We start from the raw sequence: 60003 nt of genomic DNA on the forward strand, positions 1-60003 counted from the left end.
GGTCAAATTAAGTTCCATTGTAACAGCTACGGTGCATGTTAGGTTAATCCTGAAAATACACTAAGTATCTGTGTCCTTTTAAAAACCTGTTTGTCTCGGTGTGGACACTCAGTACGTAAATAAATCTGATTGGATTGTTTTTTAACGAAAATAATAATACCGACAACCAACTACCACTGTACAGTATACCAAGAAATCACGTTTCAAATTTCTTGACTTTGTTTCGTCAAGATGGCTACCAGGCGCCATCCAGCGGTGAAGACAAGTAACTCAATGACACCGTTTAATTTTTATTTTACCTTATTACAGTACAGCTCTACGCGGTGGTACAGTATACAAAAAGAATTGAAAAAACATTATAAGCTTGCATGTTCAACGGAAGTGCGCAAAAACATTTGGAAAAAACGCTTTACACCAGCTGTCAGTTAAAAAAAAAAAGTTTTGCAATAAATAAATATAAATTACATGAGAAGATAAGGTTAGGTAATCCGTTAAGGCACATCTCAATTTCAAAAATGCACCTGCCAAAAAAGCTTATTAAGCAGTTTAAAAGGAGCCAGCCTCCTTTCAATGAGAACCTTAACAAAATAAAATAACCCTGCCACAGCAAAACCAGTTCTGATGGTTTAGAAAAAGAAGAAAAAAAAAAGGGGGGGGGGGGGGCAAAGACAGCATGCCATGGCTATCACAGTGCAACCTGAGCATCATGAACATTAGATATATTTGGGACAATAACAATGAATGGTGATTATGGGCTCTTTATACAATTCAATTTGGTAGATTCAGGACCAAGGTCACTTAAAGCTGGAAAACAGCAAGTGACCGAAAGCCACACATTCAAAACGTCTGCATAGTTTTTGACAGTTGACATGACAAATCACATGCAGTCACCTACGCACACTATTTCGAACATATTACACTTCCCTGAACTTTGGACCAAATAAAAATACATGCACTTTAATTGATGTTTTCGCTTCATCGTCAATAGGAATGGTAAACTGGATCAGCATGAAAAGTCTATGTAGTGGTTCCCCATTCTTGCAAACAAAACTTGTTTCTGTGGACCACAACTCCACGCATTTACCCAAAAAAAAAATTCATTTCATTGGTGGCTGTACAAAAGGAATAAATACACAATTTGTTCGCCCCAAAAGGCAGAGAAACATACTGCATGTATTTTCTAATCACATCTACTCAAATCAATGTGCTCCAAGTATTGGGGGGGGGGAAGGGTTCCAAGTTGTGACATGCTTCATCTGCCCAAAACCTCACAATGGCTGTCTTCTACAAAAATATTAAAATCTAATTTAATTCAATTTTCTCCCTGCTTGTCGCTAACATTCACCCTCGTATGTACTCTACTAAAAGGTCACATGTGAACCAGGCAACAGGATAGATAAAGGTTTGCAGCATCATGTGAAGTAATAACTCCGAGGGTGGGCTGGTTCTAGAAATAGCTGGTGTTTTCCAAAATGCAAATTACGGAAATATAGAACAGTTTTGATATGTATGAAAGTGACAAAATATTTACACATGAACCACACAAATAACCGAAAATATACAAATGAGTTTTAACAAAAATCTCTCCTCTTCCTATAAATAAAACTAATGCCCATAAGTTCTTTTTTTTAATTTTTTTTTTTTTATCAATTTTGTGTTTTGTATTAAAAAAAATATATACAAAAGTTAAAATAATACCCATATGAGAAAAAAAAAAAACATCTAACCAAGTGATCTAATGAAAATGGGGAAAAAAAAGGGAAGTCTGCCACTGGAGACAAATTCCGGGTGAGTTCCTTGGACAACTCTTGCGAGGTTAAACGAGAGCCATCACCAGGTTTCTTTCTTCCGGAAGTTGTGGCGGGAGTGCTTCCGGATGGAGGGAGGCAACTTGCGTGGATGTCAGCGTCTTCTGCGTTTTGGAATTGCAGCAGGGCTTGAAGATCCGGGGATCGATGATCACCTCTCCAAAGCGGCCCTTGTACACGATCCCGCAGCACACTTTTTGCCTGCACAAGAAAAAGAAACAACATGAGAAAACTCATGACCTCAATCGCTCAAGACTTTGTAAACAGAGTAGGCGTTTAGAGTGTCGTCGTTCACAGGATGCAGATACATCCTAACAACTTGTCATTTTAAAATCAGCACCCTTTCCAGTAGAAGAAGTAAAAATCATCACCCTTTCCAGTAGAAGAAGTAAAAATCATCACCTTTTCCAGTAGGAGCGGTCCAAGAACGAGAAAGCGGTAGGTGAAGAGCGCCTCTGTTTGGACTCTATGTCCGAGCCGTCATCGGACAGATTGCTGTAGCTGGGCGACTGGGCGGGAGACACGCTGGAGGTGGTGCTGTGAGCATCCGAATCTGCTTGCAAAACAAGACCTTTAGTCAAAAGGAGAGATCGGACGCAACGTGTGGTTATTTATTCAACAGTGGTTAGGTCAGCAAGGACTGAACACTAAGTTTTTTTTTGTTTTTTTATCCAATCAGATTTCAGCCTCATTGTGTTGCCATGTTAATTTAATCCACCAAGGTCCTCCAGTAGACAGTTTCTAAATTTACTAATCAGCATCACTGCTGGTGAGTATGATGACAAGTATATATGAATACATAGTTATGCATATTTATAACTACAGACAAATACTTTCACTGCGATACACCAATTTTTCCTTCTCTCACACACAAATGTAGCCAAATAGATGGATGGACTCACTTTGTCTCTTTAACTTGTGAAGCCTCTTCAGCTTGCTTTTCTTCTTGCCATCGCTGTTCTTGATCTTTTTGGGTTTTGTCACTTTGAAGCCGGGTCCAGCTCTGGCATCCACCACCTGCATCATGTCAGACAAAATAACACATCTGATAACAGAACAGTATTTGATCAGGTGAAAAGCAAAGGTGACAAGACACTGCATTCTCCACAAATCATTCTGGAAGCCGACACACACACACACAAAAAAATATTTTAAAATGTATGGGAAAAATGTAATCCAAATCTATTTCCTCATTGTCCTCATAACATTCCATGATGCTCCTGTCCATCTTCTTTGGTCTTATAAAGACCAAGATCTCAGCAGACGTTACCTTTACCTCCTCACTAAGATCCTTTTACATTGTGGAGCTCTCTGTAGCCGGACAAAACTATAACAAGCCAATATGAAAAAGTAGGGAGTTAAAATTACACAGACATTCTCAAATATAGGGAATAAAATTAAAATGTCAAAAAAGACATACTGAAATAAAAGTACAGACACCTGAAAAGTCTTCTTAAGCACACTAATGATTTTTTTTTTATACATAATACATAAGGAGGGGAAATGTGACTTACATGGTTCCAGTTCTTCTTGGAGCCATTGGGAAGTTTCTTCCATCTCTTCACCAACAACACACAGGCATTGCAGATGTCTCCAACACGGTCCTCCGACAACCTATCAATGTACAAATCAGAGATTCTTTGACTTCTAACAGCAAGTACGACAATCATAACAGTTTTTGAAGCACTTTCAGCAAATCATCTGAGTCTTGCGAACTTGGGGACTTCCATCTCTGTTCTCAACCAGCTAGCCGAACTGCTCACATGCTACAGACCTAAGTGAGCTTGGAGGGTCTACGGTTTTGAGGGTATTAGTCATATTGATCTTGTTTCTAACTCTCTTTTTCTATGCTTTCCTTATATAGTTGGACTAGTGTTAGCCATAGTTTTGCCCACTCAAGTCAGATGACTGTGACCAGGGAGTACAGTAAACTAGTCACAGGACATGCAGTTGGAGGAAGCTTGTTGAAGACATTTTTTTAAACATGAAGTAACATATAATAGTAGCAAAAATATTTGGAAGGTCATATGGCTGAATCTAGTTTGGAAGCACAAGGTCTGGGAATAGGATATGTTCGTAAGTAAAGGTACGGACGGTAGTATTGCGATTTCTGTTTTCAATACTGCATCTTTACAGGTCAAGGGCAACAATTGATAAAAAAAAAAAAAAAATTGTCATTATCAATGACTGACATTTTTAGACAGATGTATCGGACAAAATTAGTAATTGAATAATCCACAATAAACAATGTTCATTTCATCCACTCTCAATTTGAAATAATGCTAAATTTTTAATAAATTAATTGATTGAATTTAAAAAAAAATTAAAAATTGCAATTCTAGTTACATTACTGAAAATGAACAATTGTAAGCCCCCAAAACATGCACAGTTTGAACATGAACACTTGTGCATCAATATATGACAATAAAAAATCTTGAATGATTCAATTCAGATGTATTGCACACAAGTCAAATCCCAATTTCTATATACATATGAGCATACCACCAAATGTAGAGAATAGTTTAATACTAAATGGTCGATGACTCTGAGTCTTGCCACACTTTGACAATCACGAGCATGCCAAAACAACAAAAGGAAAATAAAGCAGCACAAGTGTGACATGTTACCCAAAACAGAGCCGGAACGTGTCTTCATATCGACTGCTGTCTGTGAAACGCGAGCTGGATGACTTGGTCTTGCAGATGCAACAGCCGTCGTTACTCCGGTAGATCTTTGACTTGTGAAAACCAAACATAGTCTTGCTTCTTTTGCAGCTCGTTGCACACGTAAAACAACCTGGACGACGAACACAGAAATGAGCGATCGTTCAACGAGTCGTGCACAAGAAACATACGCTCTGCGCTGCACATACACACACACACTGGCGCTCTCCACCATTGTGCAGGGGGGCGGTCCCCGCACCGAGCACACGTTAAAAGATTAAAGTAGCGTTTTGAACGTAGATGCGTGAGACTTGAATTGAGATTTTTAGACAACTGAACGCAAACACTTGTGCTTGACTGGGCCACTTTTTGCAAAAATCGAGCATTTGATGTCGATTTAAATACAGCTCAACTGTGGCTTCACAGGAAACCAAACATGACTTTTAAACTCAAACTGCAAGGCGACGTCCAGCAACTGACAACGACGGCGCTTCTGCACACCGTTGTTAGCACGCAACATACTTGAGTGTAAAAAGTGCAAATATCCTTTTAAAAGTCTGTAGGGCTCATTCGACAACCGAGTGCAAAGACAAGCAGGTCGCGTCAATCGGAGAAACAAAAAGCTACTCGGGACGATTTGTTGAAGCATCAAACACTTGGTTTCAACACGGACAACTTTGTTTCACTTTGGGTTATTTACTTCAGTTGGATGTCTTGGTCAAAAGGCGAAACGTCGCGCGAAGATCGGTGTTCCCTTTAAATTTAAACTTTTGCCCGCTAGAGCGCCAAATGTGGCTCATTGTTGTTAGCTGTTAGCATGCTGGCTCGCTCGCACCACGCCATGCTGCCATTCACTTCCATTGTCGGCGGCTCTTTGTGCAGCCCACACGCCACTAGAAACGACAACTACACAGTCAACATTAAACAACATTCCCAGTTCACTTCACCCTAAACACATTAGCACCATTTTACGAATGTCAACACGACCTAAAGGAAATAAACGGCGACTTACCGATGAAAAACTTTGAATCTTGGCCGTTTTCTTGTCACGCACTGCGCATGCTCCTTACTACGACTGCATACAGCTGGACATTAAAATACGATTAGCATAAAAAGACCGAATGAAGCGAAGCGCGGGAGCGCACGATGACCAAATAAGGCGTGCAGGCGTTGGGTTTGAACTGGGCTCGACCAATCGGAGACAAGCAAAGATTAGTAGAATGCTGGGAGTTGTAGTGAACGGCTCGACAGGAGCGTTGTTGATGGCTTACGTAAAACTACATTACCAACAATTCACCTGGGGCACGACTTTAAAGATAAACAGCCATTTGACATGGCGCGAACGAGTTTGTTTACATATTCTGTCGCGAAAGACTTCGCGTAGACCATTATTAAAAGAAAAACACCCATCGAAAAATGTATGAATGGGGACTTTAGTGAAAGAAAATTGGATCTTCCATATTAATTCGATCTTATATAGACAAACAAACCACGTATGAGCCTGGATTTGTGCATACTTACTGACTTTATTATCCTAATAGCAATCACGTTGGTATTTTATTTAATCGATGACTACATTGAGTTAAAAATAACGGGCAATTACTCTATTAGGCTGACTGTATTTTCTTCAGAACTCTATTTAAATATGCATGGAAAGTCAAACTCATAATTTGCACATTTCACCCAGATGACATTACAGATGCTTTTATTCTTGATATATTTTACACTGTACATGGCCTCTCACTTAATAAACACTACATTACACAGCTATTTCTTAAATGTACAATGTTTTTTTTTGGGAAACAAAAATATATATCTTGCAAGATGCTCATGTATAAGTCATACAGAGAGGAGTTCATTCCAGACACTGTTGGCACAGAAAAATGAGTCTTTCAATTATCAAATCTCTTTACTCTATACACACGTTTAAATGAGAGGTGACCTCAGGCGACCCTGACACAGGCTTTGTTAGGGGGGCACATTTTCTGCTGTGGAAATTGCATAGCAAGAAACCATGACAAGAAAATCAGGTGTAGGGCAACAAAAGCATTTTTTGCTCCAGTTATGAATGGCTGCAGAGGAGTAGCAGGCGATCAAGGATATTTTCTTCCAAGTTGCTGACAGGAATTGGATGACTGTTGAAGATGGGCTGATGGGAGCTATTTATAAAGGCTGTCATTGTGCAGAAAATTGGGAATCGGGACCAAACGTCTCTTGTTGAATTGAAGCACAAACCAACAACGCACTGACGTTCTGGTGTCTTCCGTTAGGGATAGAGTCTCTATTTCATGCATGGAGCATCCCTTTTCTGCACGAAGGTACGAAGGTATTTCACATAAAAAAAGGTCTGCATACATTTCCCAAGAAAAGGCTGCAATTGTAGGGGCCTTTATCTTCTTTTGTAGGTTCCACAGTTCAACTTCCCAGTCTTTATCATATACATACTTATAAAGCATACCTCTACATTTGCTTTAAGCTCTGTATTATGACATTGGAATCAGAGTGGACAACAGAGCAAGCAACTTGAGTCATTTTACAAAATAACACTGTTTCTCTCTGATAAAATATATTAACAGTTTTGAATCTCGCATCCCCTTTAAATACAGCTATAGTCAGTCAGCAGTTCACTCCAACAATGAAAATATTAAAACTTTTCATAAAACGTAGCACAAGGGCATTTGCCAATAATATGGAAAACATGGTTCATAAAAGAAAATGTTTAAAATATGACCACATTTTGCAGATAAAAACAACAGATTTCAAAAGGCTCATTGCACTTAATACAATATATGGCAGATGTAACAGTATCTTGAACATAAGCCAAAGTATGTCGCCTGTTAAGCGTCCGTTCCTGCATCGGTACAACCAGAGCGAAGCTGGTTTGGTTTAAATGCCGACACCTTTAATGAGCGAGGCCTCCAGGGTGATGTTGAACTCCTGCAGAGTTTGAAGGACTCGAATCAGAGAGTTGACCAGCGAGCGATCTTTGATCAGCGCAGTGTCCTCGTACATCTGCACCGTGACTGGGCAGTCTGCGAGAAGCGCAATCCAGTGATGTAGCAAATGGTCCCTGAGAGACAAACACAAGGAGTAGATTGAACACCAATGCACCCATTTATCATGTATATTAAAAAGTTAAAGTATATTTTAAATAATGACAGCAGAAATCAATCAAGACAATCTCTTGATGCTGGCTTCTAGACGGGTGACTTTTTTTTAGTAACAAGTGACATCTTGAATATGATTAATTAGGAAATATAAAATGCAAAGTAACATTTGTATTGGTTCATGTTCAAAGTGAGGGTTTAATGTAATCTTCTCTAAGGAAGTTAACATATGTCATTGAATTTTTTTGGGGGGGGGGGGATGTTCATCACAAATAGACATTTCCTGCCTACCTTGCACCCAAACAAATGAGCATCTGGAACTTTCCATCCTTGCCAATGTTTCTCGACGTGTTGTTGATGGCGCGCATGAAGCGGCAGAAGTGGCGCACGCGGCTTTGCCAGTTCTCATCCGGATTCACCTCACGTTGCTCAGCGCTTTCAAAGTACACTTGTGCCTTTTCTGTTTGATTTGCGCCAAGATTCAAAACAATAGGTCAAATACACAGTTGAACAAATATGTTATTTAGAGGAAAAGGCGGCTCTTACCCAAGAAGTCCCAGATGAAAACATTTTTAAAGAGTCGAGGTGATTTAAAACCGTGCTGGAAAGCCTGCTCCAGAGCCCAGACCAGACCAAACTCCCCACAGAGGAGAAGCGTCAAACTGCCTCTCTGTAAATAGCAGAAACAACAGATATGATTTCAATTTCCCGCCAAGTCAATGTTAACAAGAGCATTGCATTTAAAAAAAGAACTGTGTGGGATTCAAAACAGCTACGTATATTATTTAAACTTTAATATGTTTTTAACAGTCTGAAAGAGACCACGGAGCAGCTCGAGAATCGCCAAAGAGGCTGCTGCTTCTCAAGGCGAGAGATGAATAATGGAAGGACATGAAGCTTGTCTAGACGACTGTCTCCCACCTCCTTTTCCGGTTTGTGGAAGTGCTTCACAATGCCATTGATGGCTTCTCCCACTCCCTCCTGGATCTGACCTGTGTTTAGCTCTGCCAGAAGAGAAAGAAGACACGGCTGATGAGTGAAGTCACACGGAGGACGACCTGATTGTTTGAGGTTTGGCAAAGTTGTGTGGAGCTGTTTCTTACTTGGCTTGCTATTTGGTGAGATGGTCACAAATCTTCTCATCATCCCCGGCGACTGCTGCATTGGCGGCGTGCGACACAACCTTTCGTCATTCTCCGTGCTGGGCGTCATCAGCTCCCCGACGAGGATCCTCTCCAGGCTGCCATCGTCCACACCCTTGCCCAGCCACCGGCCGCACGGAAACCTGCGCAGCAAGCACGATTGTTTACCTCGGACTTTTGGTCAAAGCAATATTAAGGCAAATTTTCCTTGCCAAGCTGAGCTTACTTGTACGTGTGACCTGTGATCTCATTCCGGACCAAAACACATTCCACCAACCACTTCGCATAGAGACCCGTGTTATCATGACCCATCTGCACTGTGGTCAGCTTCCCCAGGTTCTGGCACTGGAAGAGGAGAAATATGCTCCTTCAAATTTTGGGTCAACACATGAGGTGAATAGTCAAACAATGTACTCAAGTATGACTTCAGTTACGTTAGAATAATATGAGCCAAGTTAGCGCATAAAGGTACTTCAGTGATTGTAAAAACGGAGGGAAATGTAACAGTTACTACCAACCTACCAATTCAAAAGTTGCAAATGTATTCTCAAGAATTGGTGTCAGCATATAAAACTTAAATCTGAGACAAACCTCAAATGTGATCTCCTGAGTGTTCCTGGGGACCTGCAGGACGCCCGTTTCGGCCAGTTCACCTGACACACACACCCAAGGATTGGCTGTAAACATGGAGCCACCCAGCTTCTTACTGGGAACCACCACCACGTGATAGGGAATCACTGGGCAGCAAAGGAGACAAATGTCAGTAATTTCAAGCTGAACGAATACCAAACCAGAGTTTATAAGGGAAACTCACTGATAGTGGTGAAGACATTGGTGAAACAGAAGTAGTCCACTGCGTTGAATGAGAGGAGATGGTAGAGAAACTGCTCTTTCTCATCATCACAGCGCAGGAAGGCGTATCGTTTGTACAGTTTTCTAAATTAAGGTGGGTTGGAAAAAAAAATATTCAAAAATATTGACGACTTTCAACTTGCCCGTCTGACTCCCACTAATTACAACAATAATTCGTGTAATGGTCAATTATATCTTTAATGATATTTTTCCATTTGTGTATGTGCTTACCTATCAAAATAAGACATATTGTTCTTTACATGAAGCCGGTCTGTGGCGCAAAAAAAGGTTTCACCTCATTCAAGCAACATAGGTCGCACAAACGTAAATCAACCAAGTGGTGGCTTGTGACGCAAAACACTCCCAAGTCGGAGACCTTCTGAGTCAAGGATAAAATCTGACCTCCCTGTAAATTGCCTTTCGAGAAGTAAACTTTAATTTTGGAAATTGCTGGTTTATTGCTGTTATTTCCCATTGAATATTTGCAAATTAAAAACATTCTGGAATGTTGTAACCGCTAATGTCACATGTACAGTATATCCCATTTGATTTACCAAAGTTTACTTATAGCAAATTGGTAGAAAACAAAACCCCACTGTTGCCTAGAAAGTACAAAAGTGACATGAGGTCAGAAAGGCAGACAGATACCCACCTGACCTAGTTCACTACCCGCCATATCTATTATGAAGTGATGTGGATGTGAATTATTCATGCAATGGTAGACTACAGTGTGTTGTTTTGCAGTTTCAGAGAGTTAATTCATTATATATGAATGGATCACATCTTGGTTTCTTGGGAGTAAGACTTTTTTTTTTTTTTTACAAACATGAAGTAGGATCTGCTCTTTCAATGCCAGAGAAAGACTGCACTGGGCAGGCAGCCCTTGGTGTTTTGTTTCCCTCACTTTGTTAGCTCAAGATCGGACAGCAGCTGCTTCAGATGTCTGGAGAGCAGCTTCTTCTCCATGGAGAGACGAACCCAAGCTCTGGCCTTGCCCACGTCAGTCTTGATCTCACTTATATTTTGAATGTGTCTGGGGGGGGATAAAAACCCATCATGTTACAAAATCCTTGTAGAAAAGGAGATATTGATTAAGATGATATTAATCTCATATCTATTATCAACATTAAACAAATACAATAAACTAAAACATATTCGCGATTCAGCATTCACTAAATTCTTCATTTTCTTTTAGGGCAGTGCATTGTCTATTAATGCCATCTTTGCTAAGGAACGATGTTGAAGTGACTTGGGAAAGCTTCAATAAGACAAATGAGGTGCTTTGCCACCATCTTGGTGCCAAGGAGATATGTTGATGTTAGTTGAGGAATTTCATTGAGAAAAAAGTGTGACTTTGGTACCATCTTGGTGCCAAGGAACTATGTTTTACTCAATTGACTTGCACAAAAGTAGTGTTTTGATAGCATCATGTGGAAAGTTGTGAGTTGAGAATTATTATTATTACATTATGGTATTATAGTATTGGTGCAAAAGATTTATGTTGAAGTGAATCGGGCAACTTCATTTGGACAAAAGTGTTGCTCAGTGTTTTTTTTTTTTGGCTCCGAGACACTTCAAGTTTCATTTAAATACAAGTGATGCTTTGCATTTTGTGGGGGCATCACTTAATGAATTTTTTTGCATTTTGTGGCAGGGTTCATTTCCTAAACCCTGCGATTAACATAATATTGTATACCACACACCAGGCATGAAGATTCATTGAATACTCGATGAAGCACATTCAGTGTATTTACATTAGCAACCTAAGAAGACATGCTATGGATGAGGATTTTAGCTTTTGTTAAATTCCTTTATAGTTTTTGAAGTCTGTTGTGACTAAAAAAGATTCCTCTGCAATGGAACTCTATCAGTCGACATTTGTTTGTGTCATTGCTGCAAGCCACTATCATGACTGGAATGTCCAGACAGATTCTCTTCCACTCCACCTGTGCCATAAGCGTGTCTGCTCTCCTCTGCCTTCGACAGCTCCCCCACCCTTCCCCATGTCTCCACCCTTTACATCCAGTGAGTAACCCACTTTCTCTGCACGGCATCTCCATAGCAACGGAAGTAACATTTGTATGACAGTCAAATATTACTGACCTAGTATTGCCTGGTAATGAGATTGCACCATTGGTATATTTACTTAAACATTATCTATCAATCTGCTGTGCATAAATATCAACTCCATGTTATGACAAAGGGAAGAATTATTAAAATGTGTTAAAGGATTAATGATTATTTTGGTATTGTAAGTATGTGACTAATCTTGGCGTCAACACTGATTTTGGGGTGTAGGGGGTGTGTGTGAACTGACTTAACCCGGCGGGCGTGTGTGTTAATTAGGCTGGAAGTAATGTTTTGTACCGATACACACGCACACACACTTCTTGGTGCAACACAAATGCAGATGCCTCCTGGTGACAATTCTGCAGCCAAAGTATGATTATCATCACACTTGTAAACACATATATGGATAGATACAACAAACAGACAAACAAATTCAACTGTTAAGTTTCTAATTTCATAGCGTCGAATTTAAGGAGTTAAAACACACACGTCATTTGTGACTTAACCACTTCCAAATTGAAAAAGAGTTGAAATGCAATTTGGATGACCCATTGTTTTTGTTATTATTTTATCTTTGTTCGTATTTAATCAAGAAAATGCACTGCATTATATAAAAACAATGTAAAATGAAAAAAAAATTTCATAAAGTGTAAAGTGAAAGCAACAACTGTAGCATTATTTGTGTGTCTTTCTGGGACACGGCTTAATGAGTGACGTCAGGAACTTGGCCGGATAGTCTGCATCAAGGTACAACTGGACTGTATTTCAAACTTTGCAGAGATCAAGTCAGATTCTGTTTAATTAAAAAATGAACCCTATTGCTAAATCTTCTTCCTCACCTCATATCCTGGATCAGGGACACTTTAAGGGGGGGCATGGCAGATCCGCCACCATCTGATTTCCGTCTTTCAGTGTCATGAATAAAACCTGGAACAGAAACATCCATGTTATGTTTGTATATCTTCTTTGTTTTCATGTATATGTCAGGATTTTTTCTACCTGGAGGTCCCAAACCAGCTGGGGTTGCACTTTTCTTTTCTTTGCTTTCCTGGTAATGGAGCAAATGGGACCAGAGAGCAGATTTACCCTGAAATAGAAAACAGGAGAGAGGAAAATGGTATCAAATATTCTGCTTTCAACACCTGCGGGGACCGAATTGAGTGCTGTGCTGAGCAGCCTGGTAAATATGAAATATGTCGTTTGCCTGACCTGTTTAACCTGCAGCCCGTGGCTCCAGATCCTCTCCAACAAGTCACACAGACTGGCAATCAGAGTGTTCTCTTCCACACCAGTGATGCTGACCTCAACATGACCCAACTCCACTGCCTCTCGACCCATCTTCTCAACAAGCATGCGTTTGGTCTGCATTTAAAAGCACGTATTAAGACCGATGGTGGGAGGGTATTTTTTTATTTTTTTTACTTGAGAATTTATTTTTTGCTACAATGGCAATCAGAAGAGTAAACAGTGACATGAGCAAACCTTGATCCGGCACTCTTTTAGTAACCCCTCGACAAACTTCCAGTTGGTCTGAGCGATGACAGAAGGTGACAGGTTGGACAGTTTGGGCTGTCTGATGGTGGTGCCCAAGTTCCGTGCTTCTTGGATGTATTTCTGTTGAAAAATAGACTTCTTTCAACAACTTAAAATTAAACTGTCTGAGTCACCTTCAAATGACACGATTTGTCATTACACACAACAAAGAGTCATCACACTTTCAAACATTAACAAGAAAATGGGGAAAAAAAAATGCTACCCTTTAGGGAGGGGGAAAACACAGTCTAAATTATTGTAGTATACACAAGGACCATCACAATACTCAGTAAGCTGCAATAATGTTGGTTGTTTTTGTAGAAGATGAAAGAAAATGTGCCTGTGAGTAATGTTATATTGTCTATGCATCATCAATGTTACTTTTGTTAGACCATCAGTGGCATTTTGCACAGTGCATTAGCATTAAGCTATTTGATTTTTGTCAGACAAGGTTAGGTGGTGCTTGGTTAAATAAACATATAATTTTCTTTGTTCAGTTTTCTGATTCAAAAAAAAAAAAAAAACTTTGCCTCCGTTTTGAGTATCTGACTAATTATTGCTTTTAAGTCATCATTCTGTAGACATGTAACAAGAAAATGTGTTAATCCAAACTAAATGTTTGAATCAGGTCACATTGTTACAAACTGTTAACTGTCTTGTCATATTTAATGTATAAAAGAGGAAAAATAAGATGTACATCCAAATGTCATTTTCTGTTGGTATACAGATTCATTGTTTTAATATAGTATACCTCTGAAGTAGTGTTATCCAAAATTGAGGATTATTAGCCTTCACAAAAAAAGGACCACATTGGATGTTGTACCTATTGAGGCGGCCGTTGAAAGATCCTTGTCATCATTCTATCTGGACAATCCACATTCATAAGACTATAAATTGCTTTGTAAGGATCTCACTGGTGCCAATTAATGGGGTGTGAAAAAAAATCATCACTTTATATCATTTTGGGGCGATGGGGAAAAATAACATGAGCAGCTCTTGTGGTCCGAGCATGAAGACCTCAGCAAAGGCCAGCACATACCACATCCACAGACACCGACTTTAGACAGGGCTTGAAGGACTGCAAGTGCCAGTAGTGGTCAAGAAACAGCAGGAGCTGCAGCTCCGGAAACAAACACTCGACATGCTGAGTGTGTGCAAGCATGAGTGCAAACAAAGAGAAAAAGACACGGTGACTAAAGAGACTATGAAAAGACAGAACAAAAATATGAAGAAGCCAAAGTAAAAGAATCATGCAGAGAGAATGCAAAGCTGAAGCCGTAGGTGCGCATGAAAAGCGGAACACTAACCTCTCTCTGGTCGTTATCTAAATAAAGGTGCTCGGCGTGCTGCTTCTGGCGGTCCCGCCGCCTCCACTGGGCAGGAGCGCTCCTCTTAGCCCACCTGGAACATAAAACATAGAATAAATGGCAAGCGAAGAGGAGGGAAGCATCGGATGAACATGCGGGTGATGCAAAGCAGTCACTTGTTGCTGGTGGGCCCAGAGGAGAGCACATCAGACTGCAGTCGCGGGAAGAATCCTTGCTCGTAACGGCCTTGGCCGATCTTCATGTCCAGGAGGTGGGGATGTAGGGCTGTGTGGTCGATCTTCATCACTCTCATCTCAATGGCCTTCTCTGTGAGCAAAATATTTAGCTCATCATTTCCTCTAAATAAGGTGGCAAAACATTGGAAACGTTCCATGGCAATTTATGGGATTTCATAGTACTATCTGGGAGGAAATTGGTAATTTACCTGATTGAAGGTTGTCCCTTGATTGAATGATTATTTTAATAATTGAATAATTTTGTTATCAATTAGTTAGGATGAATAAATTTATCAAAACAGACCAAACAAAATGTTTGTATTTATGCTTGAATACACCTTTCCATTAAATTAACCTCAATTGCCAATTTGGAATATTTGTTAAATTCCCTAACTCAACCACTTGTGCAAACTTTCCAGCCCCGTTCAAACTTACCCGCCTCTTCAATGTTTGTACACTTCTGGTACATGGAGGTGCGCAGGGTGGGTGTGCGGACGTTCAGCATGCGGACCTTATCGACACGAGTGTCAAACACCCTCAGCGTGTGCTCCTTCTCCTCGTCATCATGGCAGAGGATCTTGCTGTCGATGAAGGAGGCAAACATCTGCGTCTCCAGGAAACGAGACAGAAAAGGTAGGTAGGGCTCCGGCTGGTCGGACAGGAAGGAGGCCTACAAAAACAGGAGCACAAACGATGCACCGCGATAAAGCAGGAGTTTGCTATACAATTATTGTCCTTAAAAAAAAAAAAAAAATCAGCAACAGCTCACCTTATCAAAGTTCTGCATCTGGTCTCGATTGGTGAACCAAGACTCCTTATCTTGGCTCGGCTGGATTACAAACACCTCGTAGTCAGCAAACATCTGCGTGAAGCGGTTGGCAAAAACCTCGCGCACGTGGATGTTGAGCTGATGCATCTTGAGCTCCTCTTCATCACAATGAAATCGTGCGTCTTTATTGCCGCCAGTGTCCTCTCTCACCTCGAGCTGATGTGCACACATGCATGTGTGAGAAGCAGATCAACTGCAGTGAAATACTCAAAAACAATTAAAAGGTGCAATAAGAGCAGAGCACTTAGCACTGAGTACTTGAGCTTCAGTTAAGTTATGACTGTCTGTTGAAAATGAACTGACAAAGCTGCCTGGGTTATCCTTTATGCCACAAAAGAGCTTTCTATTTATCTTCATATGAATGATTTCAAACAAAAGCTGATTAATATGGATAAAGATCCAAATATAATCATTACGCAGAATTCTGGGGGAAAAAAACATTGTGGTCCATTCACCAAATAGATAACATCCTAAATATGTATTGCTTTTTTTTTTTTTTTTTTTTGCACCTGACATTTCCATGGACACCTGTTTTATTACAAATAAATACAAGTAGTAACACTTAATGATTGCATTGGAAACTCTTCCATGAGGGTAACGCTTCATCAGAAGTTTTAATATGTAACATGAAGTGTGTAAAGGGCTCCCTCTTGTGCTTAGTCATGGTTACTGCAGTACATCTATTTAGTAACTCACCTCTACCAGTATTGCAGATACTAAATTCATATTAAACGTGAAAAACATCTTCACTATTCTAAATATGTTCTGAACGGAGCATAGTTATGACGAATTTGACATTCTAGTATGATAGAAATTAGCTATTATTATTTAAGGACTTTACATTATTTCTTTTAGATACAATAGCTTGAATGTCATAATGTACAATAATATAAATAAATATAATAAACTGTGATTGCTTTGCTTTAGCACTTCAAAAGATAATGTCCAACCTTTTCCAAACTGACACCGGTCCTCTTGACCAGAGCCTGTAGTCTGGCGATGGTCACGTTCTCCCTCAGCAGGTAGGAGTTGAGCGGCGATGCCAGGTTACCGTTGCGTTTGTCGGACACCGCATCGACTGATCTCAAGCCTTTGTGTTTCACCTGGGTGTCAGTTGAGTGGATGTTTCCCTCCGGCGTCAGGCCAAAAGACATGAGCACCTCGGAGATCTCTTGTATGAACTCGAGCTTGTTGGGAAACTGTGGCAACTCTTCCGGAAGTTCTATAAAATGGTTGTCGATGTCCACGAAACATAGGTTGGCCTGCAGAAACACAGGACGCAAAAGAGATAAAAGATATGCTGATCACAGGTACAAAAATGTCAGTCACTATCTGAATCCAAGTATAAATGTAGTCGTTCCTTCATGCGGCATAAAATAAGTAGGACAATAGATTGAGGAAACAATGCTAAGAGCAATAGCTGACCTTGAAAATACCCCAGTTGACTGAGAGCACTTTGCATGTTTTATAGCGAAAGCCCAAGGGATGAAAAAAAACATCTGGAGGAATTTTTCAAGAGCTCAACATGAAGGAATGTGAAGGATGAAACTTTCATACCACTGCTTGTAAAGCAAAGAGGCTATACTGTGATGTTACAATGTAACTTGCACATTGACTGTGCAGTTTATTAATAAACACTTTAGAGGCGGGAAGTCTTGAAATTAATTTAAATCAGAGGTCGGACACCATTTCTTTTAGGGTTTGCTTTCTGATTTGATTTTACTAGCAGAGCAAAAGTACTGCTATCAATCTACAGTAGAGATGCAAAATAAAAAATAAAAAATGGCACCGCACTTCTTTTTCAACAAAAGAAAAATAAGCAGTTTTTGCACAGACGGGTCAAGCAAGCAACACTGCATTTTTAACACTGTGCTGAGACTACGTGTGGGACAAAATCTCCTATCACGTCCATTGAGTTAGTCACACAACTAAAGTCAAGACTATGCATGAGGACAGCTGGAACAAGTGGACACAATCAGAGTGGACGCTGATGCGGTCATGTTATGTCACACATCACACATGATTATGAGATATGCAAAGCTGATCCAATCTGGCTTTGTATGGTTCTGACCACCAGAGTGACACGGGCATACAGCAATGGGGTGTGGTGTGAGGCTGTACCTCCTGTGGCAGCTCTAGTTTGGTGCGGTCATCCTGTCCGTTAGAGTGCAGGCCCATGAGATATGGAACTGGGGCGTCAAGGAAGTGGAGGAGAGAAGCGGGCAGAATGGGAACATACACGTGTTGCCACTGGAAGGGGAACATTAAGGCTGTGATGCTCTCTGCAACTGTCATCAGCCTTTGGTAATCTGTTTGACGCAGATAAAAAACAGAAGAGTGAGAAACAATCTATCATTTGTGTCACTAGAATGGCAACGCGAGTGAGAATCGTCCTCCATCACATGTTCATGAATGTCTTCTTGGTAGAAGCAGTAAACGTTTTATTGATTAACATAAGGGGGAAAAAAAAATCCTAAGGTCAGATGCTGAATTAGTTTCCTGTGGAGCAGCTCACACCTCCAGGGCTAGTGTCCTTGGGAGTTCCCAGTCTCTGAAGTGTGACAGCCAAATTCAGCTGACCCTCTAAGCTCATGACAAATTCCCTTTTCGTGACTTCACACATCAGCACTGCTTTATATTCATGGTTTCACTCCAGTGAAGTGGTCCACATATAAATCCGTGTGCGCTCCCGCTCATTGACATTCCTGCTCTGTCCCGTTGACAGCTACTCCGCAGTGCTGCTTTTCCTCTTATGGTGCCAGACTTTGTACCCTTCCTTCATTTGGTCATGTGCTGGCAGTACACAAGACAGGACTGCTACTTCAAAACCAGATTCCACTGTCCAGAGGGAGACTAGAATACTAATATGACCCCCCTTCTCTTTTGACAAGGCCTCAATGACAAGAACCATCTCACCTCCCGTGCTAAATGCGCTAAGTGTTATTTGCAAGACGCAAACTCATCGGCCACACCATTGCGCAATTCAATACAATAAAGCTCAGTTTCGACTAACCTATTAGAGATCCTATCAAGTCACAAGGCAGGGGCGAAATCATAGGATCAACTCTCGGTATGACGCGGCGCAGTTCTACCAACGCATGTCCTTTTAGGCGTAACTTCCCCTGTACATTATTTTTCTTGATGTGTCAACCTGGAAATTTTATGAGTGGGTATTCTTTCAGGGTTGTCCCGATTAAATTGTGGGGACAACCCATACAGTTACATCATAAAATGATGTATGTAAAACTGAGAAAACCTTTATAAAAAAAAAAAAAACAACAACAAAAAAACATTGAATCATATGTCCTTTAAGTTTGTCAGAAGCTGTGGTGTAAAATCGGGTTTCGCTGTGACGCGGGGGCTTTTATGTCTGTCACTCATTTGTATCGTGTAATTTTCTAGCCCAATTGACATTTAAGCAGAATTCCTGCCTGTAAAGAGAAAAGATATTCAATTTAGTGCCGGTTTGAGAAGCTTTAAGCCATCAACCCGCGTCAATGCAATAGTAAAATAACATTTACAGTAACAGAACAGAAACACTTTTTGCCAGCTTCTTGCGCTGCTGCCCCAAGGTCAATTGGAATTGCTTGAAACTAAACTGTAAAGCCAAAGTTGTCAAATGCTGATGGCATCACATCTGTACCTGATACGAAATAGAAAAAGAAAATGTATAGTATTTTTGGGACACTCTGCATTGATTTCTCCCAGAGTTTCCCTATCACTCTCTTTTTGGCTAAAATAGAAAAAGCAGAAATAAGCAATAGTGTGACAACTGCAACACAGCACAATGCCTGACGCATGACCGACAAAGGACAATGCACCCTAAGTAATTGAGTAAACGGATCACGAGAAAGATGCTGACCACAACATTTTAACCAGTTATGAATCCTAATATCCTTGTTTTGTTGTAATCATCCATTTCATCAGCGTGTATGAAATGTTGATGCGCAGCGCTTCCCTCCGTGGAGTACTGCCAGTCGACACCCTCCACGTATACTGCGGCTCTCTCATGGGAGAGAGGGCATGATGTCACCGCAAACCAATGATAATCATCCTCCATCCTGGCTATCCTCCCTGTCTACAGGTTGCCTAGCAACACCACGGCTTGCCCCTTTAACGCTTCTCATCCAGCTCATGGTGTTTTAGAAACCGTTTGCCCTCCTCTTACTATTGTAATGGATCGAAACCCCACTGCACATCGAGCACAAACTCTTTAAAGGCCTTCTTTGCTCAGCAAATCATTAATTTACTCTTGCAAGAGGAAACTACCCACCGACAGGGTTTATGAGATAAAAAATGTACTAAGACGTTTTTTAAGCGCATACATGCAGTGTCATCACGTAACCTCAGACTAAAAAAGCCTATGGTCTCAGCATTATACAAGCTCAAACTGCATTACTTCAATGGACACTTAGTATATTATGTAACCAGAACCCACAATAGTACCAACATGTATATCAAAGATTTGCTAGCGCCTCAGGTCTTTCTTTCATTTTGACAGTAAAATATTACATCACTTCATAAAAAAATAAATAAATAAAAAAACACTCCAACTACTGTCAATCATTACCTCTCAGTGTCAATGAAACACAAGGGCTACCACCATTATGCTTTAGAAATTGTTTATAATTGGCTTAATAACACTTAATAGGCCATTTAAATGGCTTTAAACCTTCTGAATAATACTTTTTAGTTTTGTTCACCTTACTTTTTTCCAGATATTCTGTTAACCTGCAGTCACTGTTGAGACTGTTTAAGAACAATAAAAAAAAAAAACCACTTTTAGCCGTATAAAGTGTAAAAAACATTAAGGCTGCAAAAAAAGTTAAAACAAAATCCCAGTTAATATGAAGTTTTCTTCAAATTAAAATGGTAAATACGGTAAAAAAATAATCTTCGCAGCTGCTACATTCAGAGAGTCTGTCAGTTAGGTATTCGATTAACAGTGTTTATTATTATGGTTCTCATTGGCAGTGGCGCAAAGTTTTATCATCTGAATGAAACTAACCTATATTTTATGCAAAGCTATGCTAATACAGTGGTGCCTTGAGATATGTGCGACCAGACTTGCAGGTTTGCAGGATAAGAGATGTCGCTAGGTTGTTTTGTGTTTTTTTTTAGCATTGAATTGCGGGCCAAAATTTGCGATAAGGGCACACATTACGAACATTTTCTTGCTTTACGGGAAGAGAGACCAGAACAGATTAAATACATTTCCCTTCGATTCAATGAGGACAGATGATTTACGATACAACCGTTTAGACTTGAGTAACTAGCGAAATAATTCAACTCAAATCTCAAGGCACAACGGAATCATAAAGTACTAAATCTCTGATACAGCTCTATGTGATCTCATCTGATTATATCAAAGTGCCTAGTGCGGCTGTTGAGTGCATCGGACATTAGTCACATGTGACGTTACCCTGGAAGAAAGCCTGAGAGAGTGCACATACAGCCGCTGTATTACTTACGCTGTGAGTAGAGCAGAATCTGCATCTCGAGCAGGGCGCAGGTGAACAACTGAAGAACGTTCTCCACCCCCAACAGGTCAAACACTTCGCCAATGGCAAAGTCAAAAAGCGGCAGTTCTGATGTGCTCGGCCTCTGGCACACCACAGGACCGTAGACACCTGAGAACTTTAGGGATCGCCCGGAAGGTGGCAGGGGTACCTCATAGAGGATGTTGAAGACGTAGCTCTCCAGAGGGAGAGGTGGGGGATGGGGAGCGCTGACGGCTTGGTAAAGTTGCTGCAGCACCTTCTGGCACGCTTGGGCAAAAGCCATGGGCGTTATCAAGCAAATGCACTTTGACACGAAGAGCGTGTCTCGACTGATGTCATACGAATTGAAACGTTGCAGGCGAGAGATGGCCGGTGCGGCGTGAAGGATGGGCCGAGGGTGGAGACGTTGCTCCTCGGGTCCACGAGGGGAGGTTGGGGTATGCAAGATGTCGTACTGCTCTGCGTTGTGCATGTGGTAAAGCGTCTGCATGGCGCTGCAGATTTGCTTACTGGTCACCTCCTCGAAGAAGGTCAGAGCGAATCCGTACGTCCGAGAGCCGTCTTCCCTGGTGATGATGAACGAGTGGAAGTGCGGCTCCCGGGAATCCACCTGCGTCCTGAAGGCCAGACCTTTTGGCATACAGAGCTGCAAGAGGACAGAGAAATCTATAAAACCCACGAGAAGCTTTTGGCTGATTTGTGATCTTACCATGCCAACTGCATCCTGGTCAAACGGATTCCACTCAACATTGTCCGGGTAATGTGCAAGAACTTTGGATTTAAAGGTTCTCCGTAGGGGACTCTGCTCAAAATTCTCACCTGAAACAGCAAGCCGGAAAAACAGGAAGTGAGAATAAAAAGGAGAGAAAGACTCAGCACTAAATAATAGGCAGAGGTGCACAGGAAGTGGTTGATCAGTAGCAGGCGCAACTGTAGAGGGGAGAGAGACAGTCAGCAAATTGGCCTACAGAGGAAGAATGTATTGCATCATATAAAGCTGCCATCCGCATTCTCCGCTTTCCAAAAAGAAGCCAGAGAGGTCCACCCGATGATGTTCACCGGGAAAGATCGACAAATGAATGCTTCCCGGCAGCTTTAATGGCAATACATAGAAACACACAAAACACTCCGTCAAGAAAAGCTCAAATTGAGTTTGATTTGAACCGAGAATGAAGCAAAAGTGATGCACACACCAAGGCAGTACTGAAACGTTCATTCAGAGTTGGAGGGGGAGAGTAAACATTGACCAGGCAATACCAGCGCAGGCAGCACTGGATTCACCAGTGAGTGAGCGCAATGAGTGCAGTGAGTGCGCGAGCCCGCACAGGAAACAAGAGCAGTGATTTTCAAACATAAGCTCATTGTTCAGCCGCCGCTTGGGGACGTGAGGAAGAGGGAGGAAGGACAAGCCAGGAGAAGAAAACGGAACTCAAGGGTGTGTGAAAAAAAAGTAAAGGGCAAATCCCCCAAATCTTTGAAAATAACATACCAAAATGGGAAAAATAAGAAAAGAAATAAAAGGGGGTCTAACGAAGTACTTTCATAACCAGGTTACAGGTTGAGGGGTTAAAGCTTAGCAAAGGTTAAAATGGGGAAGGAGTGTGTGTGGTGGGAGGGTTACCTTCATTTGCCCCTGCCAAATTTCCTCTGGCCCCATCTCTGAATTTAGTAGCTTCTATATACTGGCATAAAGCTACACAGCAAATAAAACAAAAATATTATTACAAGCCTGGTGGCGAAAATGGAGGACATCACTTCTCACAGACGTGAGCTTTTCATTCAGATTGTTTTTAGGGTGGTGACAACCTGGTAATGTTTTTATTTCAATTCGTACACATATACATTATATGATAATATAGTACCTTTTTTGATTTCAGATATGACATGTGGCCATCGGTGTGTGACAGCTTAGTATTTCGTTTTTTTTTTTTTTTTTTTGTTGCATATAATTTTCTGGTGGGTGGCCATGACTCACCAATTGACAGCAGCGTTGCAAAATTGACGCCCGACAAGCCCTTTTTCTGTCCGAGACAGCGCCGGTTTGAGAAGCTACATACATAGCCGTCACGCTGCTCCAGCACATACGTCAATTCACGCTATCCATAGCATATTTAGCGAAACCCCTTATGAAAACACCAAACTACTACAGCAGACATTCAGGCAAAACTCCCAAAAATATTTTCCATTGGACTGCAATGGAACAAAAGCTTGATTCAGTAGATGCTTTGAGAAATGATAATGTCATGCTGTTCAAAGGCTTTGAGCAGAACATTATGATAATCAATAACCAAAAATTGATTTCGTGGATAAGGACTTTTGGACACCCTGTATGCATTTGTTTCATACTCTTGGGTTTTTCTGTGAACCACGAGATTGAATTCCCTGAATAAGGACGGTCGAACGCTTTGCACATGTATTTGTTGAGAAATGATGTAACATTGGCAAGCCTATTTTAGTCACTGTGACCTCAAGCTAAAACATGTCAAGGTGGAGAGGACTGTCACTAATATGGGCATCCAGTCAAGGCTTTGACTTTCGTGAATGGATCTTGTATAACCAGCCCTGGAGCAGTTGGACCTGAGTGAGGTTATCTGAACAGGAAAATAAAAACAAGTCTCACTGGAGCGAGTCAAAGCTTTTCGCCCCTCCATGCACAATATTTGCTGTTTCAGATGAAACCATTGGGATTTCTGCAAAAGTTGCTTATGCAAATACATTTTTATAAAACTCCAACTTCCTACATTCACCACTGCACATTTATAGCAGCAATTGGTTCTCTTACACCTAAAGAACCAAACAACCCTTATGAACAGTGCAATAAATGTTCACTGATCACCAAAACAGCCATTTTTTCAATTCTACCTTTATTCGTCGATTTATGATTAGGGCAGAATTTGACCCATTGGGATTTAGGTGTATTGATTTGAATTATATATTATATAAGATTTATAAAAAACAATGTCAATGCAAACTATTTGGAATTTAGGAAATTAATCAACTACACTTAATGTTTTTGTTTTAATTTGTTGCATGCTGGAACTGGATTTGAAATGCACACACACTTTGGCCAATGCAGTATTGACGCATTCTGGACTCATAATCCACCCGCATTCCAATCACCAATGACACAAGAGCACAAGGGGATGACCACTCTGTGGAGTTAACCTTTGTGATTGGATTTATTCCTTCTTTTCTAATCCTAAATGGACAGAAATCTTGCAGTTATTCTGACCACTAGGTGACACCGCATAGAGAAGCATGTGTGGGATTACGCCCACTGTCTAATCTTCTTTCAATGCTGCAGTGCAAGAGATGTTGAGCGAAAAGAGGAAGGAGTGAGTGGATACTCGCGATTGATTCATTATACTAACTCTTAACCTTAACTCTTTAGGATTAAGAGAATTAATCTGTTGGTTTTTTTTCACCTCTACATTGGCCACATGGACCAAACACATTGAAATTTGCCATTATATAATGAAAAGCAGAGGCAAAATCTGTTCTCACAGCCTCAGTGTATGCTACACACTGTAAAAAAAAATTAGGAAGTAATCAAAGCACACGCTGGCAGAAATTTATAGTTCCACTATAAAAAAAAAAATCACATTCATAAGTAAACACAAAGCAAGTGGTTATGAGCAAATAGTGATGTTCACAAACTTCCCTCTGACAAGGTGCTTGTTGAAACATGACACACACTGTAGCCGAGCTTCCGTTTTCATTTATTCATAGAAGACTGCACAGGTGTCACCTGTCTGAAACTCTCGGTTTCCGTTTACTGTGTACTTATTTCCACAATGTTATGCAAAAATACAAACTCAAGTAGATTTGATTACGGACCGCAAAATCAACCAGAGGTTTGGTGTTGAGTAATTTGGCAGGTGCACATTATGTCAATAATATGAGGTTGGAATTGAGTCTTTGTCACGACTGGGGTCAGAGTTCGCAACGATCCTCACGACATTAACATTTCTTTGACTTTGTAAATAAATACATTGACAACAATGAGAAACTGTACTGGTAGCAGTGGGAGTAAAGTGTCACCATGTTCTCAGATTCACACCATCCATAATCCAGGAACCACCCACTCTTTGAATAAGTGCACCCTCACAACGTGGCATCCTCCAACATTTGCGACTTCAGGAGTGTATTCAATCAAGACTTCTCTCTGTCCACATAACATTCATCTACCTGGAGTACACATTTTTTTCGTATAAGAGGGAATACTAATAATATTTCAAATTTTGTTCATTGCTAGCACAATGGAGAACAAGGGACTCAAAACATCTCACCAAATTCTACAGCTAATCACCACCCCAAAACAAAAACGTACTAACAAGTTTTATTAAAGCACATTCACTCAACATAAGAGATTAGCACGGATGCTATTGTTCAAAATTTCTTTGTGAGTAGAAAAACTGTTTGCAACTATTAAGTGTCAATGTCTTTTGACGTTTTGCGACGTTGAACAAAACCTGAGGGGGAAAAAAAATCTACATGATGGAGGTGTAATAGGAAAGGATAAAGGCGCATTGAGAAAAGGTGTCCAATCACTGCCTGCCCTTTACTCAACGCTTACTATAAATCTTCCCCACAAGCATGTATGAAACAAACTATGTGACATGAATTCTAAACTATACAGCACTCAGTGGATTTTGAGGTATTAAAAAAAAAAAAAAAAAGAAATATGAAATCCCATGTTAGCTTTCTAGTCCTCTGCTCATTTGTTTGCTGAGGAGGACTGGGTGGGGAGGTTTGTCTGTGAAATTCTAAAGGTTATTTAGCATTTGAATGAGCAGTGCCTGCGTTTGAACACACTTATGTCCCTGAGCGCCCCATTTTTCAGTGTTCAGCCTGTGAGCCAGCAGGGTGATACATATGCTAATCAAGGTCATCGTGCGCCAGAAAGAACACTCTGGTCACTTCTTTTTGTTTTACTGTATATTAAATCCATGTACTGTGCACAAATGAAAAAAAGACACACCATTGTTCAAATGCTAGGCTTATGTGATATAAAAACGAGAATTCCCCCCCCTAAAAAAACTGTAATAATGTAGTTGCACAAGTGCGCACACCCTCTTACACCTAGAGAAGTGGCTGTGAATTAAGAATTCAGAATTAACTGATCAGCCCGGGGGGCCTCTTGAGGTTAAGCTGTTCGGAAGATTAATTGAATCAAATCATTATTTAATCAATCGCATTCAATCTTATGCAAATAGGAGACAGCACACATCTGCCACTATACGTCAAGTGCCACCAGCACACCGTTTTGGACATTAATGGGTTTTCTTCCATAATAGTGTTTTCAAGATCGAGAGAAACCAAAAACGAATTAATGATTAAAATTTCAATTCATTGTTATAGTAAAAATGTTAACCTTGGTCTCATTAGTCCGTAACAAAATCTCCCTAACACATTTGAGAAAATGTGTTTTACTACCAACCGTGCCTTGTTCCTGTACATGAGTAAAGAAGAAACTCTGTGGTATTTTAAAACTTTCACTTTGAGAACTGTTTTGAAATGTAAATCAAATGTGATGCTCTGACCCAGCTGAGTACCTGTGGGAGGTTTCGGTTAGATAGCAGTGTACAACTAACAGGAATTTCCACACCATTTCCTCCCTTTGACTCAAAGTGAAACAATTGACAAGCATAAGCCACCTGTTTTTGGCATGCAGTAAGTAGGGCAATGTAAGTGATGAGAACCCCGGATCGCACTCTTATGTGTGCATAACACAGTTAAGCAGCAAAACCTTATTCAGTTTTTAAATCAATTCTGCAGCCAGGTATACCCCTCTTTCTATTTTCTCAAATCAGCCTTCCTTTCTCTCCATGTAAAGAATCTGGACTTGATATTTTTTGCCCTCAAGCACAGCTACATAATGAAAACACAAATGGCAATCACACGCCAGCATTTCAACAGACTGCAAATGCAAGCTCGGCACTTTGAAATGCACCCGCTGTGTGTTCAAAAGGCCTCGCAAGAGGACAATGGTTGGTCTCAGGTAATACAGGTTTCAATACAGATGAGACCAGAGTGGCTAGAAAGAGTTCTTTTTTATTTACATGAATTCAAAGAGGAAACTCATTGTAGAAGTGGCAACAGGAAGTGTGTCTATTGAGGATGGTGTGAGTCTTTGAAAACCAACTGTTTGGGGTTAAGCGATATTGCGTCGAAAGAAACACTTTCACCAAGACTTTGAACTCCGACGCACTGACTCAACACGCTGTTCACAGTCTTACTGGACTCGTTGGAGTGGGGAGATAACAAGACTGAATATTTCTCAATTGTTGACTTTCGGTATAGAGTCCATGGTCATAATTTAAAAAAAAAAAAAAAAAAAAAAAAAAAGCATCCTGTACAGATCGATTTAAATGAAGGTAACTTTGACACATTTCCTTATTTAATGAGATATACACCTACATCTCTTGTACATTATTCAGACGATATTTAATGGGCCCATACCTTGCTGTAGTTTAGATTTACCGCTGACATTTGTGGTGTTTATGTACACTACATCATCGATCGGCACACACAGTGGTGTGTTCGATCGACATGCAGTGGCGCCCAACTCAAAACAGTGGACATCAAATAATCTCTTTTGAAATGAAGAGAATAAAATCCGATCAATATCCTCATCACCCCCCCTCACAGAAATGTAATGGGGTCTATAGTAAGTAAAAAAAAACACATACACTAATAACAATTAAATAAAGATAATTGTATTAGTAACGATGGGCAATAAAAATAATTGAAGCGCTTGGCTTCTTTTTTGAAAAATGGTTCACTATCACAGCAGTTTGCTAGCACCGTCTAGCCAAATAACTTCTTTCTTTTTAATTACAACTCAAGATACCCCGTTATCCTGAGGAACTGGTAAGTCGGGTCATTTGTAAGTCAAAATACTGCTGTACTGAAATGACATCTAATGTACTCTTACTAAAAAAGAATTGCCAGCCTGTCACAATGGAGGTTCTGATTCAACGCAGATATTCATCCAAATTTGAAAGAAGCCTCACTTTGATCGCAAGATAGTGAGGTCCATGCTTTTTCCTCTTTAACACCGACATATCCAAATTTTGCCAAATGGGATGAAAACAATAGAACTGTGTCACTTGAACTACGTTGCATGAATCCAACCTGAAAGGTCTTCAAGACAAATTACGGTAATATCACCTCTTCTCACTAAGCAGCATTAATTCAATGAGAAGGCCATGAATCATTACTCAAGCCCAATTACCTACACCAGAATTGACAGCACGGTTTGCAGGGAATCAAATCGGAGCTTTTTGTTGATGGTAAACTTTGTGCTGTCCTGTGGCATGTTCCACTTTGTAAAATTGCCTACAACGTCACATTATGTCGTATGTTATCAGCATCAAACATACAGGTGCAAAATTAGGGTGCATGCCTTCTCAATGTGTCATGGGTCCAAGTGTTAATGATGAGAGTCAGCCAAACATCTTTTAATGGGCGAGGAAAGATGAACAGTCCTTACTGTTTTATTAACTTCCACACGTTGACGACATTGAAGTGGAGCTTGGCTGCTTTTCTGCCGTGCCTCAGCTTTATGCTTACTACTCAAAGCAGTAAGAAAAAATACAACTATTGAATAGAACTCAGCTCAAGAAAAACCGTGCATTTACATTTTTCTACTTCTATTTATCTGAACTGTAATTGAATATTCATATGTTGTACAAGTAGACATTTTTTTCGTTTTACGTGCAACATACTTGCGCATGATGCTTTGTACTTTGGCCAACCCCTTATCAGGTGGAACTGCTGCTATTAAAATAAACTGACACAAACACAAAGAAAAAAAATGTCATCACCTTTTGGGCTAATGGAGGAATTGACTCATGAAGTTTACAAGATTGAAATCAGACTAAGTTTTCCTTGTTGCTCATCGAAAAAAAACATTCATAGAAAAACCCCATGCGTGGTGAATGATGCTAGAAATTGATGTATTATTAGACTGATGTTATTATAGCCACTAACCAGGATTACTGTGTTTTGGAAAAGACGGAGCTTGTGCTTAAAAAGCACGGGGCCACGTTTCAAAGTGTTTCTGAATGATTACACACTTAATAGTGGGAAGAACATCTATGTGTTTGCTTATTGTTTTCATCTGAATAAGACAAAGTCATCCTCTTCTCAATTCCATATTACAGACTAAATATTATATAACGGTGTGTACATAACGGATTCGAATGGCTTTGACATAAAGACATTTTGACGCTTTGAAATGGAAATGTACATAACAAGTCCGTAATCCCTTGCTCTGTGCCGAGCATTGCAAACAAACAAGGCAGGAAAAGGACCAGAGCCAGGCCTAGCTTTAACATTAACACCACATACGCTACATTACACACGCTGGGTTCGAGGAGGGGAAAATATTAAAGACTGATCACATTTATCTTACAACGCTCTGGGCTGACCGAGTAGTATTCTTTGACTTTCCTTCTGAGATCCAGGCAGCATCGGCCCAAAGAAAATGTCCTCGATGCTAATGTGCTTACCGGAGAGTTCGTCTGGTTCCAGCCCGCTTTCGGTGTCCAGTCCGCAGATCACGAAATAATCTGCGAACCGACGGGAGACGGGGCTGATCCCGGTGGTCATTTTGAGACTGGTCCGGTGGCTCCCTAATCCTCGCGACAGGGAGCATATTAGGTGCAAGCGGAGAAGTGATTTGAGTCTGCCATCACAGATGCCTTGTATGCAACCTGGTACGCACAGCTCGACTCGATAGAAGCCAGAAAATCACAACCTTCACCTAATCACTCATTTAGCCCAGCACTTTTCCGGTTAGTGCCCTTCACAATAAAACAACTATTGCTTATGCGAGACGGGTTTTGTTGTCACATGATGAAGTAGATTATTATTGTTGCAATGATAGGCGGCACGGTGGCACGCTGGTTAGCACGTCCCCTCACGGTTCAGAGGTTGCGTGCCCAATTTCGGGTGTGGCCTTTCTGTGTGGAGTTTGCATGATGTCCCCGTGCCTGCGTTGGTTTTCTCCAGGTTTGCGCCAACTTTCCAAAAACATGCATGGTGAATTTAGCACTTGAAATTTTGAGTATGAATGCTTGTGTGTCCTGTGTATGTCTGGCAACAGTTCAGGGTGAAGTCCAAAGTCAGCTGTGACATGCTCCAGCACGCCCGCGACCTTCATGTGGATCATAAGGGGTTCAGAAAATGGATGGATAGGTGAGGATGGATGTTGCAACGATAAAAGAAAGAAAGAAAGAAAGAAAGAAAGAAAGAAAGAAAGAAAGAAAGAAAGAAAGAAAGAAAGAAAGAAAGATTTTATTTTGTTCAAATTCTCTACTTTTCCGGTATTACACACCTACGTAGACTTCACTTGCAAACCAGCATGCGTTTTGATGGACCGCAATGATTATCTGTCTTGTCAAGTTCTAAAATGAAATTAATAAACCTGACCGTTACGTTAGGCGGGTTTTAACGACGGAATCTACAATTCCCTATGCATTATTAATTTCAACAAAATGTGGCCTAGGACTATACATCTTTCCCAGAGGATTTTGACAAAAACTTGGCAGAAGAATGAATTCAATTTCAATGTTTGATTGTACATAGTTTGTAGCAGGGGTCACCGACATGGTGTCTGTACGCACCAGGTAGCCCCCAAGGACCACACGAATAGCATGGCGGCCCATTAAAGTTGATGGGACATTGTGATTTCCTTTATTTTGCAGAAGTGACCACCAGATGACAAACTTCAAAAGCTGCATTTTGGAAGATAAAAAGTACGTAATGCTTAATGCTAAATCACGTCAGAAACAAAATTTTAACTCTTTAAAGTGTTAATTGAGAAAGATATTTGAACAGTTTTTTTTTTCATTAAAAACACGTTACATAAAATTTGGTGTTTTATGCAGTGGCGCTGGAACAGATTCATTTGGTTGGACTGCATTTCAGATCACTGATTACTGTTGTAGTGTGGCCACCTAGTGGCAAAAATCTGTTAAAAAAAAACTAACAGGAAAAATACATATGTACAAAGGCTTCATTTACTCACTATTGATAGACTTTAGATAACATAAAATACCAGAAACAGATACAAGTGTTGCCATATTGAGGCAGAATTTATTTTAAGACATTTCATTCACCAATTGAATTACCCTGTAAAATAGAGCTTTCTTCTTAAGCCAGTGAGAAACAAAACATCCCAAAACTCAGATGAGGAACACAGATGATAAATGTTCATACTTTACATTTAAACACAATAGTTTGATTTAACAACTTGCGTTTTTGTGTAAACATTCAAATTCCGTTTTGGGACGCTCTTACAGTAGCTAGTATTAGTTAGTAGAAATCTGTTGTATTAAGACATCTCATTTGACAAAAGCGATCAAGCATCTCGTGACAATGCTATAAATAAAAAATCTTGAAAAAGGGTCAACAAATTATTTCACATAAAAATGGGTCGTCTGCATGTTTACTTCATCAATGCTCTTAGGAGCATAAAAAATGAAACAAAAACACTAAGTTTTGTCAGCCTTGAGATGGAGAAAATTCTAGGCCACCCAAAATACTACACTAATCAGTCGTTTTATACCAAGGAGAATGCAAACTTCAATCAATTGGCACTGTACAGGAGCATTGTAGCATTTTGACATTCAATCCTCCAGATTGGAATTAAGCGAGCAAGAAATGCTTCCGCAGTCTGTTAAAATAATAATAATAAAAAAAAAAAGTAGTACATGTCCATGAATCTAGGCGCGTTTAGAGGTAGAATTTCATGAACAAGATGCACTTGCGCAGTGCATCTCGGTTAAGTTTCTTTTTGTATTTTTTTTGTTTTGTTTTTAAATTCCCTCCGCTGCACCATACATTCCATAAAGCAAGCACTTATGACACATAAAACTGAAAATCACTTTCAACGCAGCGGTGACAGTGCAGCAGTTATTGCTTCCTTAAACACAGAAATAAAACGGCGGGAAAAAAAACCACTAAGACATGAAAGGAAGTGAACGTTGAGGTGCTACAAATAGGATGTTGATGTCATTCACTGGAGGTGGGGAATTTCAGTGGTGGATTTTGCTCTTAAATTGTGTTATTTTTAGCAAGCAGAAACACTACCCCAAATTAAGGAGGCCAATTACATACAATTGCAATCCCAACCCCAAATAAATATATACTAAATTGATTATAATCCAGTCCCCACATCCTATAAGAAGTGCCTTAAAATCACTCTTTAAAAAAACACTTTCTCCTACCTGTTATAGAGCCCCTTAAGGATTTGGGGGGTTGCAGGTATGTTTCTTGTACACATTAGAGAATTTGTGGTCTGCTACTATCTGTTGCGCACCTGGAAAAAAAATCTTGTGAGCATGACAAAGGTTTATGAGTGCAGTACAAATTTCATTGTGCACACCAGAAAGTTTCCTTGTTTGCATCAGAAGTTCAACAAGCGTACTAGAAAGTTACTGTGTACGCACCAGAAAGCAGCGGACCACTTTTTTTTTTTTTTTTTTGTGCGTGGTGGGTTATTGACCATGGCAGAAACTTTTTCATAGTATGTGCCAGACAGTTTTCTAGCAAAGGTTTTGCCAGGTGCCTCCTAAAGTTTCTAGTATGTCCTGGAAAGTTTTTTTTTTTTTTTTTTTATATGCACAAGAATTTTTTCTTATGCTCTCCAAAAACTTTCTTAAACGTACTGACATCAGAGACATGTTGTGCCTTAAAAGGCTCTGCAGGATTTGCCATGATCAACTAAAGGAAAAAAAACACCATTGTGCAGCCCATGAAATGCAGCCATGTTTGTCATGTTATCGGCGAGGGAGAACCTCACACTAGGACTTCACGTGGCTGCAACGGATGCAGAGCAACAAGAAGGACAGGCGCACGTTCCTGAGGCGAAAGGATTGGGGGGGGCTGTCACAGTTGGGGATCAGATACTGAGGTCTTTTGTGCTCTATTCTAGTTTCTGCTGCAGCTTTTTCTGGAAGCAGACAGGCAAGATGGAGAGCACAGCGAGGACGGCAAGTATAGCCAGAGAATTCCAGGACACGGCCTCGCCGGCGGTGGTCAATTTGTACAGCGTTGTACCTGCGTTGATGGCTACAAATGATGGTGGCGCCACACCTGTGAAGTCATGAAAAGAAAAAAAAAAAAGAATCAATACCAGATGTTATTTCAGCACGACATAAAGAGAAATAATTAAAAAGACCCACCCAAAAAGGTTCCAATGAAGAAAACCCCCAAGGGCACATTAATGACAGGTGAGGTGATGTTGATAAACCAGTTGGGAAGAAAGGGCGTTATCCTCAAGAAAATGATGTAATTGATTAAATGATCTCTGTGTTTATCCACCTGCCAGAGGAAAAACAAAATGTTGAATGTGAGTCATCTCATCAACGGCTTTTTAAAGTTTAATTTGATAGAGCATTTTACACCAAGTACCACTTCAAAAAACTCTTTGACATCCAAGTACCACCAACACAACAAACATTAAAAAAATGTAACAAAAAGAAGAAATGTAAAAACAAAAAGTTCTTACATATTAAATTATTAAATGCAGATATGTTGTGCTAGAAACTCAAAACATAGCGGTGCTTTGACCCACGAGTTTAATTCTTTTCATGACCATGCTCATTACACTATAGCCAGATCCAAAACCACAAGACGGGAGCCTACATGCCACCACCCTTTATTATTCTCTTTCAATCACAATTCATCTTACCTGCTGTGACCACTTTTGGGCTTTTTCTGTGAGATATCTGTACACTATTGGTCGGCCCACCAAGTAGGAGAGCATGTAGCAAAAGGAAGCCCCCAAACCGGAACACTGCCATGACACAAACAGGACAGAGTAACCTATCATACACAACTTTTGACAAAGCAACTGGAATAAATTACATATTGTACAAAATTGAACCAAACAAGTATTTCTCTGTAGGAATTCTGCTTCATTCCATCGTTTAAATTAACACTATGCACAATAACAAAACACAAAAACTTTAATTCTGAAGTTTGGTTTTTACCTTACATAACATTATCTTCCCAAACAACCCCAATGTTTAAGTTTGTAATTTTGACAGTAATATAAATTTAAATGAATGCTACAGTGCCTTGATTTTTGTAACACACACACACACACACACACACACACACACACACACACACACACAAGGTGTTGTTTTTTATTACTCACCAAGCAGACTAAGAAGAGAGCCAGGGGAAAAGGGTAAAGATATCCAGACAAGATGCTGAGGAAAATCGATCCAGGAATTGCGAAGGTTTGAAGGCTAATGGAAGGTGTCAAGGTATATATTTTGGGGGGAAAAAAGACATTAAACATCATGGAAAGTAAATGAAATGCAGTGGGGCTTTGAGATACGAGTTTTGTTCATCCCATGACCACGCTCTTAAGTCAAAACACTTGCGGCGAAAATCACCTTCCAGATTGAATGGAATTAATCAGCTCCACAAAACCCCTGGAATTTTGTGATGAGTTTTTCTTCTGCATAATGAAATAATGTAGTGTAGCAAAACAAAGTAATAAAATAATTACTGTTGCAATCGTGTAATTTTGCTCCCTCTGAGGATACAATACATAAGTTGCAAAGTAGGCCACCAACACCTGGCTGTAGTAGGTGTCTTTGTATTTGGACAATACGGTTCCCAAAGCTTTGGCATCGTCCATGTCTTTAGGTATCTTGATTTTCCCCATTTCCTCACTGGAAGAAAAATGAACAATTAGCATTTTTGCCGGTCCTTTAAATGGATCATTGATTCTATTTTAGAACTCGTATGAAACACGTATTCAACCACGGGAATTGTCTATGTACTACAAGTGTATTGTTTGATAAAAATCTGAAAATTCAAATGGCAAATATGCAGACTGCACTGGATTAAAAATAAATAAATCAGAGAGCATGCATACCACTTTGATAATATCCCATTTATAATGCCGATAATTACATGACTTTATCTCGAGTTCTCACAAAAAGAGCATTTGCTTAAGAGGAAACTGCACAAGACATTGTGTGGACATGTAACGACACCTATTGGTCAATGTGTTACCACAGTAAAAACAAAGGCATCACTACAAATTCACAGAACTGCATGTGTAACTGCTTGGGTTACCATGGTAACCAAAAGGTACTTACTCCGTAAGCTCTGGGAAGTTCCTATAGACCAGGTACATAAGTGAGGCTGAGCAGGTGAAGATGGCAAGAAGAATTAAGAGAGACATGCGTGTCGAGCTTGCATGATTGCTGTCTGTGAAGAAAGCATAAGAACGGATTATGTCAATGAAATTAATATACTTGCTTATTTTGTGGTTGACCATATCAATGTGCAAGAGAAAACATTCTTTTCAGATTCACATCATCTTTAATCAACAAAAGCAGACGTACATCCAAAGTCAAACACAGTGCTCATGTCCATGTTCTATTTTCTTGTTCTTAAGGAAACAATGGAAAACAAATTAATTCTCTGCATATTTTAAAATATATTTTAAGATTAATGAGATTCCCCTATGTTGAAATAAGTAAACTAGTTTGACAAAGGAGTAGAAAGAAACCAAATATAAACAGTAAAACGTCGCCAGAAAAGTCCGGACATCTACTAGGTAATCAGCAAATATTAGTAATAGTACAGTGTTTGGTTACTTCCCACACTTGTTGAAACTGACAGTATTCAATGAGATCACGAGTCGTAACCCAAGATGCAAAGGGACTTGAGCTAATCATTTCAATGAATGTGTCATTAAAGCCTTTGGTGTTCAAATTCCAAGTTTTTCTCGCTGTGATCGTCAATGAAAACGTCACCGGTACGCTAATGGTCACGTGACAATGACAGGCAACTGCACCCTGACAGCAGTCCTGGTTTTGCCCTGATGCTAAGCTAACAGAGCATTAAATGATCGTTAGCTGCATTCAACAAGCCAAACGAAGCCGAAAGTAAATCATGTACTTCAGAGTTAATTGAGAAAACGACAAATCCGGGGCGGATTAATATTTGACCCTATAATCCTAGATTTAATACGTCAAATCAGCCACTACTACTACAAGCCTACCTGTCAATGTTACATGGTCCGTAGCATTAGCGTTCACTTCTCCCTGTGACAAATCCAAGTCGCCAGTGTCTCGTCTTTCTTTCCGCTTAGTGGCCATGTTCTGAGACAACGCCAATCCGTCCCTCGAGGACCGATTTGTGTATGACCCGGCCGGCAGAAGACTAGATAGCGATACACTATCGGTGGGTGACACGTTCACCGGATGAGTTTTCCCTGTAACGCATACAATCGACAACAGCGCCTCCGGGTGTAGGACATTGTTATTGCACCCATTGACATACGAGCACTGAGATGATCCACAATCCAGTTTCAGGTCGATGTGCCGGTACGCTTTGTCTTCACTACTAAGACAATTTGGCGTACTGGTAAAATCGGGTTATTTATACCCAGTCATCTTTCTCTATATATATTTTGTACTGGTATTGTAACAAAAACTTAACTAGATGAATGAAGTAAGCAAAAGGAGAACCCCCTAATAATATTCCAATGCATATTCTAAAAAATAAAATATTGAAAAACGATTTGCACTGTGTAAGATGATTCGATTTTAATGGTAATTTTGTTGATTTTTGTTGGGGGATTTCACATTGATATTTTTTGGAGTGAAAGTGAATTTTGGGGAGAAAAATCATTTCGAATGTGGACAATAATAACAGGTGATGTCCTGAATATTCAGAATGTTAATGATTTAATTCGATTGAGACGTGTAAGTAGTTGAATGTCATAACAATGGAAAGTACGGGTAAAGAACTGAAATAATGTGTGATTTTTTTTTTTCATATTTCCCGAGAGTTAGCGCTACATAATACGATATGAAGCCCTACGACTAGAGCCAATCCAGCCTCTGACTTACCCGCTGTTCTTTGCTTCAAGGTGTCATCTAATGTTTTCACAAGACACTTTACAATGGCATCATGAAGGATATTACATCACTTACTTTGAAATTTGTCATTTGTCATCCTTTTTTGTGCCATCGCCCATTTTCCAACAGCAGTCTACTCACCGTGACAAGCAGTTAGTTATCCGGTAGAAAACTACAACATTTGCAGGATCATGGGCTACTGATACACATCCACGGAAAAAAAATATGTTTTCAGCTTACCAAAACGTAACTGTAGGTTCATTCAATAGTTGGTTGGTTTTGTGGGGAAAACATGTAAAACTTGGGTTATTTGACAAATTTGTTGAAATTTGACCAAAAACTACAAGTCCCAGAGGCCTGCGGGGGCAGCCGGAAATTGGTTGCACACATTTGGCGCTGTTCTATCCGGGTACTTCTTTCGCTGCTTCCTTTCGCGCCGGGTAACCGGAGAGCTGTGCGTCCATGTGCGCAGTGCTTGGGAGCTGATAAGACATCTAAAACAGCCTAAATCCTAACCAAGCAAGCAAGATTTTCTTTCTTCCCCCCTCCCCAGCGATGGATCCTGAGGTTTTGGTCGAGGCCCTGCGGGGCACCATGGACCCCAATCTGCGAGAAGCGGCGGAGAGACAACTCAGCGAGGTAAAGGTTTACAACTTGGGCTTTTTCGTGGCTGATGGTGGCGCGGTCTCACGTCGGGCCTCGGCTCACAACATCAAGATCGTTCGATCGCGCAAGCAGGATCACCGTTTGTCACCGTGATCGTCCTACTGTTACATTTAGACATTTCACTTTTTTGTAACACCACACCACGTAATGGCGGGTAACTTTCGTTCCAAATTGTATTGTTTTGCGTTCTTCGTTCATCACTAGCGTAATCATGAGCCAGCTGTGTGGCTAATATTGCTAAGCTAGCTACCTCGTTGTGTGTAACCAACCCCACCACTCTCAAATGGAGACACGTTATCTAAACACGTACACGTTTAGTGATAAGTAAACTGTATGTATAGAATCTCAAAAGAAGTGGGGCATAGTCGCCATTTAACGCATTGAAGACAAACGGGTGCTTTTCGGCTAACGATGAGCTAAATTAGCAAGGGGTTCCTTAGCTGCTGCTGCTGCTCACGTGTCACCGACAAGCCTAGAAGCAATGACATGTCGATTCAACGTCGAAATAGTTTGTCTTCACTATATACCACCAGAATTTTCGCTATTCCTTCTGCACGATGACATGTTAAAATAAGAATTTCCTATGAATCTCTTGGTACGTGTTCGAAAACGCGAGTTTGACCGAAGTTGACCGACGTCGTCTTTGGTTCGTGCGGCGGCTATGTTGGCTCCTCTGTCGTTTTAAATCGTATGTTTGCTTCCCACACTGGCGCAGGTTTTGGCTTATAAACTAACGTTGTTTACTTGGTTAGTCCCATATGGTGACTTGTTGACTTTTTGGAGTTGCGTAACGAAAGTGAATAATGTACACTTTTGCCACGATATTAAAATCCCCATTTTTAAATACCCGTATAAAGTACTTCACACAAGACAGATTGTCTCGAAACGTAGACATGTTATAGTTGCTACTTTGATGACCAAATTCTGATTTCACTACCAAAACGCATCAAAAATCTAAAACAAAAGTAAAATCAATGGAATCTTTCATTCATTTTGGAAATCAGGGAGTGTCCAGATTGTGATTAGTTTTTCATTATAGAAAACTATTTGATTAGCATAGAAAATTGCTTCACAGATTAAAGATTTTTCTCACTCAAATGTAGATGTGTGAAAACAGGAAATTATTTATTGTGTAGGCAGTTAATGCTGTTGTGGATTAGTTAAAGCCATGTGCTGGAAAGCTCAAAGGTGAGTTGAGTTAATTGTTTTAAGTCCTGTGTAAAGTTTGTCAGTTTAATTTCATGTCACACGATAATGACACTTTCTTTTTCTACACGTACGTCATCTTTACTGTAAAGTTCAGCCGGAATGACAATACTGCACACATCACGTTCAGTGTGGTCTCTTAAAAATACAGGTAGTAAAAAACACATGGCATCACATCATTGTCGATGGTGAGATTTCACAATACTTTGTAATACCGGTACATCATGTAACTTTAAGCTGTTTTGCTGACGTCAGGGTAATACAATCTTACTTGAACTGTTGGATGTCCTCATGAAATTTTTGTAATCAAATATGAGTTGTCTTATTCCCTGATAATTAAACTACCAATTTTTTCCCTAGTTGTGATTCGCTATAGCTGTGAATTTTATTTTCCATAATGCGGCTGGCGACAGGTCCGAATTTGTCATTAGAAATTCTATGCTTGTCATCAAGTTGTGCAGCTAGCAAAAGCACGTCTGGGGGAGGATAGAGTCCTGCTCAAGTGCACAGTTTCTAAATACAGACCTCTGCTTAGTCATGGGCTTTTTTTTTTGTTGTTGTTAAGGAAGATGGCCAAGTAGTGATTGAACGAGTAGTGCGATATGTTGGAATGTAAAACATGAGTTTGATCATGTTGGAGCGTGATTGTAGCAGAAGGAATGCATTTAGATAAATTATATTCACAAATCATATGTGAGCTGTTTTATCATGTCACAGACAGAAATTCAATTAATCAGGGAGTGTTTTTTTTTTTTTTTTTTTTTTAAATGGCAGCCAATCTCAGGCTACATATAAACAAGGCTGGGCCGTCTTGTCCTGTATGTACTCTGCATTTTGTCTGCTGAAATAAAATCCAGCTGGAATAAGATCCAGCACACCTGCAATCCTAATAAGAATAAGCAGCACAAAAGATGGATGAATAGATAGGTGATGGGGACGACAAGATTGTTTTTTCTCTGTGTACAAATGATGAGATATGTATTTCCAATTTACAGGGTCACACCCAGGTGAACTTCTTATCCACACTGCTGCGCATCACCATGACTGATCAGCTGGATTTGCCAGTCAGGCAAGCAGGTGAGTCTCTGGTGTCATAATTTGTATCCTCTCTTTCAACTGTGTTTAATGTAACACAATGGATTAAATCTATTATAAAAATCACAAAGGTGAGTGAAAAAGTTGAAGCATTACCATTACCACTCAGTCAAGCTCTGCTACTTAATGTGGGAAGATTTTAAAAGCTCTTTACTGGCACTTGAATTCAGTATGGATCAGTAGAACCTCTGAAATCAAAATGAAATCTGGGAGCGCAAGTTGTGCTCAGCTTTTAAAGTAGTTTTCCCCATTACAATTTATGTATAAATTATAGCTTGAAACTGTCATGAATTGATACAACTACCAATGAGGTGGTTGCCAAAGAATTTCTGTGGTATGTACAGCAATTTTGGGCAGGATTGTTTCGCTCAATACAGCAGTGGCATGGCAACAGGAGTGGCCAGGACAAGGAAGTGTATACTACTCGTTTCATACTGACTGTTGTTTTTGATAATGAGTCATGCAAAATTAGCTTGTCGAATTGGATCATTTTTAATCCCCATTATCACTATGCAAAATATTGCAAATTGATGAATTTGTCAATATTGAAATAAAGTAGAGACAAGATTACCACCATCACTATTTTTTGTAATTTTTAGTTTTCCATTTTGTCAGTATTAAAAGGCTGAATTTTCATTGCCTAGCCAACTTGGGGATTTGCACACAGTTGACCATTGTCAATTGTCCTGTTGTCTCACATGTTTTTTTTTTCTTTTTTTAATTCTCTTTCAACATAGGTGTTATTTACCTTAAGAACATGGTAACTCAGCACTGGTGTAGTGGAGATGGCTCTTCCACGGAGACGACTGTCAACAACATCCCTGATGAAGACAGACAATTCATTCGGGACACCATAGTGGAGGCTATAATCCACTCACCTGAGCGCATCAGGTGACTACACACTCATCTGCTATCTTGGTATTTACACTGTATACCAATCACCGGTCATAACAATGGGCACTGGGCTGCACTGAGAAACATGCACAACCCCCACCTCCTCGTTTCTATCTATGATTGATGAGCCTATTATTTCTCATGCAGGGCTGGATCAAAGATCCTCTCTAATACAATCAAATAAAAAAATCAGCCAATGGTTTTCTTTATTTACTTTGGTTTGCAAGTTGAAAAATTTAACTAATAGAAAGCAATAGTAGATAATGACCCAACTTGCAGCTAAGTGCACAGTTGAAAGGCATCCATGACTTGGTTGTATCTTCCAAAGATGAAGCTATTTTGACAAGAGAAGTTCCACACCATTGTGTGTGGCGGAATCTCCAAACCAACATGCCAATTTATAAGACCAAAATAGTATTTGTACCTCATGCACGTTATAAAATATAATTATATTAGTCAATTAGGTCATTGTTATTATTTGATAGCTGCAGCCCTGGTGTACCTTTTACTGCTACATTTAGGAAATCTTTTAGTCGGACTACTGCATGTCTGTGGAGGGTTAGATGCATTTGCTTGCTCCAACATCACAAGTAGGAACTCTTTGTGTCATTTCCTACTTGATCTGAAGATTCAAATGTCCAATACTCTGTTACACAGCATTAATCCAACCCATTAAACCAGTTTAGTGGCCTAGTGGTAGAGTGTCCGCCCTGAGACTGGAAGGTTGTGGGTTCAAACCCCGGCCGGGTCAAACCAAAGACTATAAAAATGGGACCCATTGCCTCCCTGCTTGGCACTCAGCATTAAGGGTTGGAATTGGAGCGTTAGATCACCAAATGATTCCCGAGCGCGGCACCGCTGCGGCTCACTGCTCCTCTCTCCCCTAGGGGATGGATCAAAATCACACGGGGATGGGTTATATGCAGAGGACAAATTTCACCACACCCAGATGTGTGTGTGACGATCATTGGGACTTTAACTTTTTTTTTTAACGTTAACATTTTTATTGACAGGGTCCAATTGACAACATGCATCCACCACATGATCAAGCACGACTATCCCAATAAGTGGACCACCATTGTCGACAAAATTGGCTTTTACCTTCAGTCGGACAACAGGGCAGGATGGCTGGGCATCTTGCTTTGCCTTTACCAGCTGGTGAAAAACTACGAGTGAGTTGGTGCACCATCAGACAGATAGCCACTGTCATACTCGAGGCTGAATTGTCCATGTCATACAGATACAAGAAGCCTGAAGAACGTCAGCCTTTGGTGGCTGCCATGCACATCTTCATGCCCATGTTGAAAGACCGTTTCATCCAACTTCTCCCAGACCACTCCACCGACTCTGTACTTGTACAGAAACAGATCTTCAAAATCCTCTATGCCCTGTTTCAGGTAATAACATCTCTACACCAGGGCTATTTGAAAATGATTGAGAGCTTGAGTTTAGATTCTATTGTAACTACAAACACAAGGCTCAGCAAGGGTGTTATTTTTGAAATGGGTAAGAATCATATGGGCCACCATTATCGCAATAGGAAATAAATAACGGCGACAGGATGTGTTGAAAATGATGGATATTTTATATTATGGGGTAAGTGTAAAGTTGATTTGTGTCCGTCTATAAATGTGTAAAGTGTCCACGGTGTACGTATACTGAATATTTGAATATATGTAGGTACAGTGTGTACTGGTACTTAAAGGTGACTGTATTGTATTACGTCCTTGTTTTGTATTTTCTGTATATATTTTCTGATTGTTTTTGTTCACATAACACAATCTAAACTCTTACATTGCATGTTGGGCAGAATATCAAGACCCATACACACAAATTAAAGAGTGTTCTGTGTTGAAGTTGGTAAAAATCTGGGTGAGGATTATTAATGACTTCTCTCCTCTGTGTCACAGTATAACCTCCCCCTGGAACTCATCAACAGACAAAACTTGACAGAATGGATGGAGATTCTCAAGACCGTGGTGGATAGAGACGTCCCCCCGGTGAGCGCCCGAGTATTCATGTCGCATTAAAATCTCAAATGATCTCTTGCCTCGAATTTCCACATTATGCACCGGCTTGGCCATTTTTGCTTTAGGAGACGATGCAGGTTGATGAAGAGGAGCGTCCCGAGCTGCCTTGGTGGAAGTGTAAGAAGTGGGCCCTTCACATCTTAACTCGGCTATTTGAAAGGTACAGATCTCATTACAGTTTTAACCATGTCATCAGAGTCACTTTCAAACACTAAGAGTTAATTTAATTTGTAGATACGGAAGCCCGGGCAACACAACCAAAGAGTACACAGAGTTTGCTGACCTTTTCCTCAAGGAATATGCAGTGGCAGCACAGCAGGTATGGACCAGGCACTGTGATCTATTCTCCAACGGGCTAAATGCTGGACTGCAAATGATATTGAAGTTCATTTGTTTTAATTTTAGGTGCTGCTGAAAGTCTTATATCAGTTCAAGGAAAAGCAATATGTGGCTCCCCGAGTACTCCAGCAAACGCTCAACTACGTCAACCAGGGGATAGCTCATGCTCTTACGTGGAAAAACCTCAAACCACACATTCAGGTACGCGATCAATGTGAATTACTGTCAGGATCCTGAAGCAAAAATGTTCAGCCAACAGATTAACAATTTTGAATTGGAAGAAAGTATGAATTTCATAGATGACACTTTTGATTATAAAGTGGATGCTTTGGTCATTTATTTGAGTGACCAAGTTTGCCTCCCCCTGCTGAACCATATTTTTAAAGCACAGTAAGAAATATGTAAGACCCTAAACAGTGATTTTTGCGTATTTTCTGTTGTTACACTACCATCATTCTGTCTGTCTTTGTCCTCCAGGGCGTCATTCAGGACGTGGTTTTCCCCCTCATGTGTTATACAGACGCTGATGAGGAGCGCTGGAAAGATGACCCCTATGAGTACATTCGCATGAAGTTTGGTAAGCAAAGGTCTCCAGGCAGTGTTGTTCCTTGAAGAATTTAGTGACTCACTGATGAGTAATGTGTTCGCTTCACCACTTCAGATGTATTCGAGGACTTCATTTCTCCTACAACAGCCGCCCAGACGCTCCTTTTCACAGCCTGCAATAAACGAAAGGAGGTCAGTTTATCTGGCTTTATTTATTTATGTATTTATTTATTTATTTATTTATTCAGGGAGTGTTCTGTACTTGGTAAAATCCTCTGAATGGCTAAATGAAACCCATTTAAACCTTCTTTTGGCACTAATACGAGTATTTGTCTTGCTCTGTTAAGGTGCTGCAAAAGACAATGGGCTTCTGCTACCAGATTCTTACTGATCCTGTCATTGATCCCAGGAAAAAAGACGGTGCCCTCCACATGATAGGCTCTCTGGCTGAGATCCTGCTCAAGGTAATTTGCATCCCAACCCACTTTTAAAAGCGACATGGCCTCTAGATCTTGGGGAAACATCCTCCCTCTGACGGAGCTAATTTCACGCTATTTTACTTTGTCAACTCCCCCTTTGAACTGAATCCTTATCATTTAACCATTTCTTTCTATAAAGGTCACTGACTGCGTTTACATGCAGCCCAATAACCCTTTTAAAAGCCGAATATTGGTAGTATTGGGGTTTTAAAGGCAATGTAAACTCTTGCAAAAAAAAAAAACTGAATATGCCATTACTCTGATTTTTCGAACGAGATTGCCAGGTCACCCCTTTTCTAACCCAAATATTTGAGCATGTATGGGCCATTGCGTTAACAGTGAGTTACGAGGTATTGGTTTGTGTTCTGCGCAGGAAGGAATACTTGTCTTTGTTGAGCAGGAAGTACTTGTATGTGCCGTTTCCTTGAGCCTACTAACTTGAATGCATTGATTTCTCCACTGCATTTTTGTTATTTTCTGCCCCCACGCTGAAAATAAGTGTGTACACGCATACACGTATGTCCTAAGTCCGTACGTCTGTTGTGCAACTCGCCGGGAATGTAAGCCGGTTTATTCTTCATGTTCCAGAAACTGCATGTAATCGTAGTCGATGCAATTTAGGGTTTCATTTTTATGATAAGCACTGCCAATAAAATCAGAAGTTTCGCATCTTGACCATGCAGGAAACCTCTGTTAAAGCATTTTACTTTGCATACCATGACAGTATGATTCCCACCTCCCATTCCACAGAAAAAGGTTTATAAGGACCAGATGGAGTTCATGCTGCAGAGTTACGTCTTTCCCCTGTTTCGCAGTGAACTGGGCTACATGAGAGCCAGAGTAAGTGATTGATGTAATTAATGCTGTGATTAATTCTAAATTAAATCAATTTAATTTCCTATATGACATTTTGCGTAAGTCCCTTTTTTTTTTTTTAACATGGTATACCTGCCTTCTAAACCTTACTATAGGCCTGCTGGGTGATTCAATATTTCTGTGAGGTGAGGTTCAAAAGTGACCAGAACCTACAAAATGCTCTGGAGCTGACCCGCCTCTGTCTAATCAATGACAATGAGATGCCAGTGAAGGTGGAGGCTGCCATTGCCCTGCAGGTTCTTATCAGTAACCAGGACAAAGGTAATCAAAGATGTTCCTTCTATGAGTCTTGTACAGAATATACTTTAGGAGTCATTTCTGTTCTGATCTTTTTGTATTTGCTGTATTTTTTTTTCCTCCCCCAGCCAAAGAATATATTACCCCTTTCATTCGGCCGGTGATGCAGGCATTGCTGCATATTGTCAGGGAGACGGAAAACGACGACCTCACCACCGTCATACAGAAGATGATCTGTGAATACAGCGAAGAGGTCACACCTATTGCAGTAGAGATGACTCAGCACCTGGTAAGCATGTGCTTTTATTTTCTAAGCTATAAGACATGGTTTCTCAGGTTGTGTTTAGAAGAAGGCAGCACTCTGAATTGACTAAAAACAAAAAAAGACATGAATTCTCCAAATTTGAGATGAAACGATTAATACATACATAAATATATATTGTAATGTCCTCAATATACTCAACAGTACCTTCACTGGCGAAGGGTAAAATATTTGATATCTTTAACCGTACTTAGAACAAACAGTCACAAATATCTGTTTGCTGTCTGGCAGGCTATGACATTCAACCAGGTAATTCAGACTGGGCCTGATGAAGAGGGAGGAGATGACAAGGCTGTGACAGCTATGGGCATCCTCAACACCATTGACACCTTGTTGAGTGTGGTGGAGGACCACAAAGAGGTGAGCAGAAAAGCCTCTGAGCAGGTTGCCTACACATTGTCACAAGCACACGCTAGACTTATCTTGGTACACCACTTCCTCTGGTTTGCTGTCGCCTTTCTGCCAAACACACTTAAGCCGCCCACCAACTCTTGGAACACGCTGTGTTCTCACAGTGTCCTGAATCACTCATTCAGACAGTCGCTACAAAGCGTTCCGGGGTCCACTGCCAATGTGTCTGCGCAAGCTCATGCGCACACAAAGCCAAAATACTGTTAGATGTTACAAAGCCTTAACCTCCAGAAAAGACTTGACTGTTTCATCAAGACTTCATTCCCCAAGTGTTCATCTGTGTTTGCACAAGCAGTAGTACAAATATTCCTATTCAGTAAATGCACAAATGTTTGTTTAAACTGGCGGCTCCCGTCCTTTGGTGTTCCACCCCAGAGATAGAAACGTTCTCGCACAGACTTCAAATATCTGATGTGTAGATGAGTGTAATGTTCCCCATACACTCAAAACTCTCTGTGTACTCAAAACAAGTGCGAAACATACTAAAACAGTACTATTTACCAATGGAACAAAAACATCGTCAGTGAATGGATTCAGTAAAACATTTTGTTCCCTTGATAAGAACTCAAAATTTAATTGATTGCATTACTGATACATGATTTTATTGCTTACACAATTTTTAGATGTATTGCTTTGTATATATTTTTATTTTGTATCTTTTTTAATGAAACCTAGGTTAATATACTAAAGACTTTGACCCTTTTTAATTTACAGAAAAGGCCTTTCCTGTACGGTCTGATGCAAGCTTATTATGTGACAATAAAATGTCTGTGACTTTCAAGACCTCTCGCATCTTGATTTGACTCTCAACTGCCTTTTAACCTTGTGCAGATCACACAGCAACTGGAAGGCATCTGTCTGCAGGTGATTGCCACTGTTCTGCAACAACATGTAATGGGTAAGTCATCCATGGCCAGTCCTTCCTGTTCAGCCACATTCAGTCTTCTCCTTGCTTCGACACTTATTCGCATGTTTCATGCTTGGTATTGTTGAACTTTTTCCAGAGTTTTACGAGGAGATTCTGTCATTGGCTCACAGCCTGACTTGCCAGCAGGTGTCACCGCAAATGTGGCAGCTCCTTCAACTGGTGTATGAAGTCTTCCAACAGGATGGATTTGACTATTTCACAGGTTCTTACCCTTCAACATGCACCTGGCAATTGTCACTAATAAACCACATTCACACTGGGTGTTTCCTGTTTTAAACATCACGGCGATTGCAACCAGTTTTGTCTGACTAAGGCTTGTTTCCATTCCAGACATGATGCCTCTCCTCCACAACTATGTAACAGTTGATACAGACACCCTTCTCTCAGACACCAAATACCTGGAAATCATGTATGACATGTGCAAAAAGGTGAACTGCTGCAAAGTAATTAATCTTAAGAAGCAATTTGTGTTATGAACACAACTTTTAACTTTTTTTTTTTTTTTTTTTTTTTTTTTTAACCCGACAAGATCCTGACAGGTGATCCAGGCGAAGATCCCGAGTGCCATGCGGCCAAGCTTCTTGAAGTAATCATTCTGCAGTGCAAAGGTCGAGGCATTGACCAGGTCGGTTTATGTACATTTCAAGAGTGCGCTTGAGGTTTACCGTCCCAAAGTTGAATCAACACAATGCATATACCATCCCTAAGTATTTCTTTTCTTTTGGTGTAATTTCAGGTTGTACCCTTGTTTGTTGCTGCTGCGCTGGAGCGTTTGACACGGGAGGTGAAGACCAGTGAGCTGAGGACTATGTGCTTGCAGGTGGCCATTGCCGCCCTTTACTATAGCCCTCCTTTGCTCCTCAACACTTTGGAGAATCTGCGCTTCCCCAATAATACGGAGCCAATCACAAACCACTTTATCACCCAGTGGCTCAAAGATGTCGACTGCTTCCTTGGGTAGGCCTTCTTTCAACATTAAGAGTTACTCAATACATCTAGCATAGCTGACGGATTGTAACATGTTTCAAGGGAAGAATATAATCAATCCCATTAAATTGAATACAAATATGCCGTTTACCGGCTATCAGTGCCAATACCAACCTAATTTCACAGTATCGGCTGGCCTATTGTGGCAGTTTACGATCAACTAGAAATTATAAATAAATACATTTCATGCAATTTTAAGGAAACTGCTATATTGGGATATAAATGTTTTTGTTTTGTTTTAATGATGTTTTGGGAGGAAGGTTCTGTATCAGAAAGTACTAGTGGTATTGGTGCATAGTGTCTGTAGCTGACTACTAAACGACGTACTGGTATCTGTCTGGGGAAAAAAAATTTGGCATTGAACATTCCAGATATAGTGTTAGCTTGTCCTGTTCATTCGATTCAAATGTTGCTGTGTCACACTAATTATCATTCTCCACTCGTTCTGACTGGCGCATTTAATCCCGTTGTTTTTTAAAAAAAAAAAAAAACATTCAAGGGTTCAAGTCTCTGTTGAAACATTTTTTATGCATGTGATCTAGTACTCGCCTTTGACCAGGTTTTCTGTTTTCCTCCCACATCGCAAAAACATGCTTCACTGGCATCCGGTTAGCTGTCACCTAATTAGTGCTCGTGGTTGGTTGGGTATGTCATAAGCATTTGGAGGATGTTCTGTGAGACACATTGGTCTTAGTGATGTCCAGATCATCTTTTCTTTTCTTCTGTTTCTGCAAACAGCCTCCATGACAGGAAGATGTGCATCCTGGGCCTTTGTGCTCTCATTGACCTGGAACACAGACCCCAAGTCATCAACCAGGTTGGCGGTCAGCTCCTTCCAGCAGCCATTTTGCTCTTTAATGGCCTGAAGCGGGCATATGCCTGCCGAGCAGAGCACGAGAATGATGATGATGACGATGATGATGACGGGGATGATGACGATGATAATGGTACGTTTGAGCGTTTTCATTGGCTTATTGTTAGGGATGGACCGATACCACTGTTTTCAGGCAGCCAGGGTCCAAATACTTACCCTTAAGGACTTGGTGAAGCCATTACATCTTATTTTGATCACAATCTGTATTATTTTACTGAATGTTGTTCAGAAACAAACATTTTGTGAACAATATGAAATCTATTTAAAAGTGGGTGAATTTATATAAGGAACATGCGTATGTATTAAAATTTTCAGGATAAGCGAGATAGCTGAAGCTGAGAGAGAACATCATGCACTTTTTCTTTTTGTTTGATCTTAAACGGAAGGTACATGAAATTATATTACAGTTACATTGACATTTTGGAATGCCATTTTACTGGTGAAAACCTGTTTTAAGTTGACACTGTACTGTACGGTTGTCTCATTTTATCACATGATGCAAATTTGAAAAGTTATTAAATGAACATACATGAAGGTAATTAAACAAAGTTACGTTTTAGAATTTATATCAATCACAATCTTGAGGCAGACATGATTCACAGGAAATCAAACATTGCTGGGTTTCAGTTCGGAAGCACATCTTTGACCGGTGACTGTGTGAGTCGATAGACCAGTTGGTGATTTTCAACGCCGCACTTGAGCACAGCACTACACGCACATGAGTGTAATTATACCACTCACTCACACAGGCTCCCCCACACTAAAAATAGCAAGAATCGACCAAGCATGTTGCTGCCCACTGCCAAGCCACACAAATAAATTCACAATATGAGGTTTACTGCAACAATAGCAGCCTGCTTTGAGCGTGGGGAGATACTTCTTTCCGCTGGTGCCAGGCAGTGGCTGGCGATGTACCCAGGTTCCCCGGTCCGATGGATGAAATAAAGGACACCTCCAACCGGGAAGACCTTTCTGGACCATCTGTGCGAGGAACCGGGCACGTCGCCTGACACTGCCCAGCGCCAGCAATGAGAAGTCCGTCTTTCCCCTTCCGAATCAAATCACGTTACCGTCATTAAAATATCCAACATTGCTTCAAAACTTTATTTATAATTTCATATAAATGAGGAAAGCGTATTTCCAAATCCTGTAGTCTGTTGGGTACATTCAGATGATTAATTTATCCCAATGTTTTGTGATAGTGTTTGAACTCATCGTTTTGAAAGAAAAAGTGCACAAGGGACGCTCATAAACTACCTACCACTGTTTTAACTTTGCTCTTTGGACAAATACCGTGGCTTCGCACTAAAATTTTTGTAATGATTTGTATTTAGACTTTACTACTCGTAAAATGATATACTTATAATTTTACGATATCCTCTTTGGCTCATCTGTTTTAACTTTGTTTATATTTTGAAAAAAGTTAACAAAAATATTTTGTACTTAAATAATGTGAGTAGTTGAGTTACCGGTATCAATTTTTTGAGTAACCGTACCAGATATGAGAACAGAATTGGCTCAAATACGAAAGGTAAAGGACCCATCCCTAATAATATGTATTTCAGTTGCACGACTACTGGTATCAGTACCTCTGCGAGGAAGCTTTGCGGTGTTTTGACTGATGGTTTAAACCTTTGCTCTGTTTGTAGCTGAGTTGGGCAGTGATGAGGACGACATTGATGAGGAAAGTCAGGAATACCTGGAGATGCTTGCAAAGCAAGCAGGTGAGGACGGAGATGACGAAGACTGGGAGGAAGATGATGCGGAGGAGACCGCACTCGAGGGCTACACTACAGCTGTGGACGACGAAGACAACTTGGTGGACGAGTATCAGATCTTTAAAGCCATACTACAGAGTAAGACGGTCACACAAATCCAAACAGTCGTATGACTTTCAATCCCTATAGTTGCACGGCTCACAATCGGTCGTCGCTCTTGTGCAGGTATCCAGACGCGTGATCCTGCGTGGTATCAGGCACTAACTCAAGTACTCGATGAAGAACAAGGCAAACAACTTCTTGACATTGGCACACTTGCAGACCAGAGACGGGCAGCACACGGTGAGTGCGCTGTCAGATTTCAAGAGGTTAAGGGGACACTCAATATGCGGAGTTGTCACCAAGTTTTCTATTCTCAACTTGCAGAATCCAAGATGATCGAGAAACATGGTGGATACAGGTTCACAGCGCCAGTGGTGCCACCTAGTTTTGACTTTGGAGGCACTACTCCCGGAATGAATTGAGTCACCCTCTCTACTTTTTATTACTCTGTGACTGATTGTAGTGAAGTGAAAAAAAAGCTTGTGTTGTTCCCTTAAGTAGTGGTTCCAGAACTGGTTCTTCTCAGTCATTCTTCAATCTTATCAAATGGGGGAAATAGCACGAGAAGATGCGCGAGAGCAACCAAAATGCAACCAATGGCTGGGGAAAACAAACCAAGAACTTGAGCACGATACAAGAGGAAATGCTCTGAACAACACTGTCTTCTGGAGTCCAGTGAAGAGAGTTGTCAAGAAGACAACTCTCCAGGCTTCCCCCCCTCCCCCCTACTAAAACAAAATTGAAAGGTTAACCTTTAAATTGAGACTGGGACTAAATATTACATTATCACTCTCTTGGCCACATGGCCATAATAAGATTATACCTCTGGCAGTGGTGGTCTGTTGTTTTCAGCATAAGCTGGTCTGGTTTATTTACAATGTTTATAAACAAGTTAAAGGTTATTGATTTTTCAAGTAGCCTTGAAAAAGCAACCAGTCATTTCTAAGGTGTCAACAGCTGTATTCATATGTAGCATATTGGATACTTCATAGCGCTATGTGTGATGCCTGATCTCTGTAAATTAATGACTAGCACTTTCATATTGTTCAGGTCTCCTAGCCTTCTGTATCAGACTGCATTTTTTTTAAGAAATTGAAGACTATTTAAAATGAAATCAGCTGTAAGTTTGTCTCGACAGCTACTCGTCTGCATACAGAGCGGATCGGGGGGGAGGCAACTCGGAAACCTTAGATATTTCTGCAAGAGGAGAATGTTCTTGGTGTACAGTATGGTTACAGGACTAGTGTTTGTGAGCACTGAAAAGTACAATTGATTACATTACTGAAGCATGTACAATTGGACTTATCGTGAAGGTCTCAAGCTTTTGGTTGGTGTATGGATGAACCATCTATATAACAACATATTAAAAACAAAAAGCTAAGGGAATGTGTGTCCAAGCGTGTTTCATTGCACAACCTTGTTTTTTGTTTGTTTTGTATTATACACTCATTGGCACACGTATAGCCACTATCATTTTGACTTTAGGAAAATGTTCACTAGTACTTGAAATAAAAGAACGATCGCTTTTGATTATCCCACTGCATCTGTTTTTCATCGATAGAGACCTCAGCATGAACACAATGTCCATTCTATGGTGGCCAACTGACAAACCTGTCCCCAAACTACTTTTTGAACTTGATAGTTAATTTCATAGACTGGCAAAAAAATCACAGGATTGGCACTTTTTTATTTATAAAACACCACAGTGCTGTTCAACAAAAATGGAATACATACAGGTGCATCCCAAAAATATTTTGGAAAATATTATTTAGGTTACATGAACTAATTAGCATTTTGTTTTCTTTAAAGCCTTACAAACCTAAGCCAAAAATAATAAAAGTAGCCAATTTTGATGTAGGAATCAAGTAGCAATTGGCTTCATCAAAAGTATTTTCCTGTTTAGTGAATAATTTTTTTTTTTTGCGATCTCATGTCATTTTCTGAATTGAACTACTAAGTCACTCAGAATTGAAGGATTTTATACTTCAAGGGCACTTTAAATAGAATTAATTACCAAAGCACGCATTTGTGTAAATCAGTTGCGTTGAGAAAAAATGTTAGGGCAAACCACTTTGTCAAAATGTGAGTTGCCTGCAAAATAAAAAAACAATTGCTTCAAACGTACCACAAGATGGCGCCATCACCAGGCTTTATTGGACAGGAGGAGCGACAGGAAAACTTCAACACAAGTGGACTCGCACATGCATAAACAGAGTTGATAGATAGTTGGTAGAGGCTCTACCAGACACTCCAACAAATAATTAAGAGGGTAGAAATGTGGCTTCGCGAAGACTTGTTGAAAGCCATATGGCACGCTTTCACAGCCTTGGACGTGGACCAACGTGGCAAAGTGTCCAAGTCGCAGTTAAAGGTGAGTGCCATTGCTTGAGTTGGCTTTAATTTGTGGAACATGTTAACAAGGTATTGATCAGGGCTTATTGAAACGTCAAAAAACGGGTACATATACAATGCAGTGGATATAAACAGTTGACACACCCTTGTTCAAATGTCTTTTTTTCGTGATGTAAAAAAAAATTAGACAAAATAGTTTCCAAACTTTTTTTCCCACCATTACACCTGTACCCATTCGAAAAAAAAACAACGAAATTATTTTAGAGAGGGTAAATAAAGTTTTAGATTTTAAATATTGTGGTTGCACAAGTGTACACACCTAATGACGGGATGCGGCTGTGTTCAGAATTAACTAAATGCATTCAACCTCATTTTAAATGGGCATAAAAACACAACAGCCAGCTTTTAAATGTTCTAGTAGGCTTTTCCAAACATTTGTGTGCAGCATTTGGAACTGTTCATAATTCACTCCACCTTGACCAAGATCACAATGAAGGAAAAACTCCATATGATGATGCTTTTTTTTTTTTGCCAAGAAGAAAGGTAAAACATATAGCTTATTCCAAAGCATTGCAGACGTTGGACGAGGATAGTTGGTATCTTCAAATAATCATTGTAGGATTTCCTGAAAAATATTTACTGATTTCCAACGTGCTACCAACTGTCAACTATGACTGCAAATGTTAAGCTGCACCATTATCCTACTTTATATAGCAACTGTTTGTTGATCCCTCGGTACCAACGTATCTTTCTGAAAATGGAGTTCTTCTTTGGTCAGTCATGCTTGTCAAAGTCCTCCCCTTTTTGCATTTGCATAAACTCACACATTTGCAGTTTGGGGACTTTTGTGTTCAAATTCAGGATTAATATGTTATTTGTGCTTGTTTAGGTGCTGTCTCATAGCCTGTGCACTGTCATGAAGATCCCTCATGACCCCTTGACACTTGAGGAGCATTTTAAAGATGATGATAAAGGCCCTCTTTCCAACCAGGGCTATATGCCCTACCTCAATAGGTTCATTCTTGACAAGGTGGGGGGACAGTTCTGACTCAACTCACTATCTTAACAAGTAACACTTTTTTTTCAATACATCTTGATATGAACCTACTGAAATGTACTCTCAGCTTCAGGGAAGTATTTATTTATCTATTTATTTATTTAAGCAAAATTTGTAGGAGGTGCTTCTAATACTGGTTTGTTAGTCTCCTCTTTAATTCTAATAAAAAGGAGCAAGCAAGTCAGTAAGTTATAGCTGGAAGTATGGCCCTCTACAGATTTCTTATTCACACTTTTTTTTTTTTTTAGGTGAAATATGTTGTAGTTTCTCGGTTACTACTTGGAAGTTGTTTACTTGCTTCTCTCCGCTGGGTTCTGACTTGAATTCAAATGAGGTCTCTAACTACTTTGGCTAGTTGCACAAACAAACACTGGACATGTCATTAGGTACACTTGCATAAGCTTTGCAAGAGTTGTAGCTGCCTTTACAGAGATACAAATACTCAATTTTGATTGGTACTGTATTATTAATATATCAAAATGTTTGTTTGTTGAATGTCACGTGAGTGTTCGTAGCTGAATGCTGCTTTTTCAAGTGCAGGTCCAAGAGGATTTCGATGTGCTGGAGTTCAACAAGATGTGCTGGACACTGTGTCATAAGAAAAACATCAGCACCAATAATCTACTCATCTCAAACTACGATGCTTTTAAAATCTGGTGCATTTTCAACTTCCTGTCTGAAGACAAGTACCCGCTTGTCATTGTGACTGAGGAGGTGAGAAGCTCTTGCTTCTACTTGTTTCCTTTGTCTTATTGTATTTGTATTTTAGCTCTGAGAGTTGTTTGTCTGTGTTTAGTTGGAATACTTTCTGCAAAAGCTGATTGAGGCCGTGGCGAGCGGGTGGACCGAGGGCAATCTTTGGGATTCTGAGCTCCAGCTGAGCAGGAGAGGCTGCCTGACTGTTTGGGAGATGATCCAACTGGTGGGAACAGGTGCCTTCAGCAAAGGCGTGGACCAGCAAAGTCTCTCTATGGGCATCAGCGAGGTCTTTCAGGAGCTCATACTGGACGTGCTGAAGCAGGTCAGTACCAGGTGGTTCATGATGACCTGTCAGTGCAGAGAATCATATCTTCTATCTGATGCAGTGGTTCTCAAATTGATTACACCAATTGCCACTTGTACAAGTACGTTCACATTTATGACCAACATGAAAATATGCAAATCAGAAGGTCGAAATATTAATAAAAAATGAAGATGTTTTATCCCTAAAAACCCATTGCAACATTTTGCAGTTTTACCGTTAAAATTGTGCTTTACTGTAGAAAAATTAAAAATATGTAATCAAATAATGACATTGAATTATTGTGTATTGAACGTAGAAGTGAAATAAACATTGTACCTAAATCTTTAAAGAGAAACAGCACTTAAAGTCGAACAAATGCATTTTTAACTTAAATTTAACTGAACTCTACTGAGGCAGAATATGTTCCTCGTATTTACTCATCATAGGAAATTCTTTATTTTCTCATTTTTCTCATGTAACACGTTTTCACACGGAAAATAATGCAATATAAATAACAAATTCAATAATAAGAACATAACATAGAAGATGGATGGATAATAATAATCATAAAAATGAAAATGAATCATGACATTTTAATGTGGTTTAATTCTGAATAACACTGCCTATGTCTTTAAAGGGCTACATGATGAAAAAAGGCCATAAGAGGAAGAACTGGACAGAGCGCTGGTTTGTGCTGCGACCCACCTCAATGTCGTACTACGTTTGTGAGGATCTTGCTGATTTGAAAGGTCACATCACTCTGGACCAAAACTGTTGTGTGGAGGTAAATCATTTAGCGCATCATACGTTTTATATTGTGCAGTGGAAGAAGACGCACTGACCACCTAAATACAAACATTCCTTGAAACTATGATAATTTATTCCCAGTAGTCTTTTCTCAGCATCTGTGGTGAGCATGATGTTTTTGATTTAAATTGGAAAACATGTTTTTGTCAGATAAATGTGTAGATAGATAATTCTGCACTGCTCTAGATAATAGAAATATCATTCTCCTCTAAAGTCTCTCCCAGACAAAGAAACAAAGAAGTGTCTGTTCATCATCAAGTGCCCCAATAAAAGCTTTGAGATCAGCGTTTCCGATAAAAAGAAGAAGCTGGAATGGATTCAAGGTACTAGATGTTCACTCCACGCTGCTCTTTCTCTGCATTTTTGACTCTACCTCAGTCTTCCTTTGTCACCTGGCAGCCATTCAAAACTGCATCCAGCTGCTGAGGTTGGGGCTGCCGTCGCCTCATCGCGAGGCCAGGCTGAAACGCCGCCAGCTCCGGCAGAGGCAGCAGGAGAAGGAGGACGAGCTGGCCGAGAGAATGAGGCAGCTCCAGGTGGCCAATGACAGCAACCAGATGCAGCTGGACGCCATGAGGAAGGTGCTGCTTTGATGACACACTGACAAACAAGTAGAAGTTTGTAACAAATTCCATTCCTAACTGGAGCGTGAATGTCACTCACAAGTGTGCCGCACTGAAAACGTGATGCATATTTCTCTTGATAGTCAATCAAGTTATCAGTGTAGTGAACCAAACGGAAATGAAATCAAATTTCTTGTCCGTTAAGTCAACTTAGCACACACATGCTAAAGAGGGAAGTGAAACCTCAAATGCAAATAGCATCTTGAACCACAGCCACCTGCATCTTAGTGTTTATCGGTCACACATCACTTCACACTTTGTTCAAATACGTCAATATCTAATTTACACATCAATGTGGTGTGCCATTTCCCACAAAGCACCCACTCAACATGTGCCACCATTTGTCCTATTGCAACTCTGCTGACTAGAAAATGGAGGCGGTCACCGCTGAAGCAGCAACAGAAGAAGAGAGGAGGAAGAAGACTCAGTTGGATCTGCAGGATCGCTTCAAACTGGACCTGGAAAGAGAGAAAATGGTGAACAAACAGACCCGGTTTATTTCTGACGTGTGGCTCTATTCTTCCAGGAAGGACAAGCGTAAAGATGATGTTGACTCATCTGCGTGTGTGTGTCACATTCATGAGCTCTGGAATATCACAGACTGCACACAAACATTTAAAGGGATCCTATTTCTGTTTTGGAGTCCCTGACAAATTGAAGTCAATTAATTATTTGACAGTTGATTTCTTGTTAATTAATTATTGTGCCTCCATTCCATATGATTACATTTTTTTCATAGGAAATAATGCAAGGTCAATGAATTACTTCCTGGTGCCGTTTGATATCATTAAACCTTGACTGTCATTCATTGTTTCAGTAACATCATAACCATTACACAAGTTTAAAGAGACAGGTAATACAATTAAATACAACTTGGCAGCCACAAAGTATAGAAGGGAATTTCGTGTTTGCAGAGAGATACTGTCTTCTTGTGGTAATTTGTATGTACTACGTTGGTAGAAATGACAAAGTCTTGCACAACTGCGCTTAAACTAATTGCTTTTTGGAGCCAAATGAAAACCTCCTAAATGCATAACGGGAACAATACAGAATTAGTATTATCGTGTGTGTGTGTGTGTGTGTAGGTGCGTCAGCAGATGGAGGAGCAGGTGGCCCAAAAGTCCAGTGAACTGGAGCAGTACCTGCAGCGTGTCCGTGTGATGGAGGACATGTACCGTCAACTGGAGGAAGCCTTGGAGGATGAGAGGCAGGCCAAGCAAGATGAAGAGGCCATGCGCAAACTTCAGGCCAGGTCTCTCTCTCTCTCGTTTGCTCTTGCTCTCTCACACACACGCACGCACACCTGTCATACGAAAGAGAACCAAGTGCATTGCTGTGACAGGCTGCTGGAGGAGGAGGCTGCCAGAAGGGCGGAGCTGGAGCGCCTGCACCTGCAGCAGAAGCAAGCGCTGTACCAAACGCAGGCCGAGAAGCAGGAGCTGGAGGCCGAGCAGCTTGCCAAGGAGCAGGAGCTGCAGGCCGCTATGCTGCAGCTCGAGCGAGTGGAGACGGAGCGACAAGGCGTGCTGGAGAAGTATGAGGTCAGCACACGTGCGGACACGAGTGGCATTGTGTTATTAGTGCTTGAGCTGAACAAAAGCACCATATTTTTTTTATATATGATATGCACCGATCATTTCGCCGATCATACGCCGAGCATTGTGAAATCAAACTGTACACCTGTCTTCTCACCACACAGGAGGTGTCGAGAAATGTGCAGCGAGCCACTAACAAGACCAAGAAGTGGAAAGATCAAGTGGCCAAACATGAAGGTCTTGTGCGTCTCATCCAGCCAGGTACAAACTGTCTTTTATTGCCACCAGACTCATTACACTTGGACAAAGTAATAGAGACGTGAGAAAAGTACAACCCACTTTGTAGTTTGATCCGACCTATCAAATATTTACAGTGAAAGAGAATTTGTTGCATTAAGATAAGTGATGAACACTTTCTCGCTATCTTATTGAAAGACTTCACTGTGTGGTTTGTAGGCCACAAGCGTCCCCAGTGGGTGACCAACTGGGGGCCTGCTTCGGTGACTGACGTGGAGCTTGAGCTGAAGAAGAAGTTCTGGCAGGAGAGCAAAAACCACAAAGGCTCAAGTCCATGAAGGAACAATGAAAACATCCTTAATCACGTGGTTGTTTTTGTTTTCAACACACATTCCATTTGTTGATTAAAGACAGTGGTACCTTAACTCTGTCAACCGCAAGAGTGCTCCACTGTCTAGTACTACTAAAACAGACTAATTCTACTCACTTGTCACATCCCAACCTGTGATAGTCTGTTGAAGAAATAATAAAAGGAGAGCGAAAAAAACCTCCTGCACGTTTCTATTTCCACGGATCTCCTGAACGTAGCTTTGTCCACCAGGTGGCAACACAAGACCTCTTACTCAATCTGTCATGAGCCGTGTCAAAGGTTAAGCACGTCAAAACATTTTGACGCGGTATTTTACATTTACACAAAATGTAAGTCAGATATTAGTAATAATTAATGAAACATAATGTACTTGATTATTACCAGGTGTCAATTTGTTTTATTTATATTTTGTAATGATAAATCATTCAGCAGGTTAAAAAAGCTGTATCTGTACTGTTTTAAGCTTTATATGGCTATTTATAGGCATCTAAATGATTGCATATCACCACTGACACAATGGCGATCTAATTTTTTATGAAATATAAGTAATTGCGGTGGCTTTTTTTTATGGAAGGAAGACACCTGGTTCACTAGAACCACGCCTTCTCTCACACACTTCTCTCTCATCGGTAGACTCGAGGTGCATTAAAGACTACACACAAAATAGGACATTTCACAAGCTCATTTAACGAACCAAACAGCAATGACTAGTACTCGAGCACATACTGAGAATTTATTTGATGCACCAAAATCAGAACAGCCCAATGTCAATTCAATTCGCAGGGACAGCTGCTGTGACAAATTGGGCATGTGTTTAGGCGGTATAGAGGTGGCTACTCATGAAGGGTTAAGGATGCATTAGTTCTTCAATGCAAAGTATTTTATATCTCAGCAAAAAAATAAGAAAAGAAGTGGGGGCTTTTTCTCTCCCCTGCATGGCCAACTTTCACAATCACACAAGCATTCCAGCGCGGAGAACATCTCCAGTTGTCTCGCCTCATGTTCCCCCCCCCCCCCCCCCCAAATCACCCGCAACGAATTCATTTGGATTCATCTTCAACATCTCATCCAATCTGATTGGGAACATTCTTCTGCAAAAACAAAAAAACAAAAAATTGACAGATGCATCTTTGCCGGGTGACCTCACGGGCTAAAAGTTTCACCCACAGAGTCCACAGCAACGCATCAACAAGACACACGAGCATGAACCCTCTCAGGCCTTGTTCTATTTTACGACCCATCCGTGGCAATGTACAGATGCCAGAAATGTATTTTATGATTTTTGCTGCTTTCACTGCATTTTTGACATAGCTTTGTTTTATGCAGGTGCATACGATATTATCAAAAGTTGTGAAT

The 60003-nt window shown here is 40.3% G+C and overlaps 5 protein-coding genes and 1 long non-coding RNA gene across 11 annotated transcripts; 3 read left to right on the forward strand and 3 right to left on the reverse strand.

Moving 5' to 3' along the window:
- Window positions 1-270: 270 nt before the first annotated feature.
- Window positions 271-5630, reverse strand: sinhcafl (SIN3-HDAC complex associated factor, like). 3 transcript variants are annotated; one of them, XM_088372001.1, is made up of 6 exons: window positions 5484-5630; window positions 4436-4604; window positions 3323-3422; window positions 2711-2825; window positions 2211-2361; window positions 271-2009 (listed from the first exon to the last, which is right to left on the reverse strand). In XM_088372001.1, the coding sequence occupies exons 2-6, from the start codon at window positions 4561-4563 to the stop codon at window positions 1817-1819; spliced, it is 687 nt and encodes a 228-aa protein (XP_088228127.1). In that variant the 5' UTR covers window positions 4564-4604; window positions 5484-5630; the 3' UTR covers window positions 271-1816. The 3 variants fall into 3 exon arrangements, with proteins under 3 accessions (XP_088228127.1, XP_088228124.1, XP_088228126.1); XM_088371998.1 differs by having other exon boundaries at window positions 2211-2379; XM_088372000.1 differs by lacking the exon at window positions 5484-5630 and adding an exon at window positions 5172-5468 and having other exon boundaries at window positions 2211-2379.
- Window positions 5631-6159: 529 nt separating this feature from the next.
- dennd5a (DENN/MADD domain containing 5A) lies at window positions 6160-29830 on the reverse strand. 2 transcript variants are annotated; one of them, XM_088370271.1, is made up of 23 exons: window positions 29565-29830; window positions 22670-22741; window positions 21758-21867; window positions 21019-21694; window positions 17669-17856; window positions 16498-16809; window positions 15488-15703; window positions 15154-15388; window positions 14659-14809; window positions 14483-14576; window positions 13125-13256; window positions 12852-13004; window positions 12642-12729; window positions 12482-12569; window positions 10477-10605; window positions 9535-9656; window positions 9312-9457; window positions 8947-9065; window positions 8682-8863; window positions 8500-8582; window positions 8125-8248; window positions 7870-8038; window positions 6160-7541 (listed from the first exon to the last, which is right to left on the reverse strand). In XM_088370271.1, the coding sequence occupies exons 1-23, from the start codon at window positions 29662-29664 to the stop codon at window positions 7358-7360; spliced, it is 3873 nt and encodes a 1290-aa protein (XP_088226397.1). In that variant the 5' UTR covers window positions 29665-29830; the 3' UTR covers window positions 6160-7357. The 2 variants fall into 2 exon arrangements, with proteins under 2 accessions (XP_088226397.1, XP_088226398.1); XM_088370272.1 differs by lacking the exon at window positions 22670-22741.
- On the forward strand, window positions 29349-31220 carry LOC148400535 (uncharacterized). Its single transcript, XR_015857396.1, has 4 exons — window positions 29349-29849; window positions 29942-30066; window positions 30161-30252; window positions 30762-31220. It is a non-coding gene; the product is annotated as an uncharacterized LOC148400535 (long non-coding RNA).
- On the reverse strand, window positions 31125-36960 carry tmem41b (transmembrane protein 41B). 2 transcript variants are annotated; one of them, XM_088370275.1, is made up of 8 exons: window positions 36945-36960; window positions 36092-36304; window positions 35181-35292; window positions 34620-34748; window positions 34223-34316; window positions 33752-33856; window positions 33243-33381; window positions 31125-33153 (listed from the first exon to the last, which is right to left on the reverse strand). In XM_088370275.1, exons 2-8 carry the CDS (start codon window positions 36186-36188, stop codon window positions 32984-32986), a joined length of 846 nt encoding a protein of 281 aa, XP_088226401.1. In that variant the 5' UTR covers window positions 36189-36304; window positions 36945-36960; the 3' UTR covers window positions 31125-32983. The 2 variants fall into 2 exon arrangements, with proteins under 2 accessions (XP_088226401.1, XP_088226402.1); XM_088370276.1 differs by lacking the exons at window positions 36092-36304; window positions 36945-36960 and adding an exon at window positions 35430-35719.
- A 141-nt stretch (window positions 36961-37101) lies between these two features.
- ipo7 (importin 7) lies at window positions 37102-52049 on the forward strand. The gene is made up of 25 exons (XM_088370274.1): window positions 37102-37592; window positions 39821-39902; window positions 40658-40811; window positions 41828-41986; window positions 42055-42211; window positions 42725-42814; window positions 42910-43004; window positions 43079-43163; window positions 43250-43384; window positions 43661-43760; window positions 43845-43921; window positions 44077-44193; window positions 44959-45048; window positions 45180-45345; window positions 45450-45610; window positions 45875-46003; window positions 46886-46952; window positions 47059-47184; window positions 47313-47410; window positions 47512-47607; window positions 47719-47939; window positions 48708-48916; window positions 50493-50699; window positions 50787-50903; window positions 50988-52049. The coding sequence occupies exons 1-25, from the start codon at window positions 37509-37511 to the stop codon at window positions 51083-51085; spliced, it is 3120 nt and encodes a 1039-aa protein (XP_088226400.1). The 5' UTR covers window positions 37102-37508; the 3' UTR covers window positions 51086-52049.
- A 758-nt stretch (window positions 52050-52807) lies between these two features.
- Window positions 52808-58818, forward strand: swap70a (switching B cell complex subunit SWAP70a). 2 transcript variants are annotated; one of them, XM_088371951.1, is made up of 12 exons: window positions 52808-53034; window positions 53905-54045; window positions 54613-54786; window positions 54869-55093; window positions 55713-55859; window positions 56097-56205; window positions 56261-56463; window positions 56874-56981; window positions 57591-57757; window positions 57848-58046; window positions 58205-58301; window positions 58497-58818. In XM_088371951.1, the coding sequence occupies exons 1-12, from the start codon at window positions 52939-52941 to the stop codon at window positions 58613-58615; spliced, it is 1785 nt and encodes a 594-aa protein (XP_088228077.1). In that variant the 5' UTR covers window positions 52808-52938; the 3' UTR covers window positions 58616-58818. The 2 variants fall into 2 exon arrangements, with proteins under 2 accessions (XP_088228077.1, XP_088228078.1); XM_088371952.1 differs by having other exon boundaries at window positions 52810-53034; window positions 56282-56463.
- Window positions 58819-60003: the final 1185 nt, after the last annotated feature.

The sequence above is a fragment of the Syngnathus floridae genome, chromosome 3 (assembly GCF_059516105.1).
Source record: "Syngnathus floridae isolate MCC-2025c chromosome 3, RoL_Sflo_1.0, whole genome shotgun sequence".
NCBI lineage: Eukaryota > Metazoa > Chordata > Actinopteri > Syngnathiformes > Syngnathidae > Syngnathus > Syngnathus floridae.

Coding starts and splice junctions, on each gene's coding strand:
- dennd5a (XM_088370271.1), bottom strand. CDS start 29,664: ATGACCACCGGGATCAGCCCCGTCTCCCGTCGGTTCGCAGATTATTTC. Junction 21,868..22,669: donor TTTGGCAGGGGCAAATGAAG/GTAACCCTCCCA, acceptor TTGCTGTTTCAG/GTGAGAATTTTGAGCAGAGT. Junction 8,583..8,681: donor CTCACCAAATAGCAAGCCAA/GTAAGAAACAGC, acceptor CTCTTCTGGCAG/AGCTAAACACAGGTCAGATC.
- swap70a (XM_088371951.1), top strand. CDS start 52,939: ATGTGGCTTCGCGAAGACTTGTTGAAAGCCATATGGCACGCTTTCACA. Junction 53,035..53,904: donor TGTCCAAGTCGCAGTTAAAG/GTGAGTGCCATT, acceptor GTGCTTGTTTAG/GTGCTGTCTCATAGCCTGTG. Junction 55,094..55,712: donor TACTGGACGTGCTGAAGCAG/GTCAGTACCAGG, acceptor ATGTCTTTAAAG/GGCTACATGATGAAAAAAGG.
- sinhcafl (XM_088371998.1), bottom strand. CDS start 4,563: ATGTTTGGTTTTCACAAGTCAAAGATCTACCGGAGTAACGACGGCTGT. Junction 3,423..4,435: donor ACGTTCCGGCTCTGTTTTGG/GTAACATGTCAC, acceptor GTACATTGATAG/GTTGTCGGAGGACCGTGTTG. Junction 2,010..2,210: donor GACCGCTCCTACTGGAAAAG/GTGATGATTTTT, acceptor TTTCTTGTGCAG/GCAAAAAGTGTGCTGCGGGA.
- tmem41b (XM_088370275.1), bottom strand. CDS start 36,188: ATGGCCACTAAGCGGAAAGAAAGACGAGACACTGGCGACTTGGATTTG. Junction 34,317..34,619: donor TACTTTGCAACTTATGTATT/GTATCCTCAGAG, acceptor ACCTTCCATTAG/CCTTCAAACCTTCGCAATTC. Junction 33,382..33,751: donor CCCAAAAGTGGTCACAGCAG/GTAAGATGAATT, acceptor TTCCTCTGGCAG/GTGGATAAACACAGAGATCA.
- ipo7 (XM_088370274.1), top strand. CDS start 37,509: ATGGATCCTGAGGTTTTGGTCGAGGCCCTGCGGGGCACCATGGACCCC. Junction 42,815..42,909: donor TGGATAGAGACGTCCCCCCG/GTGAGCGCCCGA, acceptor TTTTTGCTTTAG/GAGACGATGCAGGTTGATGA. Junction 43,922..44,076: donor CCTGCAATAAACGAAAGGAG/GTCAGTTTATCT, acceptor TGCTCTGTTAAG/GTGCTGCAAAAGACAATGGG.